At 35.4% G+C, this 71,437-nt stretch overlaps 6 protein-coding genes and 1 non-coding gene across 8 annotated transcripts; 2 read left to right on the forward strand and 5 right to left on the reverse strand.

Moving 5' to 3' along the window:
• Positions 1 to 9,938: 9,938 nt before the first annotated feature.
• On the forward strand, positions 9,939 to 11,595 carry LOC112800141 (uncharacterized protein At2g23090). Its single transcript, XM_025842245.2, has 3 exons — positions 9,939 to 10,462; positions 10,576 to 10,616; positions 11,266 to 11,595. The coding sequence occupies exons 1-3, from the start codon at positions 10,387 to 10,389 to the stop codon at positions 11,383 to 11,385; spliced, it is 237 nt and encodes a 78-aa protein (XP_025698030.1). The 5' UTR covers positions 9,939 to 10,386; the 3' UTR covers positions 11,386 to 11,595.
• Positions 11,596 to 12,857: 1,262 nt separating this feature from the next.
• On the reverse strand, positions 12,858 to 14,365 carry LOC140180677 (protein MAIN-LIKE 1-like). The gene is made up of 2 exons (XM_072221958.1): positions 14,294 to 14,365; positions 12,858 to 13,933 (listed from the first exon to the last, which is right to left on the reverse strand). Exons 1-2 carry the CDS (start codon positions 14,363 to 14,365, stop codon positions 13,355 to 13,357), a joined length of 651 nt encoding a protein of 216 aa, XP_072078059.1. The 3' UTR covers positions 12,858 to 13,354.
• Positions 14,366 to 15,819: 1,454 nt separating this feature from the next.
• On the reverse strand, positions 15,820 to 20,526 carry LOC112800147 (casein kinase II subunit alpha-2). The gene is made up of 10 exons (XM_025842257.3): positions 19,916 to 20,526; positions 19,357 to 19,486; positions 18,587 to 18,781; positions 18,244 to 18,401; positions 17,189 to 17,279; positions 17,016 to 17,081; positions 16,672 to 16,754; positions 16,473 to 16,536; positions 16,301 to 16,369; positions 15,820 to 16,179 (listed from the first exon to the last, which is right to left on the reverse strand). The coding sequence occupies exons 1-10, from the start codon at positions 20,239 to 20,241 to the stop codon at positions 16,120 to 16,122; spliced, it is 1,242 nt and encodes a 413-aa protein (XP_025698042.1). The 5' UTR covers positions 20,242 to 20,526; the 3' UTR covers positions 15,820 to 16,119.
• Positions 20,527 to 26,975: 6,449 nt separating this feature from the next.
• LOC112702193 (protein MAIN-LIKE 1-like) lies at positions 26,976 to 28,647 on the forward strand. Its single transcript, XM_072221981.1, has 2 exons — positions 26,976 to 28,418; positions 28,503 to 28,647. Exons 1-2 carry the CDS (start codon positions 27,715 to 27,717, stop codon positions 28,645 to 28,647), a joined length of 849 nt encoding a protein of 282 aa, XP_072078082.1. The 5' UTR covers positions 26,976 to 27,714.
• Positions 28,648 to 28,712: 65 nt separating this feature from the next.
• Positions 28,713 to 30,224, reverse strand: LOC112702277 (uncharacterized). The gene has a single exon (XM_025753281.1). It carries the CDS (start codon positions 30,222 to 30,224, stop codon positions 28,713 to 28,715), a length of 1,512 nt encoding a protein of 503 aa, XP_025609066.1.
• Positions 30,225 to 35,508: 5,284 nt separating this feature from the next.
• LOC112800157 (ribonuclease III domain-containing protein RNC1, chloroplastic) lies at positions 35,509 to 40,174 on the reverse strand. 2 transcript variants are annotated; one of them, XM_025842269.3, is made up of 5 exons: positions 39,054 to 40,174; positions 36,850 to 37,051; positions 36,407 to 36,607; positions 36,216 to 36,302; positions 35,509 to 36,096 (listed from the first exon to the last, which is right to left on the reverse strand). In XM_025842269.3, exons 1-5 carry the CDS (start codon positions 39,863 to 39,865, stop codon positions 35,779 to 35,781), a joined length of 1,620 nt encoding a protein of 539 aa, XP_025698054.1. In that variant the 5' UTR covers positions 39,866 to 40,174; the 3' UTR covers positions 35,509 to 35,778. The 2 variants fall into 2 exon arrangements, with proteins under 2 accessions (XP_025698054.1, XP_025698065.1); XM_025842280.3 differs by having other exon boundaries at positions 36,407 to 36,597; positions 39,054 to 39,092.
• Positions 40,175 to 58,642: 18,468 nt separating this feature from the next.
• LOC112715959 (small nucleolar RNA R71) lies at positions 58,643 to 58,746 on the reverse strand. The gene has a single exon (XR_003160093.1). It is a non-coding gene; the product is annotated as a small nucleolar RNA R71 (small nucleolar RNA).
• Between the last annotated feature and the right edge of the window lie 12,691 nt (positions 58,747 to 71,437).

The raw sequence follows: 71,437 nt of genomic DNA on the forward strand, positions 1-71,437 counted from the left end.
GCCTGGTGGGGTTAGTGGGCACTGGATTCGATGGTCCCGGAACGTTTAGACTATTAAATGGTCCCATAACAAAACATATTTTTTAAGTTTTTTTAACAACTGCTAAATAGTTCTTTTCTAATTTTAATTACAAATTAATCCCATATATTTTATTTAATTATAAAAACTATTTTTTATTTTATAAATTATTATTTTATCATTTATCTATTATGTTTATTAACAATCAAAATAAAAAATAATAACGAATTAGATCTTCCATTGATCGTAATAAACTTTTTGGTCATTCCAATCGATTAAAAGCTTATATTTGATCCGTGACGTTCGTCAGGGGCGGTGAAATCGTGTTTATTTGAAAATCAATCGATTGGATTATCAAAACAATCGATTGAATTTTAGGTTTTCCATAACTTAATCGATTGGACTTCGATTGGTCATATTACCCAATCGATTGAACGATGACTAAAATGTTAGTTTTTTAAAATTCAATCGATTTCTTATACTACCCAATCGATTGAATGCTCCAAAGCAACTTGAGGTCTCACAATTCAATCGATTGGTTGTGTTACCCAATCGATTGAAGTCATCAAAGTAATATGGATTTGCCCAATTCAATCGACTGGTTGTGTTACCCAATCGATTGAATTGTGTACTATGCCATTTTCAATTTTCTTATCGTTTTTATAAATTATTATCTTATTATTCATCTATCTTAACTTTAAAATTCTATCTTCAATTTTTAAGACTTTATTTTGATTTAGATACTCTAATCTTATCTTTTCTTTAATATTAACATTATAAATTGGTGAATAATCTATCACCAATTATTCAATCCCACCATTACAATCGTGTATCAATCTTTTTATGTGTCATGAGAAAGTGGTGCAGGCTTGTGACACATGCCTGGGTAGTTATAATGTCTCTTGACTTACCCTTTTTTAAAATCATGTATTGCTTGGAAATGAATGTTCTTATTTTTGACAGGAAATTCGTTGCTTGAAATGTTCCTCCTTTTTGAGAAATTCATATCAAACACCCCCAACTAGAAATACCGGTGGTACAGGGGATATCGACAGTACAGGAGATATTCAATATTTCCATGTTTTAACTGCTTTTTATGTATGCTAAAATGTTTTGTATTGAAATCCAATTATCCTTCTGTGCTCTTCATCGTGCAGAATGGTGAATTGTCGAGTGATGCTGGTGTCATCTCCGGAGTTGTGAAACAGATGTTCGATATATTGAAGGCTCAGAATGCAGAGCACAACATGAAAGTAACGTTATTAGAGCTTTTCAATAAAGAAATAACGGATCGTGTGCCTCCTGAGAAAACTATAAAATCTGAAGGTGATAAGTCTAAAAGTCCTATCGCTCTAGTGGAGGATTGGAAAGGGGGCTTCCATTGTTAATCTAGGAAGAATTGATTAAAAATTTGTAATATATACTTCATATATGTCTTAACAATATATGAACAAATTATTAAAATACTTTGATATATATTGCATGGTATTTTTTTTCTAGTCAAGATTCAATAGAGAGGTCAAATTTTGAACAAATGAAAAGAACAAAATAGAATGCAAACAAATAAAAAGATATCGAATTTTTTTACATAAATTGATTATATAAAATAAAATATAATTCACAAGACATAAAATTTGTATGGCATTGTTGTTGAAATAATAAATGAAAATGACATTACTTCATCATAAAAATATGAATTTTTTAAACTAAAATATCTTTATAATGCATAGAAATAGAGAAAAATTGTAAAAGCTTTTAATCGATTGGGTAACACAACCAATCGATTGAATTGGGCAAATCCATATTGCTTTGAAACTTTTAATCGATTGGGTAACACAACTAATCGATTGAATTGGGAGATCTCAGATTGTTTTGAAGCATTCAATCGATTGGGTAGTATAAGCAATCGATTAAATTTTAAAAAACCCACATTTTAGTCATCGTTCAATCCATTGGATAATATGACCAATCCATTGATTTTTGCAAAAACTATGCTACCTTGCAATTTTCAATCGATTGTTTTGTGATAACTTGTAGTCCAATCGATTGAGTTATGAGAAACCTGAAATTCAATTGATTGTTTTGATAATCCAATCGATTAATTTTCAAAGAAACACGATTTTACAGCCCTGGACGAACGTCACGGATCACATATAAACTTTTAATCGATTGGAATGGCCAAAAAGTTTATTACGATCAATAGAAGATCTAATTCGTTATTGTTTTTTATTTTGATTGTTAATAAACATAATAGATGAATGACAAAATAATAATTTATAAAATAAAAAATAATTTTTATATTTAAATAAAATATATGGAGTTAATTTGTAATTAAAATTAAAAAAGACTATTTAACAGTTATTAAAAAAACTTAAAAAATATTATTTGTTATGGGACCATTTAATGGTCCAAACGTTCTGAGACCATCGAATCCTTAACCGGGTTAGTGGCAAGGGTGGTGTGAAGAGGGTAACATTTTTTCTTTGTTTTTATTTTTGTGAAAGGGCAAAATTGTCCAAAAAATTTATTTATGGACAAAAGGATGATTTTATAATATTTTGTAACGTTGAGGATGATTTTAATAAGGAAAAAAGGTCGGAGACAATTTTAATTTTAACCCAAGACGTTAGGGACACAAAAAATATTTAACCCGAATAATTACTTATATTATAAATTAAAAAATATAATTGCACATAACATCATTAATTAGATATATTTATAAAATTTTTTAAATTTAATTGTGCATGAAAATAAAATTCATAATAATATAATTATCAAACATAAAATAAATATAATTTAGAAATAAACTGTTTCATTAGAAATAAATTAAGTTAATTAATTTTAGTAACACATTTTTTCTATAGTTATTCGTGGACTAAAGTATTATTTTAATTTTCAATATTTAAGTTAAATTTTAATTTAGTTTCTAATATTTCAAGCATTTTATTTTAATTTAAAAAAAATTCAAATATTGTCCCACATTTAAATTTAATATGAAAAATTAATGAAATAAGTGACGTGAACATTAACAATATTTTTAGTTAAGTTATATCTTTTTGTTTCTACGTATTAGAGAAACATAACCAAAACTTTCTTAAAATACTTTCTCTTTTTATTCACCTTTTTTATATAAAACCTTAAATCCTAATAATTAATTATCAACACTCCAAAATCTAAGAAAAATAATTTATATTGTTGATAGTTGGAGAGGTGATTTCATTTATATACTAAAATCGAACATTATTAATTTTTTAATATATTAATTGGGTTAACTGATGATTAGATTTTTGACGGTTTAGAATTTCATAAATGAATTCTCGTTGCAAGTATAGTTTCTAAACCAATCAATAATCCTTTCATACAAAAAGTTGTTTGTCACTAGTACAAACTCCTAAAATTTATAAACCGAAGTATTCAAACCTCGGGTCGTTCTCCCTAGGAATTACAATAAAGTGTCTTGTTATTGGTTTGAGTTGTTTTGGGGTTTTGATAAGAGGCATGAAAGTAAATGGCAATGAAAATAAACTAACAACTATAAAAGGCTCTTGGCAAGGTATGAAAATTGGAAGTCCTATCCTAGTTATCCTTCTCAATTGTGATGAGAATTGTTCATTGCTACCTCTTAGTTAACCCTTGCTAAATAAAGGAAAGTCAAGTGGATGAATTGACTTAAGCCACAAGTTCTAGCCAACTCCCAAGGAAAGACTAGCTTTAGTGCACTCCAAACCAATTAGCAATCTCTCCAATTATCAATCAACAAAGGAATTAGATAACTCAAGTGTCACTAATTACTCTACCTAGGCCAAGAGGAACAAAATCTACACTAAAACTAAAAGAGACATTTCAACAAACACATAGAGTGCAATAGAAGTAAACATTATTAAATGCAAGAATTAAAGGAATCTACAACTACAAAAACAAGAGATCAACAATAGAAAAACAAAGAAGAACAATTATTATGAATTACCTTTTATTGAATTGAAAGAATGTAGAAGGAACAATACTAGATCTACAACAAAATATAAGAACAACATAAAGGAAATTACAATAAAAGAATAGAAGAAGATGAATGTAACAACAAGGAATTGAGAAGTAGAAGTAGAAGAAGGCAAAGATTAAAACCTAGATCTAAGAACTAAACCTAATCCTAATCCTAATCCTAGAGAGAAGAGAGAGCTTCTCTCTCTAGAAACTACTTCTAAACTAATCCTAATGAGTGTGTATGATTGGCATCCCCTTTTCTCTTCAATCCTTGGCTTTAAATAGCATCTTTGGCGCCAAAGTTGGTTGCAATTGGGCCCCACAACCCTTCAGAATTCGTTGGCCACGTTTTCATTAAAAAATCATAAAACGGCACTGACGCGTACGCGCACAGCATGCGTACGCGTCCATGGGGTGATTCGCAGGTGCGCGCGAGCGCCAGGTGCGCGTGCGCGTCCATGGACGAGTTCAACTTCTTTGACTTTTCATGATTTCTCCACTTTGCATGCTTTCCCTCTTCATTCCTTTGATCCATTCCTAGCCTTTTCAATCTGAAATCACTAACAAACATATCAAGGCATCTAGTGGAATCAAAGGGAGATTAAAACCATCAAATTAAGGGTTGAAAAGCATGTTTTCACATCTAAGCACAAATTAGGAGACAATCACAAAACCATGCTATTTCATTGAATAAATGTGGGTAAAAGGTGATAAAAGATCTTAAAATCAATACAAGATGAACTGTCAAAACGGGGTTTATCATTAACCACCAATTATACCCACAGATTTTGTAAATGCTGACAATAATGCCCCTCACTTTTATTATCGACAAAAATATCATTGGATAATTTAAAAACGTGCACCAAATACCCGTCCGGCAAGTGATGCTTTCTCTGTTGACGGAAGTGTGTGATGTGGCAAAAGAAAAAACTTGTGTGGCAAATAGAGAGCTTAGCTGGACCCGTTCCCCAATTTTCCAATTCATTAACCCTAATCCCCAATTGCAAAATGAGAATGTGATGTATCTGAAGAGCCGTTCAACCATGGATGCAGCAGGTATGAAGCGAAGATCTGCGTCAATGGTAGAAGGTGGCAACAATAGGTGCGAAGACTCTGGTAAGAAGCAATACGACGGTATGTGTCACTGTTCTCTTGCTGTTGTTGCTCTGAGATCAAAGACGAATGCTAACCCAGGGAGGTGGTTCTTTCTGTGCCCACTATGGAAGGTAAGCATGACTGAGTTTTGCCCTCTAATGGGTCTTTGTTACTATTCCTATTTTAATATGTGTTTCGTACATTATGATTGATCTGTTCTTCATGGGTTTTCAATTTTTGTTCTTGACAGAATAAAAACCAGGATTGTAAATATTTTCAATGGATTGATGAATTGGAAGAGCAAAACATGATTGAAGAGGAGGAATGTTCTTGGAACAATAAACTCATGCTATCTTCAGGTGGAAAACTCAAACAGAAGAGCACTAGGAAGTTGTCTGAATCAGTGCAGTATGAAGACATTGACCCCATGGTGCTACCTGTTCTTAGAAAAGAATTGAAGGAGAAATTGAGGAGGATTGAAATTCTTCTAATCATGATGTGCATTGGGGTTGCAATTGGTGTCTACATCAATTTCTTTGCTCTGTTTAAGAACTGAGTTGGACTAATGTTAAATAGTGGATGAAGAGTAAATGTGAATAATTAGTGTGTATTTGATAACTGTGAATGTGCCAAATTTGGTTGAAATAGGGAATCACAACTCTTGTATTGTGTTTTCATGGAACCTGATGTGTTTTAAAAGTGTACCAAATTATTGGACTATAAATTTGATGAGAACCTGATATGTGTTGTGTTTTGCAAAGTGCAGTAAAACCAAATAGAATACTTATAGTACAAACTTGGTAATTAACATTTAAATGTACTATATCTGATCACATTGACCATAAAAGGTTACATAACATTTATAGCAATCCCCAAAAAGTAAATAAACATTTTTTGTAATTCAAGCATAACCTGTGATCAAGTGACAATAACTCTGAAAACAAATTAAACAAATCAACAAAGTTCAATAACTCTGAAAACAAAAAGTACTAAACAGAGTCAAACACAACTTAGTTCAATAACTCTAAAAACAACTTAAACAAGTCAGCCAAAAAGCTCATTAACACTCAGAACAAAGGTTTTCTAAATTAGTTCTACAATATCAAAAGACCATATAACAACACATTCATCATGGCTTCTTCTTTGGTTTTTGTGAAGGCTTTGAAGGTGCAGGTGTGGGCATGAATTTTATGAATCTCTTTGTGGTACCCTTGCTTGCTGCATTCATTAGTTGGTGAGAAACCAATAAGGGAGCACTGGAGCTAGAATTTGGCACATGCACTTGGGCTGAAGTATTGGGCTTCACAGGAATATTGGGCCTTCCAGCCACATTGGGCCTGACATGTGCTGGTCTAAAAGGTACATTGGGCCTCACTGAGGTAGCCCTTGTAGTGGGAGCAGCAGCCACATTGGGCCTGACCTGTGGTGGTCTAATTGTATTATGTGCTGGTACAATAGTGCATGGTGGTCTCATAATGGGGATCTTTGTCCTAGCACTAGATGCACCACTCCTCACAAATCTTAGAGCAGCAGCTACAGCACCAGCAACCTTTGGTGGAGCTGACTTGTTGATAGCAGTGGTTGAATCAGATGCTGCTGTAGGGTTTGATTCCAACCCTTGGGCTTGCTACAAAATCAAAACACAAATTCCAGAAGTCTGTGTATATTGCAGAAAAAACAAGTACAAATGTGTAACTGTGAAGCTAACCTCATTATCAGTTTGAGATTGGGGGTGCCCTTGTGTAACTTGTTGTTCATCTGCTACCTCAAGAGTCTCCTCATAGTACATTTCTTGCTCTCTATCTGATAGATCAGTAGCATCTTCTTGTTCATTTGCTACTCCTGATGCAGTTTTGGCTGCTTGACTAGTTTGTCCCCTAAGACTTTTTTTTCTTCTCTTCACATGTCATGTGTCCTTGCTGCAGCATATACAACAGGTTAGTACACATTTAGAATACAAATGTAACAAGTCATGTATACACTGATTTAGATTACAAAATCAATAGGTTAATATCAAGTGAGGTGTTTACCTTTTTACACCAATTACAAGTAGTTTGACCACACTTTCGCGGTATTTTGTATTGGCTATTACCCTGACGCTCAGATTCATAACGTGCCCTCTTTTTTGTAGGTCTTTCGATTGGTCTTTTGTATAGAGGAGGTAGACAAGAATAACCTTCATAGTTAACCCAATACTCTTCACTGGGTACAGAGTTAATGTGGAACTGATATGCCCTGTTGTAGTGCTCCATACACAACCAGTGATGCACATTGTCTTCAGGCCAATGATTCTTCTTTTGGATAGCAGCCACTCCATGACAACAGGGCAATCCAGTCAGTTGCCACTTTCTGCAGGTACATGTTCTTTCTAGAGTGTTAACAGTAATCCTGTGTCCATATCTTCTCACCTCAAATATGTTATGCTCATCGTCCCCAACCCACTGGGCCTCCCAGTAATTACCCTCTTTTTTCTCTTTTTCCAACCTACTCATCTGAATAGGTGCCAGCTTTCCTGTGTATGATGATAAAGCATCTTTGTGCTGTGCTATAACTCTCGTGATGTAGAACCTCATCTCTTCTAGCATTGTTAGGATACTTCTCCAAAAAACACTACCACAAAGGAACTTCTCCATGCATAGACAAGGTTTAAATCAAACAAACCTCATTTTTCTCCTTCATTTTCTCGTTTTAACTTCTCTCTCTGATTTGTAAAAAAAAAAAAAAATTCTCTCTCTAAAAGTTATAAAGATAAAAATTCATATGCAGTTGTTTAAAGTTGATAATTGTGAGTCAAATTATAATTTAGTCAAACTTATTAAATTATTTAATAACTTTTAACTATTAATTTTACATAAAGATATCTGCATGTGAGTTTTTTCCAAATAAAAATCTTCTCTCTAAAAATATTCTTTGGTCACTCTGATTTCTTCGTTCACACTTTGGGATTAAGTAAAAGATATGAGTGTTAATTCTTTAAATTTAAAAACCAGGGGCGAAGCTACATACATACAAAAGGGGCAATGGTCCCCCTAATTTTAATTTTTTACATGTAAATTATATGTAAATTTCAGTTTAACCCCCCCTTAAAATTTTATTTTAGTCTTATTTTATTGTATAAATATTTTTGGCCCCCTCTAATATTTCATCTAGCTCCGCCCCTGTTAAAAACTCTTAAAAAAATCTTCATAAAAAAATTAATCTTAAAGAAATTGAAATTATTTTAAAGGTGACATATCTAAAGATGACAATGAGTCTTTAAATAGACAAAAACCCTCGTCCATCTCCATTTCTATTTAGAAAAATATCTTCCTATTTTCGTCATGAATTTTCGTTTACTTTTTTCCGCATGAAAAACAATATCCTACACGTGGATATCTATGGATATTAAGTTTTAAAAAATTAAAAATAAATTAGCATAACTATAATAAAATTTAAAATACAATTTAATCTAATGTACCAAATTAAACATAATTCAAACAGAAATTTAACATGATCAATATATACACAAAAAATTCCAATATACAAATTAAAACAAAATGAAATAATTTTTTTTAACAAAACAATATAGTAATTTTCAGTTTAGGATTACTCACATAACATTTTATATATATATATATAAAAGGACAATTAAATACATTTTTTTTGTGAAAATTTTACAAATTTCTGTAAGACATGTATTTCAATTTTCACTTCTGTCTCCATTTAATTGCGAAAATAGATCCTCATTTATGTGAAAATTTTTTAGATCTCGGTTAATTTTTCTGTCATGAATAATTTCTGCAATATCTGCATGTACGAATCTTTTTACCATCTCTTGACATATCGCATACCTCATGATGAGAAATTGGGGAGCAGTAATTTGTGAAAGTAAACAATGATATAAGGTACCTATTTGATATAAATGTAAGTTCTACAAGACTTAGAACCATATACTTATACACATAGAAGCCGAATTGGGTGAGAATATTATAAAAGTTCCTATAATAAATAATACATTAGTAAACACCTAAGTCATATCAAACTTCAATAAGAAAATTTTTGAAACATTTGTACTTTGAAAACATGAGTAACCATCCGCGAAGCGGTTCTGATACAAAGACAATGAAAAATATTCCATAAAATTTAAAAAAAATATTCCATTTAAATTACTTAATTAAAAAATTATATTTAGTAATTTAAAAATTTTAAACTACTTATTATATCTTAATTTACTAAAGCACCAGCTTCTCCTTTAAATCTTCTGTCGCTATAGTCGCTTGGTCGCCAACGGACTCCAATTGTTACTGCCAGATCCATCTCCCCGCTGGTTGGTCAACAAAAATCTTCATAGGCACTGGAAGATCTTTTTTTATTTTTAATGTATTTGACAAATATTTAATAATAAAAGTAAAAATATTAAAAAAATATTTTTTAAGAAGTTATAATTTATATCTTTTTTTAAAAGATATTTTTTTTAAAAAATAATGTTTTTCATATAATAAATGAACAAAAATTTTTTTATATTATTTTATCTAAACATAATTAATAAATAAAAAAATTTTTTAATAAAATATCTAAACATACAATCACTTTTATTTTTATAAAAAAAATTTTTAAAAAAATTATTAAAGAAATACCTTTTATAAAAATGGCATACAAACAAATTCTAAAATTTTGCACTTGTAATTAAACCAACAACAATTTGGGTTGTATTAACTATTTGCTCTTAGTTTTAAATGGCAAATTCACCAATTTAATTTTAACAATATATTTCTCAATGGTAATTTAAATGAATTAGTGTATATGTCTCAGCCATCGAAATTTATTCATCATGATAAGTCTTATGTTTGCAAGCTTAACAAGTCGCTCAATGAACTCAAGCATAAAATTGTCTATTAGTCTTGCTGATTTTGTGTAAACAAAAAAAAGAAAGATTAGATTGTGAAACAAAAAAGTGACTGCCTATGAAATTCACATATACATATTTCAATTTAATTTTAAAAGATTAGATTGTTAATATTTAAAAAATTAACATACATGAATGATGAAAGAATACAATTAAAATTGTAAAGTACTGAAGTACTTCCAAGTGAAAGAAAGTTCTAGACTTGTATTTTATTTTATTATTATTACGCGCACTGAATTCCCAATTAATGATCCTTTGAAAATCGGTACCCAAATAGAAGGTGGGTGGCATTACGCATTTATATTTGCCCCTCTTACATAGGTGTCTCTCTTGCTTTGTTCTTGCGTTTCACACACACAAAAAAAAAAAGGTTAGGGTTTTGGGTGTGTGGTGTGTTTCTATCGGAGATGGGTGGAGGCAATGCTCAGAAATCGAAGATGGCTCGCGAGAGGAACCTCGATAAGCAGAAGGCTGCTGCTAAGGGTAATCCATCTTTCAATTTTCAATTCATCGTTTCTTTTCAAAGGTTTCAAATTAGGTGTTAGATCTGTTTTCTTTGGATGAAAATTTTATGAATTTCGGTTTGGTATTTGCAGGAAGCCAGCTTGAAACTAACAAGAAAGCTATGTCAATCCAGGTATATATATTTGTCCTTCACTTTTTAGTTTTTAGACCCAAATTTGTCTCTCTCTGTATCTGAATTTGATTATTAGCTACTTTGTTTAATATAATTGATGTTTATGTGTGAAATAATCTAGGCATTATAATCTTGTATGAATTAGGAGTGTATGTTATTTCTTTCTAAATGTATAATAAGTTCTTACTTGGTGGCTTGGTTGTTTTCCACAATGAACTGCTATGTCACTTTATCCTGCAATCTCTTACAAGCTTACAGCTGAGAAAGCATGGCCCTATGTTACTTTGTGCTTTTTCTTTTTCTTATTTTCAGTGTTTTTTTTAAGAATTTTGTGAAAAAAAAAGATTTTATTGTTTTCATGTTTTCTCATGTGAAATCCTGAAAACAGAAAATACTAAAAATGAAAATGCAAATTGAACCCTGCATTTGGTTGGGTTGGGGTTTGGGGATTCATTTACATAATTTGTTCATCAAGAATTTGGTGATATTGCTATTATAATGTTGCAGTGAAGACAAAAGTAGAAAAACTCATTGGAAATTTTGGGAGACTTGATGTTTAGATGTGTGATATCCGAACTGGTATTGCTTCAAAGACTTGGCAGAGTGAACCTTATTACTGATCATAGTGTCGTGGTTTTTATGAATGCAGTGCAAGGTGTGCATGCAAACATTTATCTGCACCACATCAGAAGTGAAGTGCAGGGAGCATGCTGAAGCCAAGCACCCAAAATCGGATTTGTATGCTTGTTTTCCTCATCTTAAAAAGTGAACATAAAAGGGGAGGGACATTTGGAGACATGTCATCATCAATCATGGCCTCCTCTGTATATCTATAATCAAATCAAATTGTCTATGTGTGTTTATGTCTTTGGAAATGGGAAAAACAATAGGGGATAATTAGTATGTTTTTCCCTTGATAAATTGTGAGAAACTATGTGTAAGCTCTCTTTTTTATTATCAAAGTGTAACAGTTTCATCATCATTAGTGTTAATCTTTTCTTGCGTTTTTATTTCTCACCATACTAGCTCGCATATGTTTGGACACACTCTGATGTATTGTGTCTCCACCAGTCCACTCTCCACAAATCTAACATTCTCTTAATGTCATGTTTACGGGTGGTTAATGTTGTTTTCTACTCAATAGAAGGGACATATTAACATATAACTATACAATAATGCTGTGTTTCATATTTGGCAATCCTAAATCACTTTTGGTGGGTTTGAGTAGAGTTTTGACTTTGTTTTGAGCATACAATCAAGATTTTTATGGTTGGTGTTACAACCACCATAAAGCTTTGTATTCTTTCTGCATATAGAGTCCTGGATCTGGAATAGAATCTTGTCTCATACTCTCGTTAGTTGGAATCCTCCATCTCAGGGATGAAGCAAAACCAATTGTGATGGCTCTAATGAGAATCACCATAAGCCATAATGTGGTGTTCTCATAATGTATTTGCAGAAAATTTAGGCCCTTGTTCAATTACTGTTTCTGAGATTTGACTTTGGTTCTAGAGGATGAGTTGTTAGCTCATTTGTAGCGTGCTCTCATTTGTAGTCTTGTCAGAATTTCAGCCATTTTAAGAATGGAATATTATATTTTAAAAAAATATTATATTTTCATATTTTGTTCAAAGTAAGTTTTTTTTTTTTTTCAGCAAGTTATATTTCTAGGAATGAAAATATCACCATTTTAATTACTTCTCTGTAGGTATATTTAATTTCCATTAGAATGAAATGTGAATAATAATGCAAAAGACTAAATGACCTTCACTTAGCTACCTTTAACCATCTCTTTCATTTCTCTCCTTGCTGAATTTATTCTCAAACCAAAGCTAGAGACATTTTCTATGCCTCTTCCCCAAATTGATGGAGGCTCCAATGGAGCTGCCCCGCTGTTGATTTTAAAATTACCTTCATAATTTTTAAAAGACTAAGAACTTTTTAAGATTAATTTTAGGGCAAATGACAATATTAAGCCGGCCAGTTTGCATGAGATATTACATAATTAAGCCAAACGGAAAAAAGAGACATGGATCAACAAAAAGCATGTCTCTATTAATCCGAATCAATCCCATTCGAACTAAAAAGTTTAGTAATTTGAATCAATGTTGTTCGAATTAGTGAGGGAGTTTGCATTCTTTGTAGTTCGAATCGTACTGATTCGAATCATGCATGGGGTAGTTCGAATCACCCAAATTCAAATTATATGGTGAGGAATTCGAATTATAGTTCGAAACTAGCTGATTCGAATTATGTGTATGTAATTCAAAATTGGCTGTTTCGAATTAGGAAGTCCCAGACGTGTATAAATATGGTGTGAACGTGAGTTGAGTTCATTTGAGTGAGATAAAATGGCTAGTGAGGAGAGTTTTGTAGTGTTGGTATATTATAGAGGGTCGATTAAGAGAAAGACATGCTCTGGTGTGAAGTTCATTAACAAAGATCCTCTGAGTATTTTTATGAGACCTACGACGAGATTCAATAACTTTTTGAATTCTATAATATAGAAACTTGGGCTGCAAGGCGTGAAACGGGTTCAGAAGCTATTCTATCGCATTCCGATCTCAGTGTTTAGAGATGACGTGAAGTACGATTCTTTCGTTATAGGAAGTGACGAGGATTTGCAGGTCATGTTCTATTGTCATCGCCAGTTTCCCGAGGTCAAGACACCTGAGCTATTGGCAAAGTTGGTTGATGTGGTATCTAGTTCGGGAGGTTCGGACCGGAATACCCAAACTCTAGGCATGGTAGCCGGTTCTAGCTCGAGACCCATTGGTGAATGTTCGTCCGTACCCGTGAATGCGGTTGCCGGACTTATCAACAAATAGCTGAATTCCTAACAGCATCATGATATAGGCTCGGGCATACCTCCTAACTGTGTGCTCATCTGCTCCCTCAGGGAGCTCTCCAAAGGTCTCTTGAAACCAGCTGCAGTTTACTACAAACTTCTGGATTTGGTTCGCAGGAGGTAACACACCCAGCAACTCCTGGAACCACACCCAAACTGGCCGACCACTCTGGATGTATGTCTGAAAATCTGTCAGGCAACCACTAACATAATGTTCATCGATCGGTAGTCCTAGCTCGTACGCCACGTCCTGCAGTGTAATAGTGCACTCTCTGAATGGCATATGAAACATGTGCGTCTCCGGATGCCAGCGCTCAATGAACGCACTGACCAGGGGGTCATCTAGTCTGAACCATCTCTCATTCAGCCTCGCAAGATGGTATAAGCCGGCCATTTGCAAGTACGGAACGCACCTCTTGTCCAGACGCATACCCTGCTGCCATCGCATGCTCGAAATACATCGCTGGGGCTGCAAAGATAATGTACCAGAAAATAAAAACCACTAAAATCATTCACTAACAAAAGATCATTCACCAACAAAATCACTAACAACACCACTAACAAAATCACTAACAAAACTACTAACTAAACTGCTAACAAAACCACTAACATCACTCACTAACAAAACCACTAACATCATTCACCCCCCAAAACCACTAGCAAAATTCCTAACAAAATCACTAACAAAATTCCTAACATCATTCACTAACAAAACTCCTAACATCATTCACTATCAAAACCACTAACAAAATATATAAAAAATTATATATATATATATAAAAAAATTAAGTTATTCACTCCTATTTTAAAAGAACAAGTTCACACTAACCTCTTCGTTGATGACACCAGCTATATGGGCTACTCTATCCAAACGATAAAGTCGGTTCGGATTATCCCCCATCAGCTAAATATTCTGCTCAAGTCTTTGTTGGAGTCGTATTGGATCATTTTCTCTGGGATTTGGTGGGGTATTGATTTGGAATAGTGGTTTGAATGAGGTTACTTCGAACTCCTTATATAGGCAAAACAGGAAGTAATTTGAAACAGCCTGTTTCGAATTACTATGGGCACGGCAATATGAGTAGTTCGAATAAAAGTGATTCGAATTAGTGTGTGTTAGTGTGTGTGTTTGTAATTCGAATCAGGTTGATTCGAATTAGTGTGTGTAATTCAAATCAGTATGATTCGAATTATTATTTATGTGTAATTCGAATTGCACCAATTCGAACTATATAAAAAACTTCTCTTAGTAGAACCTTGTAACGTTTTTTATTTTGGTGAAATTATGTAAAACTACCCTATACTTGATTTATATGCATCATTTGTCCTTAATTTTACGAAACATTAAAATATTTTTAGAATTAAGGTTCATTAATTGTGTTAGAAATTTTAAATTTTGAACTTTTAAGAGAATCAAAATACCATGAAGTGTATTTTAAGAGAAATATTTTTTAACATTAATTTTAAAAAGAAAATACTATCAATTAATGTTATTCAAAATTAGGGTACTTTTGGAAATTTAGATAAAACAAATTAATATAAAAATAAAGAATTTTGTATATGTTTATATGTAAATTAGGTTTTAAGAATCTTTTGATACTAAGAATATTTTTGCAAATTCAAATAAAAAGTTTTAATCTAAAAAGGTGAAAAAGTTGTATTTATATTTGATATATTTACATGTCCTTTTTTTATATTATTTAGTAAATTTAGTCATTAATATTTGAACTTAAATTATTACATTTATTCTTGACAAATTATAAAATATGCTTGAAGAAATTAAATTTAATCAAACACAAAATAACTCATTTATTTGTATATTATGCCATATCCCTAGTATTTGTTTTGCAAACCTAACAAAGAAATAGTTTATGTTTGACAGAATAACCCCTAAAAATTGTATAATTTAATAAAATAATAATCAAATGTGTTTTAGAAACCGTTTACTACTTATAAGTAAAAATAATTTAAGATCTTTTAAATAATTTATTCAAATATTTTTTAAAAATTTAATAAAATACACAACCGTTTTCACCTTAGAAAAACCTGACTATCTTTCTCTTTAAGGCTATGTTTTGTAAATTTAGTTTTCATAAAACGGAGCGACGCAGTGTTGATGTGTTTCAAATAGAGTAGATAAAAAGAGTAAGCGAATGATTTAATTGCAATACAACCTCAAACCCTGATCCACAAACACACTTAGTACACTGTTTAAAAAACGACTAGCATCCAAATCGACAACAAGCATAATATGGCATACTTGAGCTTAAAACTCCTAAAAGGTCTACGCTATCCTTTTTACTTATAAAACAGATCATACAGCAGTCTAATTTTTATCTATCAAAACGAATCGAGTGATGGAAGAAATCTTCATATGATATATCTAGACTCAATTCATTATTTTCCTCAATATAAAACGAGAGGGCCCAATATTTGAAGTTCTTAGAGACTATAATCACAAACTTCTTTAATATAGAATTACAATTTTAAACGATTATCAAATTATTCAAAAGAAACAACATATTGATATTGTTACATTGCACAAGAAAACTAACCAACTATAATCAACACAAGGCAACCATGCTGCATGTTAGGGTACTATAAAACAGTCCCACATGTATGAACCACAAAAGTTCATGGATCAATATGATGAAGTTACTGTGTCCGCATTCTGCTACTTTCTGCAGCTCTTACCTGAGAGAAATATGGATGTGCCTGACACCAAGGATAAATAAATTTTAAATTTAGTAGATCATTCAGTATTCAGCACTTTAAGGTACATTTTTATACATGAAAAAGGACTAATGTTTATATAAATGTAAACAAGTCTTCATACCATTGCTTCTCTTGCCGTTAGCCTGTCCTGGTGATCATACCGAAGGAGCTTATCAAGAAAATCAATAGCCTGCACATTAAATATATTGAAATAATTAAACATAATGAGAATTGTGAAGTTACAGTATAAATTAATCAAGTCCTAGCGCCCTATTGGAACAGGGATAAATGACCTCTGGAGACACAAGATGCTGGTTATCTGCATTGATGAATTTTGACCAGGGTTTGCGACTGTGCCTGCACATAAGGAAATAACAAACAAATATTAAAGATGTGCAAAATCAATAGGAAACAATGTCAGAATAGAAGCGGCAGACTCCAAAGGACAAGTCTCATAAAGGTCTTTAAGCAACATCAAATTCAATATGATACCTTCCAACAAGTGCATCAAGTTGAGGATCAAGCTCCAGGTGATACTTATTCAGGTATGCATTCAATTCATCAGTCCCAAGTACCTATAGATCACACAAAAAAGAAAAGAAAATAGAACCATTAAATCTGCAAAGAAGTATCCCTTAAAAAAAATCATTAGAAGGGGCCAACTCATTTGGATATAAAATTTTAGCATCCTACACAGCATAAAATCATTTACCGCATATTTTGATTACACACAACAAATAGGAGATATTGTACACTAAAGCATGTCATTAAATTGTTCAGCAATAATATGAACATTTTGCAATATGAATACATATGCAAACCACCATGCATGTTACCTTGGCTATTTTGACAAGCTGATCATGATTGTCATGACCATAAAAGAAAGGCTCCTTCCGAAATATCTACATGAAGTACAATAAGTCATAACAAAGAAATGTATGAAATGGACTTGAAATACAAATAAAGGCAATTTAACCAGTACGCTGTAACCTGGAACTACATTTCTCACCATTCCAGCAAACATGCAGCCAAGGCTCCACATGTCTAATGAGTAGTCATAGTCTTGCAAATCAACTAGAAGTTCAGGGCCCTTAAAGTATCTGAGAAAAAGAGGCATTGCCAATAAAGAACTTGATAAACCAAAACTCATCATCACATTGCAATATCTAGGAAAATTTAGACAACATTAGTCTGTTGTCAACTACATATCTAACAAACAAATATAGAGCAAATGAAAACAAATTTTTTTATTAAAAAAATCGCACTAGGAGTTATTATTTTCCTTACAGAAGCCATAGATATTTAATATTTTATCTGAGTATCTGACTATAAACCTAATGGAAGATTAAGAACCTGAAAAATGCCACTATTTAATGTTAGAAGAACTTTAGGAGATATGACCAAATAACATGTGTGTTCTGGCAGGCAGAGAAACAAGAGAGAAGATAGCTCAGACCAATATTCCAGACAAATAACCATTAAATGTACATCTTTTGAACTACCAGCGGTTCTTGCTTATCCCCTCCGCCTAACAGCCCTCAGAATAAATGACTCATTTTTGTGCTTTTAATATCTTCAATTATACTTAATATGCTTGAATATCCATTTAAATAGAATAGCACCAGATACAATTAAAAGGGCAAATCAGGACTAGTTTACCAGCAATAACTAAGCTTTTCCTAATAAGTTGGATCAAATGTCATCATTGTGTTAAAGCATCAACAACATAGACATTAAACTGTCACATTTTTTAAATGATTTTGCAAATACTTGTCAGTTGAGTATAAGCTCAAAAGGAATCACTTCTAAACCCTCATTTTAGCTCAGAAAAGTGATCTAGTGTAAACTTTTAACATAGCAAAGCATTTTTGATTCACATTTCCACATCTTCAGAGTAATGTCCTTTGGATATACCAACCCTTGTCATGCAACAGTTCAAACAATCTGCTTAAATTGAAAATGCTGTGTAAATAAATGATGCCTTATTAAATTTGATTTAAACCTATTTTACATATCTTCACTTTTAGGAATAGAGTTGAGAGTCAATTTGCCAGAGAACATTACCTTGATGCCACACGAACATTATACTCCTTTCCAGGATGATAAAATTCAGCAAGACCCCAATCTATCAATCGAAGTTTTCGTAATTCATGATCTATCATAACATTATGAGGCTTGACGTCTCTATGCATTATGCCTTGTGAATGGCAGTAGTCCAAGGCCTGCAATTCAAAACTAAACCATAAAAGAAGGAAAGGTCCCCAACACATAATTGAACAAATAAGAAGCCTTATCCAAGACAAAGATACTCTAATTATTCCTAAAGGAAAATACATTGATTAATCACTATGGAAGGGCATATAGCAGCAGTCCAAGCATACCGCATGAGATTAAAGGATCACATTACCTTAAGAAGCTCATATATGTAATAGCGTATGTCATAATCAGTCAAGGTTGGATACAAAACTTTAAAATCTGTACTGTTGACATACTCAAATATTAAGCTAGGAGTTTTAGAGTGTTGATCTCTAACAATATCAAGAAGCTTGACAATATTTGGGCCCCCACAGAGGTTCTGAAGTATTTTTATCTCTCTCTTAATCTGCAAAACAATGTTGAAAAACTTCGAAGGTAAGACAAATTCTCAGAATAAACAAAAAGATAAAGCTAAAAATCATATAACCACACACACAGCATTCACTAGCGTTTAAAAAAGGCCCTGGATGATACATTATTAAATTGAAAACTGTTTGCTTCTATGTCATCAAATTAGAACTGAAGTTGATTTTGTCCATCCCCAAGAACATGATAAGGTAGAATTTTTGTTTTGCTACAAATTTATTGTGTTTTGAAAAGAAAGGTTTCATAAATGTGTCAAGTTTCAACTATGCAGGTGATAATTCATTTAATTTTTTCCCCCTAAACTTTGAGACACTTCTTCTCTTGAAACTTCAAGTTCCAGTTTGGTACAATTAGATTGATTGTGATAGAAATGTTGCTGATCATATTATGATTTTTTTTCTCTTTTCTTCATTTGATATGTCCTATATTGATAATCCTTACTATCTATCAAAATATAAAAGTTCCTTACGAAAAATTTTTGGTTTTCCCCTCCTTTTGAAAGGAATAATTGTTTCACAAGATTTCAGGTCACAAAGGGAAGGTACAGAAAATCACCTTCTTCTTCTTGACAGGCTTGAGGATCTTGATTATACACCGCTCGTTGCTGTTAACATTTATGCCTTCAAAAACCTCACTATACTTCCCCCTTCCCACTTTTCTTACAACCTCATAATCATCTTGATCACTGAAAAACATCAAACAGTACATCAATAATTAACATCAGTAAAACAAAATCAGAGTCAATAATACATCTTCTGCAAGGTAACCAAGATCAGGCTCAAGAACAGCTTTCATCAATTAGCTCCGAATTACATCGTGATTCAGCCTCTCTGGCATGCATAACACAGGCCAAAAAGAGCATACAGCAAGAAATTCCAATCAAAAGGGTTATAATCATAACATAAACAACAGAATCAGCTAAAACCTCTAGGATTTCAGAAAGGAAACGAAGAAAACGACTCAAACTACGTGCGCGCGAGCGCGCATACACAAACACACACTGGATTCAAAACCTAAAATCTCTTCCATTATGAACAGCATTCGGTACCCAAATCGAGCTAAAAAAGAAAATTGAATCACAGAAATCGATGAAACTGGGGTTAGGAAAATTTACCCCCACTGAACGTTGAGGGACTCATAGTCCCAGTACTCTTTGGGGCGGAGAACGTTGACGTCGGTGTAGACACGCGCCTTCGACATGCGTGAGCGATTGGAAGAACGCGAGATCTGAGCTCTGCTGCGATTTATGTAAGGGTGATGGTGGTGGTGGAGGATGGTGGTGGTGTCGTTAGTGAGGTGCGTGGTGGGGGTGCGTAGGGTAGGGTATTGCGCTACCGGCGCACGCAAGGCAACAAGTGCGCACACTAGCAAGAAGCGGAAGAGTAGTGATGGTGGTTCGTGCGCATATTTGATGCGTGTGTAGTGACTTTTTTTGCACATAGACACACTACACTATCATTCTCATTCTCCCCACCCCGGTTTTCTTTCTAGGATTTCCTTTTACTATTTTTTTTACTTTTATTATAATTCAGAAATTAAAAGTAAAAATGCTAACAAGTTGTTTGCTTTGTTTCCTTTTTTTTTTCTTTTTCAGTCTATTTTCTGGGTGTTGTTGAAGGTTCCTTTCTTGCTTGGACGCTTTGCAACTTCAACAACAGTAAAAGCTGTGGATATAGTCGGTGACCAATGACGCAATGACTAGGGTGGTGGCAAAGCTTGTAGCCCGTCTTGCCCAGGTCAATTCTGCCAATATCTATTCCAAAAATCACTCGTGTGGTTACTGGTTAAGTAAAGTGGGTTCAAAATATTAAACAATGAGTAAATATCCAAAATCGTCCCTGAAAGATACCCTGATCTCCATTTTAGTCCTCGAAAGATAAAGTTAATCAAAATCATCCCTTCGAAAGATAAAGTTAATCGAAATCGTCTCCGAAAGATACACGATTCGTCACATTAGTCCTTTCGTCAGTTAGATGATGACATGTCACGTTAAGTGCCACGTGGCATATGATGACGTGGAGGGCTAATGCCACGTGTCACAAGATGATTGGTTGACGTGTCAAATCAGTGACAGCTGGCATGCCACGTGTCAGGTCAGTGACACGTGGTATGCCACATGGCACTTGACACGTAGAAAAGTTATTTATAATCAAAATAGTCCTTCAAAGTTCAGACGTAAGTCATTTTCATCCTTGAAATTTTAAAAATTATTCAAATTAGTCCTTATATAAGTTTTTTTCTTAATAATATTAAATTTAAAATATTTTTTGATACTACTAATTTTAATAGAAATGTAATTGACAATAAAAAAATTAGTAATTGTATCTTTTCTTCTTAAAAATTTTTTCAATAAAATTATCTCTCTTCTTTAATTCTTCTCAAAATCCCTATTATTTTTTTCTATTCTAAAATATTTTTTTTACATTATTATTACATTTTGCTGGAATATATATATATATATACTCAAAATTGAAATGGATGTATTTGTTAACCTAAACAAAGTTATATGTTTAAAATCAAAATTTATGTATGTTAACCTAAACAAAGTTATACCACGATTTTTTTTTACTACATATTTTTTTTCATTACGGTATTACTTACATATAGCATGTAATGGTAGTGATATTAAAAGAAAAATTATATAATCTATCTCAAACATATGAAACACACAAAAATTTATTATGATCATTGCATGTAATAGCTTAAGAAGCAATTCGTTTAGCATATATAATAATAATAATAATAATAATAATAATAATAATTAAGCAACAAATTTTCAATATTTTGTAAAGTTTGAAATTGAAGCAAAATTTGTGGATCTTCTTGAATTTTGACTTTTAATATTTTAACTTTTGAGTATATATATATTCCAACAAAATGTAATAATAATGTAAAAAAAAGTTTTAGAATAGAAAAGAATAACATAGATTTTGAGAAGAATTAAAGGAGAGAGTAATTTTATTGAAAAAATTTTTAAGAAGAAAAGATACAATTACTAATTTTTTAATTGTCAATTACATTTCTGTTAAAATTAGTAGTATCAAAAAATATTTTAAATTTAATATTATCAAGAAAAAATAAAAAAAACTTATATAAGGACTAATTTGATTAAATTTTAAAATTTCAGGGATGAAAATGACTTACGAGGTATCTTTCAAGGACTATTTTGATTATAAATAACTTTTTTACATGTCAAATGTCACGTGGCATGCCAGGTGTCACTTCCCGACACGTGGCATGCCAGGTGTCACTGATCTGACATGTCAACCAATTATCTTTTGACACGTGGCATTAGCCATCCACATCATCATATGCCATGTGGCACTTAACGTGACACGTCATCATCCAACTGACGGATGGACTAACGTGATCAATCGTGTATCTTTCAGGGACGATTTTGATTATCTTTATCTTTCGAGGACCAAAATAGAGATCGGGGTATCTTTCAAGGACGATTTTGGCTATTTACTCATTAAACAATCTTGTTTTATGGTGGGCTAATAAATAATTGAGTTAGTCTATTTGATACTTTTTAATTAATAAAAATAATTAAAATTAATAAAAAATAATAATTTAAATTTTAAATATAAATAAAAAATAATTAAATTATAATATAATTTTTTTATTAATTTTTTAATTTTTATTAATAAAATTATTTAAAATAATATTTTTAATAAAATCTTTATTTTAAAAAATAAGTGACATAATTTAAACATATATAAAAGTCTAAAATAAAATAAATAAAATTGATAGTCCAAAAAGATAATAAAAAATATGTTAAAAATTATATAATTATTAATTTTTTAATAATAATTATTTTTTTATTTAATAAAAAAATAGAATTGTGGAATTGACATATTTTTTTATTTGGTAGATTTTAAATCTTAGTCCAACTTGCCCTTTTTGATAGATTTGGCGACCCGACTACTTCGTTCGTTTTGTCACTTCTATCAATAACCGTCTAAGACATTAAATAAAATTTAAACAATTTTTTTCTTTCTAACTATATTATTGTCATGTTTACTCCAATATTCAATTTCTTATATTGTTTTTATAAATTTGATTAGTTCTCTTGTAAATGCAATTTTGAATGTGTGAATTACAATATTCAAATTGTATCGGTTGTTGTTTTTTTTTTTTTTTTACCAAAAATATATTTGTATTTTATGAATGAGAAAATTCAATTATTCAAATAAGAAGAAAAATATAAAGATGTCGCATTAAATATGAATTATTGAAAAGAGAATGGGTGGTTGAAAAATTATTAAAGGCACATACTGCAACTCTCTACCTTTTCTATATTGCTACTTTTTTTGAAAAAAAAATTGCATAAACATGAAAAATAAAACTTGTAACATAACCACATGAGAAGAGTTTAAAAGAGAGTTGAAAAGATAATACATTGTTCTTCTTTATTAATGGACTCTAATGTTAAACAAAACAAGAACTGTAAAAAAAATGTTAAAGATGTCAATGAAACCATCTTAATAATTGAATCACTCATAGAGTATTACTAAAGAGACTTTAAACCAAGTCTTCCTCTAAACCTAATTCTACTAAACATAAGAAAGACAAGAAGAATAGTTTCTCAACCAAGAAAAATAAAAATACTCTTCAAAAAAAGAGTACGAGAACAAGAAGAAGATTTTGTGTGCTCAAAAGAGAATGCTTTGTGTGCAAGAGGCCACACCAAATAGAAGATTGTCTTAAATTAGGAACTCTGGTATTTATCATTGAAGAGCAAGAGACTCAGCCACAGGTGACTACATGTGTTGGATCTAATGATTGACAATAATGCCACAAATAACTTCATCAAGCCACATGAAACAAAAAAATTTAAGTTGAAGATCACTGAAAAGAGTGATTAGTTTAAACTTGTGAATACTAAGAGTGATCTTCTTAGAGAAGTACAAAAAAAATTGAGATAACTCTTAGTTCGTGGAAATGACAACTTGCAGCAAAGCATGAGGATCTATGATAATTTCAATAATATTTAGAGTGCTACCATGAATAGAACGTGACATATGATAATTTCAATAATACTTAGAGCGCTACCATGAATAGAACGTGACAGTAACGTCTTTCTAATACGTAGAGAGAATGCCACTATAAATTTTAGAATGTTATTTTTAACGGCGTTTGAATAAAAATTAGGCAAACTATAGAATATTTTGGAAGGTACTTAAAGATTATAAAAAGTTTTAGAAGATTCTGAAAAACTATAGATCATTCTAAAAGAATGTACATATATTTAGAAGTATGGAGATTGATTTAATTTAAAAAAATGTAGGAGACAAGATATTTGTAATAAAGGTTATAAACACTCGAGCTAGACTCTTGATTAGATTAAATTAACTGTTCATTTAAAAGGTAGATGACTATAAATTGAGGGTGAGAGTTTTGAGGTGAAGTATATATATTATTTGTAACAAATACTTATATAGTGAAGTATTATTTTTACCAAAAATTTTTTCTTTTCTATTTTTAGTTTTTGTGCTAAGTATTAAAAGTTAGACTTAGTTCAAGAAGTTGAGTAAGTCTAAGTGTTGGCACATTAGCGTTGGAGTGTGTGTAAGACCGTGACAAAAAATTCAACTCCAAAAGATTATGAAAATAAAATTTTAACTTACTTGTTAGATTGAAGAGAAATTGTTAGGATCAAACAATTTTTGTATCATTTTTACTGCATCAGTAATCAATTATTAAGAGTAATAATTTGTTAAAAGCTATTTTAAATTTGTAAATTTATTTGATTTTATAAAATAAAAAAAAAATTACAGATAAGATTAACAAATTTTTTTAAAGAAAACAAAAGTTTATTTTACACTGAGAAGTAATATTTAAATCAAATATAATTTTAAATTTTTTAAATTAAATTAAATAAAGTTAACTCAAGCAATCTAATTTTAAATTTTAACATTTATATTTAGAGTTGTATTTATTGGTTTAAATTATATAGTATTCAATTTTAAATTATAATTTACTATATTTTAATTAATATTTAATAATTCATTATTAGTTTAATTTATTAATTTAAAAATAATTAAACTAAATAAGCTATGAAAATTTATTGCTATTAATTATAAGCATTTTACTACTTAGAATAATACACACATTACACACACAAAATAATAATAAAAAGTATAATCAGATGGAGTCCATTTGACTTTTTATAATTGGATTGGTTCGTCAGATGTTCTTCTTCTTAATAAAATTGAATTTTTATATTTAATGTTGTTTTAATTTATTCTTTTAAATATTTTTTTAAGTTTACTTAAGAAAAATTTCACGCTCATTAGCAATTGAGTCAAAAATTATATACCACCAATAGACAAATTGACCGTGTCACTAAAAAATTTGTTACAAAATAAGTTAAGTTTGACTTTTAAATTGTACCTGTTTGTCCAAAAAATTTAAAATAGTACAGGATTAATTTCTCTTCTGTCGAACACCAAATTTAAGAACCATTAGTGTATGACTCTCAGAATAGAGATATGTTTATATATAACTTTTCAAACAAGCTTTTATTTTATGCAGTACTTTTTGCCTCCACATACCTTTTTAAATATCTCAGTATTGCATAATTGGATGATAAAGTTCAATCGACATGTGTTAGAAGGCGTAAGCAGCTTGATATCATGATGTCACATCATATTTTCCACTTTTTGTTTTTTATCCAAATGATTTCATCCACCTATATACGTGAGTGTGAACTAATTCAAGTATCTCCTTGACTCGCCAAACTCTTTTAGATAAAAATGGTTGATGATGTTGTTTGCCAAGTAAGCATTTTTCACAAGGTTGCTTAATCTTTGTGATACTTGATAAATCTCTCATTAGTTGCTTTTAATGTAGCAGTTTTAACTCGTGAAAATGAAAATGGCCAAATCTTCTATGTCGTATCCATGAATTATCTTTTTATGCTTTTAATGCAGCTTTCATGGTATAACTCTATTTGAATAAAAAAAAATTCTATTTTTCGTCTTTACTATTGCTAAAATCCTTTGAGTTTTATTTTCATTTATGGTACATGTGTCTTCTTCAAAGTATAATATACATCTGATGGTTATCAGTGGGTTAGAAAAATGGGGTTGAATCTATACCTCTTTTTACTTTGCTTGCTTTTACTTCAAATTGGATGGAATCTAAAAAATCCGTTAAATATACTTTTGTTGAGAACTCAGGAGACACTTTTATTTTGTCTCTTGTCGATTGAGGATCCAAAACAAAAGTGTATGAGAGCAGAGTTGCTGTGATGTCTTACTGAATAGTATAAGTAGAAAACAATTTTATTTTATCTCTTAGAGAATAAAATCAGAATCAGAACAGAGAAGAAAGAGTGACACAGCCATATAGTTCAGCCATCATGTGCAATGTGACCTACATCCAGTCTTTTCACAATAATAGAAAAATTTTCACTATCTTTCAATGATTACAAACACTAATTTTTCTAGGATTCAATCCAATCACATAAGGAACAAACCCAATTTCTACCCAAGTTAAATTTGACTACACTACAAAAAAAAGTATTTATAACAAAAAAGGGTTGTTGCACTATGTTCCATTACAAAAAAATTTTGTAACAAAAAATATAATTGTTACGATATAAAGTAATATTTTGTAGTAATTTTTTTAATACAAAAACCAAAATTTAGGGTAAAAAACTGAAATGAGCCAAGGAGACCTCAAAATTACCTAAATCAGCCAAATGAAAAATCAAAACGTGAATCAACCAGGACGAGTTATTATATAATTCGAATCAATATGATTCGAATTTGATTTGAATGTAATTCGAATTGATATGATTCGAATTACCAGGAACGGCAAAATTCAATGAAGTTCGAAACAACTTGTTTCGAATTACACCTATATAATTCGAATTAAGTTACTTCGAATTACTAGGAGAAGGGCATGTTAGAGGAGTTCGAATCAATTGGATTCGAATTAGGTGAAAACGGACTTGCATAGTAATTCGAATCAAGTTGATTCGAATTAGTAGGGAATCGGCTATAAAAGGAGTTCGGGCCAAGTTCATTCGAATCACTTTCTCATTCTCCAACCCCACCAAATCCCAGAGAAAAAGACCAACGTTCAGTACGAGCTTGACCAGAGCGGCTGTTTCTGTCGATGGGGGACGATCCGGGAAGGCTTTATCGTTTGGATGGAGTAGCTCATATCGCCGGTGTTATCAACGACGAGGTTAGTGGTTTATGAAAGCGGTTTATGATAATGGTATTTGTTAATGGTTTTTTAGAATGGTTTATGTTACTGTTAGTGGTTTAGGATAGTGGTTTAGGAAAGTAGTGTAGGCTAGTGGTTTTTGTTGATGGTTTTTGTTAATGGTTTTTGTTAATGGTTTTGTTTTAGCGGTTTATTGTAAATGGTTTTTGGATAGTGGTTTAGGAAATTACTGTAGGGTAGTGGTTTTTGTTGATGGTTTTTGTTAATGATTTTGTTTTAGCGGTTTATTGTTAATGGTTTTTGTTAATGGTATTTGTTAATGGTTTATTGTTGATGGTTTTTGTTAATGGTTTTTGTGAATGGTTTTGTTTTTGCGGTTTATTGTTAATGGTTTTTGTTAATGGTTTTTGTTAATGGTTTTTTGTTAATGGTTTTTGTTAATGGTTTTTGTTAATGGTTTATTGTTGATGGTCTTTGTTAATGGTTTTTGTGAATGGTTTTGTTTTAGCGGTTTATTGTTAATGGTTTTTGTTAATGGTTTTTCTGAACGGTTTATTGTTGATGGTTTTTGTTAATGGTTTTGTGTTAATGGTTTTGTTTTAGCGGTTTATTGTTAACGGTTTTTGTTAATGGTTTTTGTTATGTTAGTGGTTTGTGCATCTGTTCTGATTATGCGGTTTATGTATTGGCCAGCCTCGTCGTTGCATATCCAGTGTTAGGCGGCAACAGGGGATGCGTCTTGATGAGAGGTATGTCCCGTACTTGCAGATGGCGGGACTTTACCATCTTGCGAGACTCAACGACAGATGGTTCCGACTCGACGAGCCCCTAGTCAGCGCATTCGTCGAGAGGTGGCGGCCTGAGACGCACACCTTCCACATGCCGTTCGGAGAGTGCACTATCATGCTTCAGGACGTTGCATACCAGCTGGGGTTGCCAGTCGACGGAGATTATGTTAGTGGTTGCCTTACGGACTTCCACATTTACATTGAGGGTGGGAGACCTGCTTGGCAGTGGTTCCATGAGTTGCTCGGTGTTTTACCGCCGGAGAACCAGGTGCAGAAATTCGCAGTCAACTGCACCTGGTTTCAGGAGACATTCGCGGAGTGTCCAGATGGGGCAGATGAGGAAACAATTAGGCGATTTGCCCGGGCCTACATCATGATGTTATTGGGTACGCAGCTGTTTGCCGACAAGTCCGGCAATCGTATACACATCAGATGGCTACCATATGTTGCTCGGCTTGAGGAGATGGGTCGCTATAGTTGGGCGTCGGCGGCACTAGCATGGCTGTACAGGTGCATGTGCCGAGTCGCCAACAGACATGTGGTTAAGTTAGCTGGCCCGTTACAGTTATTACAGTCGTGGATTTTCTGGAGGTTTTCCACACTTAGACCATCTGGGTATGATGAGATCAGCTGGCCCCTTGCCTCGAGGTACCGTTATTGTTTTGTAGTAGATATTCTTCTTCTTATTATTTTGTAATTATGCCCTATATTCTTCTGTTTTCTTGTACGCAGATGGTCTGGTTACAATCCTGGGATTAGCAACAAGGGACCTCGGGTACAGATGGCTCGCATGCAGATCGACTTGTTACAGCCTCGGCAGGTACGTAAGCAGAACTTCTGTGTATCTCAAGTCAGTGTTTCACTTTATATCACTTAACTGAAAGTACAAATAGAGGACAAGTGCTACTACAATAAGAAACAAACACATACATAGCAAATCGCCTACTGATTTCTAGCAGTCCCGCTTGGGCCTGCGGCTTGTGGACAACTACGCCTGGTGTGACCTGGCTGCCTGCAGAGGCCACATCTCTTTGGCCGGTTCGGATCTGCTTCATCCATGTTGGTTCGAATTCTTGTCGATCTAGGACGACCCTCCCTCGCACGCCTCATACTCGGATCCGGTATAACTGTAGGCCCGGCATAAGGTGGCCAGAAACCCTCTGGAATGGGAGGGGCAAATCCCATTTGATAGACACCGAAAACGGAGCTAAGCCGATATACCTCGTGGACGTAAGGCTGCCATGTAAGCCGTGAATAAGCACAGCATGCCAGTGCATGCGGACAGGGAAAATGAAGTGCTTGGAAGTATCCACAATCACAAGTCTTAGACCCTAATGAGACCCTGTACGTACCAAGAGAGAATGAGCCTGTCGGAGTCGTCTCAGCAACGGTGTACTCCGAGTTATCCCTGTTGTAAACAGTCACCGTGAAATGCCTGGCTGTTCTCAGGTTGGCCTCGATACACTTTACTAGGTATTGACTGAATTGTTGTCCAGTACCCATCTGAGCCTCGGCCTCCCTCCCCTTACGGACAAATAGCTCAGCAAGCCTTCCGTATGTGGCCTTCACCAGGGAGCAAACAGGGAGGTTTCTAACCCCCTTCAGGATTGAGTTGACACACTCCGAAATATTGGTCGTCATGTGCCCGAATCTCCGACCCTCATCACAGTGCTGTGTCCACAACGAATACTCGATTCGGTTCGCCCAGTCACACATTGCCGGATTCTCAGAGCGCAGAATGTCAAACCAGTACTCGAACTCCACCTCGGTCTTGGCATATGCGGCGTTAACAAGAAGCCTCCGGGCATCTTTTCCCTTGAACGTCAAGGCAAAATTCGCTGCAACGTGTCGAATGCAGAACGCCCGGTACGCAGCAGGCGGTAGCCATCCCCCATCCGGAGCCTCGAGGGCTGCCTTTATGCCGTTATGCCTATCTGAAATAACTAACAGACCCGGCTGAGGTGTCACGTGCTCACGGAGGTGGGAAAGAAAGAAAGACCATGACTCAGCATTCTCACCCTCAACTAGTGCAAATGCCACGGGGAGGATGTTCGAGTTTCCGTCTTGTGCAATCGCGACTAGCAGTGTTCCCCCATACTTCCCATATAAATGGGTGCCATCAATACTCACCAAAGGCTTGCAATGACGGAATGCCTGGATACAAGGGGGGAAAGTCCAGAACAGCCTATGAAAATAAACCTGAGAATCGTCAACCTGTCCCCCAACTCGAACAGGGCAAGTCCTAAGGACGGCTACAGTGCCAGGCATCGTCAGCTGCACTCCTAAAACCCACCTAGGGAGCTCATTGTACGACTCGTCCCAGTCCCCATATATCACGGCAACGGCCTTCTGCTTCGCCATCCATACCCTCCTGTACGTAGGCCTGAACCCAAAGTGTGCGGCCGTGGCATTTTGGAGTACCTTGATGTTCACACCTGCATCAGCCCTAACCATCGGCATAACGAAGGTGGATATGACATGGTAGTCCAGACTCCTATGGTCGCTGGAGATGGAGCTGGCAAGACATGTATGTGGTCCATTGTATCGCTTCACTTCCCAGATACCCTTCCGCTGTCGGAGACTCAACCGAATTAGCCATGTGCACCCATTCCCAAACTCAGAACACTTTCCCACATACCTGCGGTAGTCAGACTCAACGACCTTTTACTGGACCCCTCGGCGGATACTGTACGTCTTCACACTCAAAAGCGCCTCATCTTTATCTTGAAATTGTTGGCCAACCTGGAACTCGTTCATACCGGCAGACCCCTCGGTATCTCTAGCACCAAATCCTGAGGCCTGCAGATCATTGTCGTCTTGCCGCATGGCATCCAGGTCCAATGAGGAAAAATGGGGTGGATACTGCTGTGTGCCAGAACTAGATCCACCTATAGCCCTTGTCGGAACAGTAGTTCCAACATCATCGCCGCTTTCATCAGCGATCATATCCGGCTCCACGTCATCGTCATCTGGATCATCAAACAAACCATCACCAACACCAGCCGGTGTGGGACAATGTACCTCGGTGGGAATATGTTCCCCATACCGAACCTCGTCTCCAACATTGCCACTCAGATCAACGGCAAACGAAGGGGACGCAACAGGCTGCATCGGTGGCTCATACACAGGAGCAGAGGATGAAGCAACAGCAGGTCTCGAGCTCGAGCCGGCAACCGCGGCTATAGTAGTGGCATTCCGGTTCGAACCACCCGAGCTAGATACCACATCAACCAACTTTGCCAACATCTCTGGTGTCCTTACCTCGGGAAACTGCCTACGAGAAAGAAACATAACCTGCAAGTCCTCGTCACTACCGATTGTGAAACAATCAAACTTCACGGTGTCATGGAGCACCGCTGTTGGAATGCGGTAGAAAAACTTCTTGACCCGTTTAACGCCTTCAACACCCAGCTTCTCCAGCACAGAGCTAACAAGTGCATCGTAGGTGGTTGTCGGCGTCACGATAATACATAGGGGATCCTTATCAGTGAACTTCACGCCGGACCGAGTTTTTCTTTTAATCGACCCTCTGTAATGTACCAGAACTAGGAAACTCTCCTCACTAGCCATCTCAGCTCTTTGTTGAGAGCAACATGAGTTCACAGCATATATATAGAGACCTGGGTCGCACTATATATATATAATTCGAATCTATATGTTTCGAATTATCTAATGTCACAACCTAACCTAGTAATTCGAATCAACTTGATTCGAATTACTAAACAATGTGCCTTCATAGTAATTCGAATTAACTAAATTCGAATTATCATGGTGTAATTCGAAACAAGTTGTTTCGAACTTCATTCAATTGTTGGCTTCCTGGTAATTCGAATCATATCAATTCGAATTACATTCAAATCAAATTCGAATCATATTGATTCGAATTATATAATAACTCGTCCTGGTTGATTCACGTTTTGATTTTTCATTTGGCTGAATTAGGTAATTTTGAGCTCTCCTTGGCTCATTTGGGTTTTTTACCCCAAAATTTATTACAAAAGTGATAACAATGTTTGACCTTTAAAACATTTTTCGTAACAATTTAAATTTTTGTGTCATAATATTTTGTTACAAAATATTACTTACTTATGTAACAATTTTTATTCTTAGTTACAAAAATACAAAGTTCATTGTAAAACATTTAATTAGATAATTGATGTATCAATTAATTTTCTAAATACGCTCACTTAATATTTATATAATATATAATCATATAGATAATTAGAATATCTTACATGTCATTAAGATTCTTTTACAATAAAATAAGTTCTACAAATTCAACTAAACACAATTTTTTCCTAACATAAAATTGTATCATATCGAATTTATAATTCTTGACTCTTCTAGCATATTTCAATCAATATAAAGTCTAGTATGTTGGCATCAATTTTATACCCCTGCAAATATATGAACAATGAAAACTAAAATTAAAAAATAACACATAACACTATCTTTATCAGAATAAAAATTAAGTTAGAACTTACAAGTTAAAATTAACTAATTCTTTAAGAATATATTCTCAAAGTTTGAAACTAGTAAATCAAGAATGCAAATGATCAAGAATTGATAATTCAATATATAAACTCCAAGTCTAACTCTCTTTGCCTTTTCTCTCAATGGTTTTTTCTTAATTCCTCACATTAATGCCTTTTCCCATTGAAACAAAGAAAGATAAACTGAGAAATCTGAATATTCAATAAAGAACGATGAAAGAGAAGGTATAGCTTTGTAAACTATGGAAACCCAAATTTTGTGCTCTCACTCCTTGAAGCAGCATCTACCTGTTTACCCTTTTAAATTTAACTTTGATTTCTTTTTCCCCAATATCAACAGCAACAGCAGCGTAGAAGAGAGATAGAGTAGCAAATGTGATTGAACTATACATGCATCCATATCTATCATCTTCTCTTTCATCATTTTTCAAATTTTTTTAAGAATGTGAGCCATTCATTTATGCTTTGGCTCTAAGTTTCTTTCTTGATTGTTGATATGTAGCAGAGTTCCATAATCTTCAACTTCTTGAACTTTTTAGTTCGGTGCATGTAAAGAGGAGGTTTCTTCAACAATTTTCAATGAAGCACAAAGAAAGAAAGATTTCTCTGATGTAGCATTTAGATGTGACCTTTACTTGAAGTCCTAGCTTCTTTGGCTTTCTTCTTCTTACTTGATTTTGGTAACCCACTTTTTCATCCTTGATTTGACCCCTAAGCACAGTTTTCTTGCTTTACTTTTGGAATGTTTCACGTAGGTGAAAGAAAAGAAAGACGAAGAGAAGAGAAAAAATGGTTCAGTAGCTTTGATTTGGTTCATATGAAAATGAAGTTTCATTTCTTTAGTTAGCATCCATAAAAATGAATGGGTTTAGATCACCAGTTGGGCATTTGCTTGTTGTTCTACCTTATTGGGTTTGGCCTTATACCTTCTTTTGATCCATATATAATTTCTGCACACTAACCATACTAACTTGTCACTTCTTTGGGCTGTGTTAGTTTGTTTATTGGGCTAGTTTTGATTACTCTAATTTGTTACACAATTAACAAACTAATCACTTATGCAATTGGACTTTTAACTCAATAATAATATTTAGTTATCATCTATCAATTGTTATTAGTTCTTTAAACTCAACAATATTCTTTTTCCATCATTTGTTCAATATTAATTAGATTTTGAGCAAATTTAGGAACTAATAGAATATCATGGATATTTTTAGTTCTTATCTTGGTGTTAACGCTGATTGTAAGCCATTCGTCTGCACGATTGTTCCATCTCCAATTCTAATGTCTAATCGAATAGTTGTGTTGATTTCACTAAATAGATTTTATCACCCTTTTATGTGATTACTGGAGTCACTCTCGAGATATCATATATCATCTATCTTCTTCGTGAGGATGCATAGAAGAGACATTCTTTTCCTTCCTTTACTTTAGAAAAGTTAATGCGATGATTGATCTTCATCCTGTAGCCTTTCTCCATATGTCTGAGCTTTTTATAATTGCAGCACTTTGTGTTGCCTTTGAACTTTTACTCCAAGTTTTTTCAAGATTTTTTAGCTTGTAATTTTTTTCTTATCTTTGAGAAGATTGTCTTCGTCACATCTTGTTGAAGGAATCATAGAGCAATATAATTTCTATTTTGATCTTTCTTTAATTTCTTCTTTTCTGTAGCGAAAAGTGCTTCTTGATTCTCTGGCATGGCGAACCCTCTGTGAAAAACATCCCACAAACCTTATGCTTGTAAAAAGATTTTTATTCGAGAATGTCAGTTCTCATAATTGTCTTATGATAATATGGGCACGAGAATATTTATAGTTGAGATAGTCATGGTTATGGAGAAATTTGTTTGAGTGGGTTACAATGTGGTGGATATGTATAATTGATAGCTAGAAAGAAAGATTTTACGCCTAGTAAATAGTCAAATGTAGCTCTGATACCAGTGTTAGTTTTATGAAATAGTTTAAAGTTGGTTTAGGGTATTATTAACTTAAATGTTGTAACAAGAATAGCAAGGATAATTCCGATGAAAGAATAGTTTAGACAAGTAGTTAGAAAAATTTAATAGTTATATTATTGATGGAATAATGAGAGAGTACAAAGGCTAATGAGACTTGATGTATTTGTTAGTTGATTACAATGTGAGTTGTATGATAGCTTATTTATAGGCCTCACAAGTTGCTAAATCATAAATTATAGATTATTATAGGTACTATATATTATCCTAAATATTTCTAGTACTTGAATTATTTATTTTATTTCTATACTTCTCCATCATAATATTTAGATATTTACTTTTATTAAATAAGATTATGAAAATTTTATTCCATAAATGTGTAGCATAATTAATAAGTTGTTAACAAACTAATTGTGCTTCTTATAATTACATAAATCCCTCTAGCTCACCATTCTAATGGATTATACCAATGTTTTCATTATTCACTTAGCGTCCATTTGGTTAGTGGGTATGTCCACCCAAAATATAAACACCGTGATACAAATCTATTGACATACATCTATCCTTTGGTTATTAAGACACAAATTTTTTTAAAGACAGTGTAGTATATAAATTGATACAAATAACATGTATTTAATATTTTAATGTACCTCCGATAAATCGAGGCACGAATAGAGACAGATCATTTTTACAATTTTATCCTAATTTCTTTTATTTTCAATTTTGCCCTTTCTTCCTCCCTCCCTCCTTTCCTCTCACCATCGTCGCTGTTGTTGTGGTCCGCTCGTGCGCCTTCGCCTCTCCTTTATGCTCTTCTCTCCTTCTCTCCTCATGTTTTCTCTCTACCTCGTCTCATCCTCATATCTCGTTCATATTCCTCTCCCCCTTGGTTGCCTCTTCCTCCGGCTTTGGCTCCGGCTTTGCCGCCTTCCATTTGTCATTTTTCTCCTATGTTGCGTTCTTCTTTTTTGTTTTTCTTTTTCTAATTTTTTTGAAAAATAAATGATGTTCTTCCATTACTTAATTTTTGGTTATTGATTTCTAGCAAAATGTGTAACGATAAATCTCTAGTGGTAGAGGTGGCGATAGCAATGGTGGATTTTTTTTTCCCAAAAGAAATATTATTATAGACAATATATACTTTTCACAATTTTATTACATCTTAGTTCAATATTTTATCAAATACAGTATATAAACACTAGTAATTTTCTTACGAGTATACATCAACCAAGCGCAGCCTTACTCCAACTAGACATTATGCAACGGAACAATAGTCAATTAGTCACATGTATCCTCATCTCAATGCATTTTTTCATTGTATAGGCCGCACCCTCAAAATTGATTAAAAGAAAATATACAATTATTATATACACCAAGGAAACTTCAAAAGAACTTAGAAATCAACTAGGACTAGGAGGTGAATCATAAAATATCAGGATATGGCCTAAATGAAGTGTAAAAGACTAAAACGAGAGAAAATGTAAAGGAAGAAGGAAATGGCGAAGGATGAGGAAAAGGAGAAGGTTCTTTTATCCTCATCTCACTACTATCCATTCATTTTTTAGACTTCTTGAGGTTGTACTTGCTCGAAGTCAAAAACCTCAAACATCAAACGTCTCACATCGCGTTTCCCATAAACAGCATATGAAAGTCCATGAAGAGCTTGTTGAACTGCTGTGTTGGCTGGGTTTCTCAGTCGCCGATTGTGCTCGTACTTGTCTTGAACACTTTCACCATATGTAATATAATGGTGAAGATGTTTAGCCCTCAAATATCTTCCACAATACTTGTTCATAAGAAGGCGGCGGTGCCTATTTTGTAGCCACAGCCCAGGAGCATCTAAATGCTTCATCAGCAGTCGTTCAGCCATCACCAAATCCTGTACAATATTCAAGAATAAAGTTGGAAAAAGATTATATAGTAAGCATTGAAGACAACAACATAAAGTTTTAGTTATATATTTCAATAGTGAAACTGGTGTGTGGTCAAATGTAATACCTGTATCTTTTGGCCAAGGTATTCTAATCTTTCATAGCAAAATCGAGGATGCTCAAGTTTGTACTTTGATGGATGCAAGAAACATAGCTGCAGTTCGACAGCGAATTCAATAAGGTCAGATCTCATAACGTGAGTGCAGTAATCCCAGTCGGGCTAAAGGTAAGGCATTAGATGCAACAATATTGCTCTACCTGCAATCCAAGTCCGAGCTCTATGTTCCGGGCTTCGGTAATATCTGGAGTCATATCATTCATTTCCTGTGGATATCCAAGGGTCTGCATAACCTTTGGTTTGCAATCATAATCCCATATATTCCCTCTGAACCGATGCATGCCTGGGGGAACACAGGCTCTGAACAACCGCGGATGTGCAAACAGGGCATCTGCAGGAGGCTGAATGCAAAACAGTTAACATCATTGCTTTGTCTCCTAATAGTAACAGATGCGATTTATACAATAAGCCAAGAAATTTGCTAGTATATTTGGCAGCACAGTAGTGCGTAGAAACAGAATTGAATTTACAATTCGGCTAGTCCAAGTTTTAACAGCTATGATATCTACATAATATCTCTAGGTTTTTGCATGCTAACTGTTAAAACAAATAACGCTAAGAAAGAAAGGTTTGTAGAGCTTGCCTTATAGGCAACCATGTCCTGCCAGCTTATCTTGGCTTCAAATTCAGTAGACACATAATCTACGTCTTCGAGTTGTCGACGCAGTTTGGGCTGGCAATAGTCAGCATCTGGATCCATTCCAAAGACTTCAAAAAGAACACGGTATACTTCCGGCATACCGAAGCACAGATAGATTGCCCCAAATAGAGCCCAAAAGACAGACCTACAAAATGGAATAAGAAATGCAGAAAATCTGTGAACAATACACTTCAGGAACATATTATGTTAAAGATCAATTCCATTGATTAAGATGGGTCCAAAAAAAGAAATTTATAAAAAAAAATTAAAAAGAAAACTGGGGGTTCTGGGTTGTCACTTAGCATGGTTTCTCTTTTCACCATACTATCATTTTGATTGTAAGATTCATATGTCTATAATTTACAAACCATGAGCTGTAATACCATGGTCTTGAAAGGAAGATGGCAACAGATAGACATACAAAGTCATGGTCTCATGCTGATGCTACAAAGTCATGGGTAACATTATAAATAATAACATCTATTTACATTAGTTATCCAAGATTACAAGGATCTAGCTTTAGATTACACAGGTAGCTTCTATTTTGAAGCTAATAAATAAATAATAAAAAAGAAACACCAAAACAGAAAATAAAAGAGAAAAGATATTTAGCATCCTCCAAGCACCTAAAAACACAAGCTTCATTCATGAGAAGAAATTATTAGGTTACCCTAATTAATCAATTCAATTTCATCAGTCATGGGTACCAATCAAGAAGCATTCCCCATGTGAGAATTCGGGGATGTTCTTAAACTTGAATAAGGGCATATCCTCTTAGTAGAATTCTAGTGTGCTGGTTAGACTAAAGTCCTCTACATCAATCAAAATAATTGTTCCATCAGCGGAACTGCGGCAACTTCAAAATACAGAGTACATTCACAGGCAAGGCACTCCCATGGGAGAAATAAAAGACAAAAGCAGACAAGGCACTCTCATAGGATAAATAAACGACAAAAGCAACTATACTACTATCACATAGTCATCATTGTTTACATAAGGTCCATCATGTAATTTTGTATCATTAACCAAAGAGGATACTAATCTATTGACCAGCAAGTCAAAAAAACCACTTTACATAAACACAATTTCACTGTCGAAACTGCATTCTGCTTCACTTCATTTCTAAATGAAAACATCTCTCATAGAAGTCTTGCATTTGAGAAAATTAACCAGATAAGTAACTTGGACAAGTCCGGTGATATGAGGCTTGAGTTGCATGTACAAAGTTATGCTTCAAATCTCACTGCTACTGTTATTACTTCCAATTGACTAATTTATCTAACAATTCCATTGACCAGAGGCTGTTCACCTTGGAGACCTAATGCGGTCATGAGTACAACCAAGTTTAAGGCACACAGGCCCCCGGATATTCAAGGATCGTTGCGGACTGAAGGGACTGGTGTACACCGGATGAAGCGATGTGTGTGCCCACCACTCATTTGCCGAACAGCAGTTGGGGGCCTAGCCCTCTAGTATCGCTTTTCACTTTGTTCTCCTTGGCTGGCATTGGCTGTCGCTAAATTGCTAGCGTTCCTCTAGTGGTGAGAGTGGGTCGTTGCGTGCTGGTCAGGGCAAGTCTGGTCGGCCAAACTCGGTCTGGGCTAGACACAACCATGGGGTGCCAAGGCCAATTTGGCTGGCCAAACTCGACCAGGGGCCTGTCCTAGCCAGCCAGACACGACCAGGAAGACGGTCAGAGTGCCCTGACACTCTCTAATGCCTGTCTGTCAATTCCTTTAAATTTCATCGTTGCGACCATACTCCTGGGGATTTTTGGAACCCAAAGACTTTGATTTCTCATAAGGTGCCAGTCGGAGTAGGAAGGGTAAAAAGATATTGCAGTAAGCAAGTTAGTAAGGGTTCAAATGATTTTGTGATTTTCATTCCATTCACCAATTACATAACTCCCAGACAGTGAATCTAATTTTCTTTCCCTTACTGTCTTAAACTCCCAAACAGGCAACTGGCTCTACATCACACTTTTCTATTCCTCTATTCGAAACTCCCAAACATAGTGCAAAGCGAATGATGATAGTTAAATAGTAGCACAATAGCATAGAAAGGGACAATGTAGTATAACCAAGACTCAAAGAGAGAGAGAGAGAGAGAGAGAGAGAGAGAGAGAGAGAGAGAGAGAGAGAGCTTACTTGACGGGTGGCTCTCTTTCCTTCCTAACAAGCTTATCCATATCATCAAAAGGGAACACCAAATTGTGCAAACTCGCCTCCTTAATCCACCGCGGCATCATGGACTTCCCAATCAAGCCAAACACCCTCTCCCGCATCGGACCCGGCCCCTCCCTCGGATACCTCTGAAGAAAAAACTCAGCAAAGGCAAGCTCCAGCACGTACTGCCCAAGAAAGAACAGCCTCGAGTGCCCGCACCTCACGTGCCTCGCACGGGACCTCTCGAACCCCTGGTGCTGAAACGCAAGGTACAGCAGAGTGTCGAGCTGCTTCGCGGGGTTATCGTCATCCAATGAAGATGAAGGTTCTAGAGGATACCCCAAGGCTTGCTTGGCTTCTAGAAGGCAGTCGTCGATCCACGTGTTGTCGGTGGCGTTGAGGCGCCTGGAAGGGAGGCAGGAGCTGAGTAAGGGGAATGATTTGAGAGTTAGTTGGGGGCTGTTGAGGAATCTCTCTGCGAGTTTTTTGTCGTCTAGTGGGGGACGCAGGATGAACCTTCTTGGCGGAGATTTTTTCTTTGGGGATGTTATCTTCCTGCGCTCCGCGAGCTCCTTCAGGAGCCGCTGGGGGCTGTTTTCAGGAAGAGGTTGCGGATTCTGTGGGGGCGGGTCATTTACGGCGTTGGCGACGGCGATAATGCGGAGGGAATGGGGACTGCCGGTGGTGGTGGTGGTAGTGATGAGGGGTACTTTGGGGTTGTTGGTTTGGAATGGGGAGAGGGAGGATGAGAAAGAGTAATTGCGGGAGAGTATGAAAGAGGAAGTGAGTTCCATTTGAGAAGATGAGGGAAGTTATCGATTGAGCATTGAGACGGTTTGTTTGTTAGATTACTGTTAGAAGGAAAAACTGAGTGCCAAGAGTGGAAGAGAAAAGAGGGTTTTACGCTGAGTTGCAGGGTTCTGGCAATTCTGGACTCAACGACGCTAGTTGAATAAGGTGCCCCGTGTCTACTTTGTAATAAAACGGAGATGCTACACAAGTACACATCGATGTAATCATGTAATCAATTTTGTTCAACATTAAAAAATTCTAATACCATTAAATAAAACGTGAAATACACGCGTCTAAAAATCGCCCAACGCTTCTTCTCTCCACGCTTCTTTTTCTTCTCCCGTACTTCTTCTTCCTTTTCTTTTTCTTCTTCTTCTTTTTCTTTTTTTCACGCTCGTTTACGCACGGAGAGTCTTCTTCTTCGCTTTCTTCTTCGCGTTTCTCCTTCTCCTCTTTTTTCATGTTCCTTCTTCTTCACATGTTTTCTCCTTATCATCATTCTTTTGTTATTGTTGCTATTGTATTTTTTGTCTTTTCCTCCTTCTCTCTGGTGAAGAAGCAGTAGAAGGTGAGGAAGAAGAGTTTTAAATAGTGCAGAATGAACCGAACACAGTACTCATGGTGAACCGAGCACAATACTCATAGTGAACCGAATACAATACTCATGGTGAATCGAAAACAATACAATTGTATAGTCTTGAGTGAACGAAACATAATCCATTATATAAAATCAAATTCAAATAGTTTTCTGCAGAATGAACCGAGCACAGTACTCATAGTGAACCGAACATAGTACTCATGGTGAATCGAAAACAATACAATTGTATGGTATTGAGTGAACGAAACATAATCCATTATATAAAATCAAATTCAAATAACTCTGCCTATAATTTACATATTATCAATTCAATTCAATTCAATACACCTCCGTCCATTTAATTCAATTCAAATTAGCAATTGCATTCCATTCAATTTGATTCAAAATTGAATAATCTAAACTTTGTCAGTTTGATTCGTTTCAGAAGAGTAATCCAAATCGCTCTCCTGTTTACCAAAAAATTATGAACCCCTAAACACTGAACCATAAACCCTAAACCCTAAACATTAAAACCAGAACCCTGAACACTGAACCCTAAACCCATAAATCCTAAATCCTTAAAACCCTAAAACCTAACCCCTAAAATCCTACACCCTAAAACCTAAACCCTAAATCCTGAACCCGAACCCTGAACTCTGAACTCTGAACCCTGAACGCTAAACCCTAAACCCTGAACCCGAACCTTGAACACTGAACTCTGAACCCTAAATGCTAAATCCTAAACCCTAAACTCTGAACCCTACCATAAACCCTAAACCCCTAAACCCTGAACCATAAACCCTAAATCCCTAAACCCTAAACTAGGGGTGTGCATGGTTCGGCCCGATCCGAAGATCCGGCCCAATCCCGAACACTTTAGGGGCTAATTTGGTGTGATTTCATCAGGTCTAGAGCCGGGTATGGGTCTCAAAAGTAGACCCGGTCATTAGTTCGGGTCGGGTCCGGGCCATAGCTCGGGTCACCCGAAATCGGCCCGGTAGCCCGGTCATCATACACAATTAATATTTTGTGTTATTAGTGATAGATGATGGCTATTATTATGTGAAATTTAAGTATTGTAAACCTTAATATTTTGTATTATTAGTCATTATATATAAGACTATAAGTTAATATTTTATGTTTAAAATGCATAAGACTTTAGACTAATGTATAATCTTGTGTTATTTGTATTGATTTAAATATTTGGTGTTATTAGGCAATATTAGTATTGATTATGATTATTGTAAGACCCAGAATTTTCAAATAAATTTTATTATGAATTATTTTGTATCATTTAAATTATAAAGTTGGTAGTTATGAGATAATAAGAATTTTATATGACTCAATTTTAGATGCTTTATATTTATATCATTTAGTACTTTAAATTAAAGATAAAGAAAATTAATTATATTACCATATATTTTCAATTAGAGTAATTTATTGAGAATCAATTAGTATTTTTATACTACAAATACTATTTTAAAGTAATTTTAGAGATTAAATTAGTTTTTCAAATATTAATACTTCATACTCTAATTTTATTAAAATTATTTTATTTATATTAAACCCAAAATTCCCAATTTCATAAGCAAACTCTAAACCTAAATAAACCATTTTTCCTTTACCCAGATGAAACCCAGCTGCCGCCTTACTTCCTTCAGCCACCAAGATTCCCTTTTTCCCAAACCTTCCCAAACCCACGAAGCAAAACAGCAAACTCATGGAAGAAAAAAAAAAGAGAAAGAGGGAAAGAGAAATGGGGGACTGAAGGAAGAGATGAAATAAAGGGAGAAGGGAGAAGAGAGGGAGACAGCGCCGGTGGGCCTCACTGCCACCATCGCCGTCGCTGTGCCGTCGGGAGGGAGATCCGAGAGAGAGGAAGAGAGCGCCGAGGGAGGAGCTGTCCGCGCCACCCAACAGCCGCCGTCGCCGTTGGTCCGCTGTAGAACCGCCATCAAGAAATAGAACCGCGCGAGGAGGCACAACCGTCGCGCCACCGTCGCTGTTTTCATCGCGTGTGGAGTCGCCGTTGCTAACAAACCCAGCCGCCGCCCAGTTGTGTCGCCGCCATGAAGACCTCGCCGACGTCTTCCCCTTCGCAGATCGTTGCCGTCTTTGGAGCAGAGAGCGAAAGAGATCTCACGGTGGAGGGAACAGGGAGGCGCCACCGTGCAGCGAGAAGATACCGCCGCCGCGAAGCTACCGCCGCCGTTGCGCGCTCCGTAACCGCTACTGCTGGGGCTGCGCCGCCGTGACCTAGTTTTTGCCGCCCGAAACCCGCCGCCGCTGCCACCAGAAATCGCCACTATGGCCTAAGTCAGTTTGGTAAACTCTAATCTTACCTCAGATCTTCTTTTCTGTTAAGTTGCTTCTACTGTGAGTTGTTATTGAAGTTGTTTGCATTGGATTATATAGTCACCACTGCTGCAGAATCATCAGAGCTTCCGGCTGTTATTAGAGCTGATGTCCGGTCAATTTAGAAGCTGCTACTGTGTCGTTCTATTCTGTCTATCATGGTAAGAATATTCGGTGCCGTTCTTGTTTATCCCAACATCAATCATGTTCTAATATCGCTCAATATCCGTCCCGCGTTAATTCTAAATTATGCCAGATAAATGGTTGTTGCCGTGATCCCTGCGGTTGATTGGGAATTTCTGCGGTTGCTGCTGATTAACATGAGAATAAGGATTTAATGGATTTAATTATGCAACTTGCGACTAATTGAGGTAGGGTTTTTCTTAAAATCTAATTTACATTACAGAGTTGTGATAAATAGATATTGATGTAAAAAGATATATTTTTGTGATTATATTTGTCTTGTGGATGTAATGGATTGTTGGACTGGATTATTGGGTGCTTGATTGTTTGACTGAAGTACGGTTGTTGATAAGAAATAGATTTGGAAAGTTATTTACTTGATTATTGTGAAAAGTGATTTTTCTTGGTTTGAAGTTAAACCGGTTTGATTTTGAGTCGGTCTGAATTTATAAATAATTTAATACTTGAGCTGGGTTGACTTTAAAAAGAGTTTTATTATTAGAATTGGTCTGATTTGAAAATACTTTGATACTGGAATTGGTTGAATTTTGGAAAGTGATTGAGATTTGGAAATGGTTGAGAAAGGATTTGAGAAATGTTTGGATGGGACCCGAAAAGGGTGGCAGTGTCCGAGTTTTAAAGGAAATGCTGCCGAAATTTTATAAAATTGGAAGCTTTATTTGAAGTAATTAATTAAAAAGATTCGTTTTTAACGTTTTATGTTTCAAGATTGATTTATTTATCAAAGAAAGAATTATGTTTTAAATTGGGACTATTAATGAATGGGATGGAAAGAAGGATGATGAGGATTGATGAGGATTTTCCGTGAAATATGGTTTTTGAATGAAGTTGGAAATGAGATTTGAAATATCTGAGAAGGTTGAGATATGATCTTTGAATTATTTATATGGCTTATGAATTTGAAATATCTGAGATACGAGGTTTCCTGGATTAAATGCCGTGGCTTGCCACCACGTGTACCAGGTTGAAAACTCGATACTCTGTTGACCCTACGATGTAAGTGTGTGACCGGGCACTATATAAATTCCCGGGAATGTTACCCCCATTGAGTAATATTGATTATTTGAGAAAAAGCTATGCATAGACTCTTGGGGATGCACGTCGGGGGACTGTCTAAGTACAATTCAGACTTGTCGGGTTGGCTGGATAACCGACAGATGAGCCTCATCAGCCATAGGACAGGCATGCATCATATGCATTTGTATGCTTTGCTTGAGTTTGAACTTGTTTTGGTTTGCCTAATTGCTAAACTGTTCGTAACTGCTACTTGGACTATTTGCTGTAACTGCTGCCTACTTGTGCTTTCCTTATCTGCCTTGCCTGTGTTTATCCTGGCGTGCTACATTTTGAGATTGAACTTTGGTGCTATATTAATGATTGTGTTGTTTGATTGCGTGGTTGGTTCCTGATTGAAAGTTTCTTATAAGAAAGGAAAGGTTTCGGATTTTTGAAAGATTAAACATTGTTTCTTTGAAAAGGTTTTGAACAATTATCTATTGGTTTTTAAAAAAGATTCATAAGGCAATGATAATCACTGAGCTTGAAAACAATTTTCTTATAAAATATCTTCTTATGACAACTTTGAAACTCCGTGGTGAGACCGTGTGGTTAGGTTCTCACCCCCTACCGCTTTACCTTTTCAGGAACCAGATGAAGAGGCATTAAGGAGTGTTATACTGCGTTTGGTTTATGTATTGTTGTATTAATTAGATTATTTTCTTCCCTCGTCTTTGTTATTACAAATTTGTAAGAGGGATAGGAGTTGTATGTTTTATATGTATATTATATTATGAGTTATTATGTAAGGAGTTTTGTATATGAATCTATGCCTGCTTGTATTTTTCTTAAGATAAAGTATTTATTTCCGGTTTTTGAACAAATCAGCGATACAGTGTTGAGTCACAGGCTCTTATTTTAGTATTTGGTATGTAAAGTAGTCGTAATACTTCTTGCTATCAGAGTGGCGCAGCCGGAAGCGTGAATTCTGATAGTGAGGATGTTACAATTATACTTTAATTTTAGAGAAGAGTTGGTTCTTATTATATTTTTCTAAGTGAATTTTACCATGTCAAATAATGGTTGGAGTATTGGAAATTTGAATATTTTTATATGCTAACTTACAAGAAGGTATCAAGGTAATATAATGTTAACGGCCCGGTTTTCACCCGGTTTTTACCCGATATAATCGTGGCTCAAAAGTGTATAGGTTTCATCAGGTCTAGAGTCGGGTTCGGGTCTAACAAATAGGCCCGATATATATTTCGGGCCGGGTCTAGGTCACATTAAACCCGGTTTCACCCAGCCCATGCACACTCCTACCTTAAACCCTCAACCAAGAACATGGTGAACCAAAATTAATACACAGGGCGAACCAAAAGTTTGAAACACACTGAACCCCTGTACACTGAGCCCTGAACCTATAAACCCTAAACCCTGAAACCCTATCGTCATTCTTTTATTGTTGTTGCTGCTATACTTTTTTGTCTTTTCCTCCTTCTCTCTCTGGTGAAAAAGCAGTAGAAGGTGAGGAAGAAGAGTTTTGAATAGTGCAGAATAAACCGAACACAATACTCATGGTGAATCGAACACAGTACTCATGGTGAATTGAAATCTTAGTTATGGTGAACCGAAATCTTAATTACGGTGAAACAATTATATAGTGCTTAGGGAAGAAAACAGAACATATTGGTCTAATTTTTGTTAGACTCCTTTCTATGGACCGAACCGAAAATATGAAAGTGATGAACCACCTCTTTAGTACTTATCAAACCGAGACGTTACTCACATTTACTCAAAGTTACTCACAATTACTGACACTCACAATTACTCACAGTTACATATTATCAATTCAATTGAATTCAATTCAGATGTAGATCACCTCAGTCCATTCAATTCAATTCAAATAAAATTAGAAATTTCGTTCTATTAAATTCGATTCAGAATTCAATAATCCAAACCTCACTAAATTGATGCGTTTGAGAAGAATCATCAAAATCGCACTCATTCAATTGATATGAAGTTGATTCATTCATTGTTTCAATTCAAAAGTGCAGATCGAAAAAGAAAACGAAGAAAAAGATGAACGACAAAGATAATTGCGTTGAATCAATCCAGATCCATAATGCAAAGAAGAAAAACGCGAAAGAGGAGAACAATGAATTTAATTAGGTTGAAGAAGAAGAATAAGAAGAAGAAGAAGAAGAAGAAGAAGAAGAAGAAGAAAGAGGTTTACGTTGTATGAAAAAGTTTACGTTGAGAAACGTTGATAACGCAAAATAAGGATTCGTTATCTAGGTTATAAGAGGCGCGTGTAAAACAAGCAGGGGTCTGGGGCGTGGAGTAAAAGTTACATGGATACCATCCATGTAATTTTTACATGGATGTAGAGCTTTTTCCGTAATAAAAAGCCATCTTTTAAAAGTTAATTTTCATAAGCTATTTTTATTTTTGTCTATTTCTTAGTTGGTAAAGTTTTTATTTTTCAAAAGTAGCTTATGAAAATTAACTTTTAAAAAATAACTTTTTAAAAATTATGGTATTTATATCTGGTAAATCAAATAAAAAATAGTTTTTAATAAATACAAACAAATTACATTTGGTAAAATAGCTTTTAAAATTTAAAAATACTATAATAGACATAAATGTAAGCATTAAATTTAAAAATTAGTTAACATATAAGGCTATATTAGACTTTTAAATTTTGAAAAGCACAAATCAATTTTAAAAAGCTCTCTCTTAAATGCTTTCAAAAGTACCCCAATCTTTTAAAAGTTGCAGGCACAAGCAACATGGTCTTTTTTATTTACCAAATATAAAATGAGGAGTTTGAACATTTAAAAAGTAGCACATCTTCAAAAAGTTTTACCAAATCAAACCTAAGACTACGATAATTATTGGGCTGTTTAGTTGGTGTCCATGTTCATTAGCTAGCGCTTAGAAGACAGACAGAGATCGAGAGATTAAAGTCCAGTTACCAGTTTAATTAAGTTTATTTTAAAAAATAGCTTAAATAATAAATATTTATATTAAAAATAATTTATAAATAAATTATTTTGTATTTGATTTTTTAGTTCTAAAAGTATTTATTTTAAGAAAATAATGATAAAAAATTTTTTATTATAAGAGAAATATTTTTTTAACTTTTTCATAAGCATTAAAATAGTTTTTTAAAAAGTTGTAATTTGATTTTGAAAGTTGTACCAGACATTAATACTATACCTATCCAAACAGGTCGTAAAACTGAGACAGATATTGAGAGATAGAAACTGAAATGAGTTTTAAGATTGTATTTGGTGTAAAGTGGCAGACAAAAATAAAAATAAGAATAAATTTTTAATTTAATTTGCACAAAGGATAAAATTAGAATTAACTAATTGAAATATGGATATTTTAAGTATAAAATGTTATTAAAGTTTCAGTTTCCATCTCCAAAAATTTCAGTACCATGTGTCTCCACTTTTTGGAGGTACTGAAATACTGAAATTTTGGAGATAGAGACTGAAATTTTAGTACCAATCATTGGACTAACAAACATAATAATGAATCCCAGTCTCTCGATTTCCATCCCAGTACCTCACAACAAATGTTACCTCAGAGACATAGACACAGTAACACATGTATATTATTTATTTAATGAGCACAACATTATCATAGATACGGTGATACACACATAGATACAAAATACATATTTTTAGTGTCTCATCTTTAATCAGCTACACACGTTTAAGACACAGACACAATTTTTTATTTTCACGTTTGTCCTTATTATCTTTTTTATTTTCATTTATACCCTTCTCCTTTTAACCCTAATCCTCTTCTTTTTCTTTTCTTTTCTACTTTCTTTTTCATTGCCTTCTTTCCTCCATGCTTCCCACCCTAACTGCTACCTCACCTTCTCTATCCCTCTCCACCACCTCCATTCTTTTATCCTTTTTTGCTCCTCCTCCTCCTCCTCCTCCACTGCCGTTCCTCATTTTTCTTATCTCCACTGCTTCAACTCTTCTCTCCCTCTTAGCTCCCTCATCTTCGAGCCTCCCTCTGCTTAGATTCGTCGATTCTTATGCTTTGCATCTGTCTTTACCAAATTCACCGCCGCCGCCTCTGTTGCACCTCCCTATCCCTCTCTCAATTTGTTTGTAGATCTACCTTCGTCTCTTTGCCTCTTCCAGTTTTGCCTCTGTTTTTCTTCTATGATTCTTCCACCTCTCTTTTTCGATCCATATAGTTTTCTGTTTTATCTTTTTAATTTATATATTATTTATTTATTTATTATTTAGATATTCATTGAAAATTGTGTTTATATATTAAATTAGATTGGATCTGAATTTTTAATTTATTCTCTGTTTGCTATTATTAATAATTGTAATTTGTATTGAAATGGTAATAGAGAGGTGTTACAGGCACAGACCTACGCTTGGTAACGGGGGGCATTTGCCTCCACTCTCATTTTATCTTAAAAAAAAGAGTATACATATATAATATGTCCCTAATTTAAATTTTAAATAACTCCACTACAAATAAATTAAGCCAAATTATTAAAAATTCCAAACCCATTTTATCTTTCTATTATGTTGACTATTAGTTAATCTAATTAAATTTAGTCTTCTTCCATTCTCAAATTTCATCCGTCACTCATTTATTCTCTTAAACCCTCTTCTTAGTTTCATATTTTCAACATTCTTTTCTATTTCTTGTCTAGTGGTCATCTTCTCTTCATCAAAAGGTAACATTTTTTTGTTTCATATAGCTTTCTATGACTCTATGTATCTTTCAATTTCATTGTTACTCTTTTTGATATTTTCAATTACAAATTTTAATTTAAACAATTATAATCTACGTATTAATCTATTTTTATTCTCTTCATGAATTTATATATTTTGTTTTATTTTCAATTTAGTGATCCTTATTATTTATTTGTTTATCTTTCTTTCTATTCTATTATATGTAATTATGTTGCATATAAATTTTTAAAGTGAATTGATCAATTTACTAATTTAGAATATTTTTTTTATTTTAGAAATAGTAATGAAAAATATTTCAAAAAAAAGTTACCCCTAGAATCTGAAGTTACTCCATTAGATTTGAAACGAAGAAAGTTAGCTGTTAATGTAATTTTTATTTTTTTTATTCAAATAATTAATGTGCATTTTTATGTTTTTAAATTTAAACTAGGGTAAACTATACTTTTTGTCTGAGAAGTTTGACAAAAATTTAAAAAATACCCTTAAGTTTTATTTTGTTTTAATTTTGTACCAAAAGTTTTTTATTCGTATCAAATATAAACTCGACGGTTAATTTTTCAAAAAATTTAAGACCAAATTAACAATAATACATGAAAATTATACTTAATTTGCTTTTGTTGAGGGTTGTTCTTATGAAATTGTTATTGAATTTGTCTTAAGTTTTTTGAAAAATTAGCCGTTAGGGATATATTTATTGCAAATCAAAAACTTCTAGGACAAAATTGAAACAAAATAAAACTTAGGGGTATTTTTGAAACTTTTGTCAAATTTCAGGGATAAAAAGTATACTTTATCCTTTAAATTAATATATCTTTTGATAGTAATATGTATTATTTTTGCCCCCAACATAAATTTTCTGAGTCCATCACTAGGTAGTTATGAAGGTTTTAATGGTGGTAATTTGAACTGAAATAATGGTAAAGAGGTGGTGTTGATGGTTTATGGTGTAAGACCCAAGAAAATTATAAAAGGATTAATTGGATAATTAATCATCAAGTTTAAATAGTTAAAACGTGTCCGGACGGAGTCAAAAATCAAGACTAAAGAATTTGAAGATTTAACTATAATAATTGGATTTAGTGAATTTTTTTGAATGAGAAAAAAATAATCTTCTGCGAAAATATGCATAAAAACGCGTACTGATAATTCAACCAGCAGTACCAGCTTAAGTCTGTTTGGCACTGCAAGTGAGTAAATTAATTATAAGTAAATAAGATTAAGAATTTAGAATTTATAATTTGAGAAGATTGAAATATTTAAAATATGATTTAAAACTCTAATCTTAAAGATTTTTGTCCAAAATTGAGCTAATGGGCTAAACCGAGTGAACCGGGCCCAAGTGGCCTAAGCCCACACTATACAAAGATCTATTTCAGCACAAAAAACCTCATTCTTCCTGCCTTTCAAAGAGAACACGGTGAGAGAGAAAAGAGTAAACAAAACCTAGAGCACTATTCACCTTCATCTTATTTTGCTTGTAACTTTTGATCTGGAGCTCCGATTGACGAGCCGTTTGCGACCACGCGTAGCTCTTCTCATCCTCTTCAATTCTATTTAAGATTTGTGGTAAAGAACTCCCATTTTTTCCCAGTTTTCTGTTCCTTATAGATTTACGTTTTTTATTTTGGGGTTGTTGAATTTTTGTGATTTTGGTTATTTAGGGATGCTCTAGCATGAATTTCTAGTGGGTTCCATCTATATTTCGTGTGGGTTAAGTGATAAATCACTATTTTACGATTTATCTTATGCTTTTAGTAGATTTTATCCATTATTCTCGTACTTATTCATATAATTCACATGTTTTACATTTTCCTTCCTAATTTTTTGCTATGATTGAAAATATGCTTTTTTGACCTTAAATTTGCTAATTTTAATCGTCTCTTATTACCATTCGATGTCGTGATATGTTTGTTAAGTATTTTCAGAGTTTATAGGGCAGGAATGGTTTAGAGGATGGAAAGGAAGCATGCAAAAGTGGAAGGAATACAAGAAATTAAAAGAATTGCTAAGCTGTCAATCCTGACCTTTTCGTACTAAATTGATCATAACTTGAGTTACAGAGGTCCGAATGAGACGGTTTCAATTGCGTTAGAAAGCTAACATCCGTGGCTTCAAAATGATATGCAATTTGCCATAGTTGCCTTGCATTAAGGTGATGCGCACGCGTGGTATGACGCATACGCGTGATTGGTGCGGCAGACAAGCAACTCGTACGCGTGATCAGGATTTTGTCAAGCGATGCGTACGCGTAGCCGACGCATACGCGTGACAAAGCGTCACGTGCTGCAGATATCAAAAATGTTGGGGGCAATTTCTAGGCTGGTTTTGGCCCAGTTTCAAACTTGAAAACACAGATTAGTGGCGGCAGAGTGGGGGAATCAATCATACACACTTTCATTATTCACATTTTTAGATTTAGATGTAGTTTTCTAGAGAGAGATGCTTGATGTGTGAAAAAACGTCGGTAAAGAATTTCACAAAAATAATTGCGTTGCAAGTATAGTTCTCAACCAACAAATCAATCTCAATCAAATTTAATATGTTTGTCACTTAAGCAAACCAATAAAATTAACCGAAGTATTAAACCTCGGGTCGTCTCTCAAGGAATTGCAGGAAAGTGTAGTTTATTATTGGTTATGAGATTATATCTTTTGGGTTTTGAAACAGGAGACAAGAAATATAAATAACAAGGAAGTAAAATAAAAATTAAGAAAAGTCCTAGCAAGGATTGAGAATTGGAATTACTATCCTCGTTATCATCATCAATTGTGATGGTAATTGCCTTTTGCTTTCACTTAGTTAACCTCTAAGAATGAAGGTAAGTCAAGTGAGTAAAATCAACTAAGGTTCACAAGTCCTAATCTAAGACTAGATTTAGTGAAGTCTAAGCTAACTAACAAGTCTCAATTACCAATCAACAAAAGACTTTTGAAAACTCAAGAGTTTCTAAATAATCAATCCAAGTTAAGAATATAAAAATCTAAATTAAAATCCTCCTAAACATTTTATCAAATAATTGGAAGGCACAAAATAAGACATAGAAAATTAATAAGAGATAATAAAATCTAAGATACCCAATTGCAAGACAACAATAACCAATGCTTAAAGAAAGAACAATAACATAAAAATATGAATTGCATTAATCTAAATCAAAGGGGCAAGTGTGGATCAATAATGAAGTAAACAAATGGAAGTAATGACAAATAAACTAAAAGAAGTAAGATGCTAGAACAAACAAGAGTAAAGGAAAACTAAATTAAAGGAATATTGAACCTGAATTTGAGAAGAAATTGAAAAGGGAAACCCTAAAACTGAGAGAGGAGATAGCCTCTCTTTCTAGAAAACTACATCTCAAAACCTAAAATTCTGTGAATGAATGTTTAATGAGAAGTTGAATCCTTGAATCCCCCACTCTACAGCCTCTAATCTGTGTTTTCGAGCTTGGAATTGGGCCAAAACTAGCCCAGAAATCGCCCCCAGCATTTTCTGATATTTGCAGCACGTGATGCTTTGTCACGCGTACACGTCGCTTGTCTGCTGCATTGGTCACGTGTATGCATCACCCACGCATATGCGTCGCTGCCAGCTTCTCAAAACATCATTTTCTTGTGTTCCTTCCACTTTTGCATGCTTCCTTTCTGTCCTCTAAGCCATTGCTGCCCTTTAAACCATGAGAACACTCAGGAAACATATCACGGCATCGAATGGTAATAAGAGAGGATTAAAATTAGCTAATTTAAGGCCAAAGAAGCATGTTTTCAATCATAGCACAATATTCGGAAGGAAAATATAAAACATGCGAATTCAATGAATAAGTGTGAGAATAATGTATAAGATCCACTAAAGTAAGTACAAGATAAACCGTAAAATAGCAGTTTATCAATCTCCCCACACTTAAACATTAGCATGTCTTCATGCTAAACTCAAGAGAACCAAAAGAGTGAAAGCAACGGTAAAACTTATGCAATACAACCTATCTAAATGCAAGCTACCTACATTCATCATGCTATTCTAATTACTATATATATATATATATATATATATATATATATATATATATATATATATATATATATATATATATATATATATATATATATATATATATATATATTGGTCAAAGTGAGTCAAATTTCCAAGAAATCATATATGCATAATCAAGGGCTAAATAAATCACATCAAACACATTCACAGGTTAATTGAGTTACTTAAATGAATTCACAAACTTGCAAGACTAGCAATGATCAAGTATGGACATATGGAAATGAGCAATTGAAACCTCACTGGATATGTATATGCACTCTAATCACTCAATTGTTTGGGGGTTAAACCACTCAAATCTCCTCTAATCATGCTTTTAAAACTTTGTTCTTCATCTAACCAATCAACAATTATCTAGTATACAAATGCAAATATCATGAGGACTTTTCAAGGTTGTAATGGGGCTAAGGTAAGGGTGATGATATGTGTATGGCCAAGTGAGCTATCATATGAATCTTTGACTAACCTAAGTTCTCACCTAACACATGCATATACTCTATACAATTCTAAAGTCAAGCCTAGCCACCCAAAATCTCACTTTTGCATATTGTCACACACTCATGTATTAATCCTAGTTCCATCACATATGCATTGATTTTCTTATTTGAACTTAACAGTTTTCTCTTTTTTTTCTTTTTTTAATTATTATTTTTTTATATACGAAAGCATTATACATCAATGCATATGGTTTCTATAATTTCACACGAGTATGCACCCAAATTCTCAATATTTGTCACTAAAAATAAATCACATTCTCATCAACCAAAGTTCTAACAACTCCCCACACTTAGTTGACACACACTCACTATCTTAAGCAAACCAAAAATTTAAATGAGACAATTATTTGTTTTTCTGCTTAAGGCTAGTGATGTGGTAATATAAAGAATAAAAAGGGGTTAAAAAGGCTCAATGTGGCAAACAAAGGTAAATGAAATGGTGGGCTATTTGGGATAAGTGAGCTATAATCAAATAATGGCCTCAATAATATAATTGCATTAATATACACTAAATAATGGACATGTATAATGGAATAAACTAAAGATTGCAATCATAGAGAAGAAAATACATAAGAATAAAAATCATGGTTAAATGATGTAACCATGCAATTAAGCTAAAAAACTCACGGATTGTATGTTCTTAGCTCAAAACCCATATTCCAAACTTTAAAATGCAAGTTTTAAAAAGTTTTAACTCAAATCAATGTGAATCTTAAATGCCCGTTCTAAGAAAAATGAATTTCTTGAAATTTTCAACAAATTGATCAACATTAATTATTATATATATACCAAATGAAATGTTGTGATTGTGAAAAGCCAAAAATTTTTAGTTCACTCCCTATTTTCAATCAAACAACATTCTCATATGCAATAGGGTAAACTAAGCTCAATAATCCATATTTTTCCAAATCATAACTAATAAACTAAAAGTGCAATTCAAACTAAATATCTAAGATATATACAAGCCAAAGTACAAAATGTAACAATGTAAAAATGAACAAAAGTACAATAAAATGAAAATGTGCAAGTATTGAAAATAAAACAAAATAAAGCAAAATAAAACGAAAATCTGAAATGGTTCACCAAAATATAGTCCGCCGGATATGGCGACTTCCCCACACTTAAATCACAGCATCGTCCTCGATGCTCTCAAATCAAGTCAGGTGAGCGGGGTCAACGTCTGCCTCTATATCATCGCCTGTCGCTGGATGTGCCTCTGGCTCTATCGGCTGTGGCTGTGCAGGTGCCTGTGGCTCTGTAGGGATCCCTGTTGAGTCTTCTCCTGCTCATCCTCCTCCTCCTCAGAGTGTTCTGAGGGTGTATCAGACTCAGAGTGGATGTCAGTACGCCCCGAAGTCACAATCAGCCTCAAGTGTGCATAACAACGCTTGTTGCGACGCTCATACTGCTCATAACATCACAACAAGTGCCACTCCATCCATGTGCTCAAAGAGATGCTACACAAGGCGGTAGATTGGCTATGATGCAGATGAAGGTACTGATCAAGATGGTGCAGATGGTCCTACTGCATTTGAAGAAGTAGTCTGCTCAGTAGCTGCTGCTATGGCCACTCGGTCTCTGCGCCAAACTACTAGGCGATCACCAAACCAGTCACCCCAAGGGACAACCTTCTCCTTACCGTGAGTGGCTGGTGACTCATTGCCCTGCTCCCAGGGTACCTCGGCCCGGTGAGCTAGCTGTGTGACCAAACAAGCGAATGGCAGGTTACCTCTGATCTTGGCCCGGTACATGTATTTCTTGATGAGTCGTGAAAGGTACAGCTCTTTCCCCTTTAAGACACACCAAATCAGAACTACCATATTGGCGGGGATCTCAGTAGCATGGGTACTAGGCATAACATAGGTGCATAGGATCTGCTGCCAGAGCTTGGCCTCCTTTGTCAGATAATCGAACTTAATGCCTCTCGGAGTTTCTTTCTTGGATCCTTGCTCCCAAGGGGCATCGGGAAGGGCAACCGTACGATGCACTGCGTCCCAATCAAAGCTCATGCATTTAATATCCTCCTCAGCCTGATTGAAGGCATCTTTATCATTGATCTTAGGCTGAAAGTGGAGGATGTCCTCAATGGCCTCCTTTGTAATCAAAATCTGCCTGTCTCTGAGATGAACGGCATCAAGGGTCGCTCGGTAGAAATTGCAATAGAACTCTTGAACCCAAGACTCGTTCACTCACACTAGCTCTCTGCCCAGAAATACCCAACCCCGATCCCTAATATGAGGCTCAGTAAACTGCCTCAAATCGGAGGGGATAGCCAGCTTCTTCTCCGCAATGAGGTTCTACTTATCAAAGTGCGGAAATCTGAGCTCACAGTATAGGTTGGCAAACTTATATGGGTTGTTAGAAGGCATAGCTTGGTCAGCCTTGTCCTTCTCATTAAGCTTCCGCTCAGATAAGCCTAAGGTCACCGACTCAGTGGATGGCTGCGACCTTTTTCTCTTACTGGAGGTGACCTTGGCTTTGCCTTTCCCTCTGTCAGACATCCTGAAAAATAGAATTTTCAGGATACAGACTATTAAACAAAGTAGGGGAAAGAAAAGCAAGTAAATAAGCAAACAGATAGAAAACCAAAAACAAAAGGAATTTAAGACATGTCCATGATGTGAGTTAAAGAAATGAACTCTTGGAATGCAAGAAAACAGAATTCAGACAACAATCAAAACAAAAACCAAGAATTCATGCAATAATAGTAAGATGCTTGTTTTTTAAGCAACAACAATTATCATGCCTCAGAAGGAAACTAAAAGAGTTAGTTGAAAACTAAAAGCAAGGTCAAAAAGTCAAGCAAGTCAAAAGTTAGAAAAGTGGGTTAAACGTGTTCGACATTCACACTCCTGGGCTACCTTCTTCATTCCCACGTTTAACCTCCAGTTTGACCTCAAACTGGAGGTTAAACGTGTTCGGCGTTTTCACACTCCTAGGCTACCTTCTTCATTCCCACGTTTAACCTCCAGTTTGACCTCAAACTGGAGGTTAAACGTGTTCGGCGTTTTAAGCCTCTCCAGGGTTGCCTTCTCATTTCCACGTTTAAGCTCCAGTTTGACCTCAAACTGGAGCTTAAACGTGTTCGACCAAGAATTGCCTCCAGGGTTGCAATCTTCATTTCCACGTTTAAGCTTCAGTTTAACCTTAAACTGAAGCTTAAACGTGTTCGATTAATTACTCTCCTGGGTTGCTTTCTTCCAATTCCACGTTTAAGTTTCAGTTTAACCTTAAACTGAAACTTAAACTTCAACTTAAACGCCACTTTTCAAAAGGGTTTTTGGGCCAAATATATTGAGATTTAAGTTAGCATTTGAACACAAATATTAACTTAAACATAATATGGTATGAAACCCAATTGAATATCATGGTTTATGGGATTGGGCTTGAAGAATTGATGAGTCTGGAACTTCAATTTGTTGAGCCTTGTGTCATTACTTGTTTATCACTAAGTTTGCTCAATGAATGTTGCAGAATTGGATCACAGCCTCATCAAGATTATGGACCATAAACCCAAGGCAAAAGAAAATCAAGGAAAGGCCTCAAAGCCCAAGAAACACAACAGAAGCTCAATTTAGAAAGTGTATAAATAGGATAGAATTGAAGTTAGTTGGCACACCTTTGGACACTTTAGAACTTTTCATATTTTGTAATTGAATTCTGAGCTATGAATCACTAAACCCCTTTCATTGGGTTAGGGAGCTCTATTGTAATTCAATGAATCAATAATAATTTTTATCTTCTTCTTCAATCTTTTCTCTTGAATTTTGTTAGAAAGCTTCTCGATCTAATTCCATTGGTTAGTTGTCTTGGGAAAGAAACTATCCATAATTGGAATCCTTCGGAACCTTGGGAAAGGAATGGAGGATTCATGCTAGAGAAGCTTTCTCACAGTGAATTGGATTGGGGTTTGGATGGATATTGTGACATGTAATCCTACCAAATTGTGGTCCATGAAACTGTGTGGTATAATCAGTGATCGAGCATCATCTCTTCTTATGAACATTTAAACCAAGGGATTGGGAATTTGTTTGTTTTTAGAAAGAATTGGTGAGCCAAGGAATTGGGATCCAATCATATAAGATTGCCAAGCAAGATTCAATGAATGCATTGGTTGAGGAAGAGATGAAAATGTTTTGATTCAGAGATTTCAATATCTCCTGACCCCAATGAACTCCCCATCTCTGATCTACCCTTTCTATTTACATTCGGCAATTTCAATTCATGCAATCCTCCCCATCCCTTTTTAATTTCAGCACTTTAACTTCTCGCTCTTTAATTCATGCAATTTAAGATTCCGCAATTCTCATCTAAATCTTGATTTCGCTCAACTTGAACACACTTCTAATTGGAATTGCTCACTCAACCAATCCTTGTGGGATTCGACCTCACTCTATTGTGAGTTTTTACTTGACGATAACCGGTGCACTTGCCGGAAGGAATTTTGCCGATTGTGCAATTTCCAAAAAGCATAGCATCAAGTTTATGCTACATCAAGTTTATGGCGCCGTTGCCGGGGATTGGTTTTCGATTGACAATTCTCAAATTGGAAGTTAACTAGATTGAGCATTTTTCTTGTTTTGTTAATTTAGTTCAAGTTACTTGATGAATTTAATTTCTGCACACTCTGTTATTTGCTTTCTTTCTTTATGCCTTTAAATTCAAGCAACTAACTCACTGACCCACTAACTATTTGAATTAATTCCTCAATTGCTCTAACCATACTCTTCCAGTAACCAAGAGTATTCCACTTGTTTGTTGCTTGTGGTGTGTTCTTGTATGACAGGTAGGAGAGGAGAGACATCAACTCCCCCATATACCGAACCAGAGAGGACCCTTCATAGACTTAGAAGGGAAGCAAGAAGGAAGAGGGTACTGGGAGAAGAAGAATCTGAAGGAGAATCTGAGGACAATTTTGAGGAAGCTCTAGATTTCAACATGGATAGAGAAGTTCACAACCATGAGAGGGTTGATGGAAACAATGCCATTCCTGAGAGGAGGGTTCTTGGTTCATACATAAACCCAACCTCTAGGAATTGTGGTAGCAGCATCCAGAAACCACCCATTCAGGCCAACAATTTTGAACTCAAACCACAGCTAATATCATTGGTGGAGAATCATTGTTCATTTGGTGGGAGTGCTAATGAAGACCCAAACCAACATCTCACAAAATTCCTGAGAATTTGCGACACTGTGAAGTCCAATGGAGTCCAGGAAGATGCCTATAAACTGCTCTTGTTCCCATTTTCACTTAGGGACAAGGCAGCTAAGTGGCTGGAATCATTCCCAAGGGACAGCCTAACAACCTGGGATGAAGTGGAGAGCAAGTTTCTGGCACGTTTCTACCCCCCACAAAAGGTCAATAGGCTTCGATCTGAGGTTCAGACTTTTAGACAACAAGATGGTGAGACGCTCTACGAGGCATGGGAGAGGTTCAAAGAGTTGACAAGGAAATGCCCTCCAAACATGTTCCCTGACTGGGTGCAGTTTCATATTTTCTATGATGGACTTTCTTATGAATCAAGGAAGGCTGTAGACCATTCATCAGGAGGTTCATTGAACAGGAAAAAGACTGTGGAAGAAGCCATTGAAGTGATTGAGACAGTTGCTGAGAATGAATACTACTATGCTTCAGAGAGACACAACACTAAGGGAGTCATAGAGCTGAACCATGTTGATACAATTCTAGCACAAAACAAGGTGTTTGCCAAGCAACTAGCAGAGCTCACCAGGAAATTGGACACAAAGCAAGTGGCTGCAATACACACACAAGATCAAGAGAAAGTAAGCACTGAAGGAGGTGATTGGGAAGAGGCCAACTATGTGGGAAACCAACAAAGGCAATCATATGATCCACATTCCAACACTTACAACCCAGGATGGAAAAACCACCCAAATTTTGGGTGGGGAAACCAGCAAAGCCAACCACAAAACCACAAACCTTACAACCACAACCAACATAACAATTCCACATACCAAAACTCCAACCAAAGATCATACCAAACCACACAAAACACTTACTCCCAACCACCATATCATGGCCAAAATAACCAACCTGCCCAACCTAATCCGAACCAACAATTTCAAGATCAATTAAACAGGATAGAAGGAAGGTTAGTAAACATGGGTCAGGACATAAGTGAGTTGAAAAGCTTTAGGGACGATGTGAGATCGACCTTAAGGAACCATGGCGAAAAACTCAAGTGGATGGAGGCTCGAGTAGGAGAACTTTCTCAACAGGCCCCTAAATCAACTGCAGTGTTCCCTAGTGACACAGAAAAGAATCCTAAAGGGGAACAAAAGGGAATGAGATGGGAAGAGTGCAAGGCCATCACCATATTGAAGGAAGTCTCAGAAGAAGAAGGAATCAGACCCTCAGAAAAGGAGCCAGAAATCTTGAAGGAAGGTGTGGAAGAAGCTAAGCAGGAAAGTGAAACTAAGCAAGCCAAGGAACTGCAAAAGGAAGGCATGCTGGAAACATACAAACCAAAAGCACCATTTCCTCAGAGGTTAGGAGGAGGTGAAAAAGGGAAAACATATTCAAGGTTCCTAGAGACATTTAAGTCTCTCCATATCAATATTCCCTTTCTTGATATCCTCCAGCAGATGCCTACACATATCAAGTATTTGAAGGAATTGCTGAGCAAGAAAAGAGTTTTGAAGGGAGGACAAACTGTAATCATGAACAAAGAATGCAGTGCACTCATCAAGAAGGACATAGTCTCTAAGAAAACAGACCCAGGAAGTTTTCATATCCCCTGCATCATAGGGGAAACAAAAATTGACAAAGGATTCTGTGATCTAGGAGCTAGCATAAATGTGATGCCTCTGACTCTTATGAAGAAGCTACAACTGAATGAGGTAAGATCCACTGATGTAATCATACAACTGGCTGACAAAACTCAAAAGCAAGCTGAAGGGGTAGTTGAGAATGTGCTGGTGAAAGTGGGAAATTATTTCTTCCCCACAGACTTTGTCATTTTGGACATGGAGGAAAGCTACCTACACCCTATCATTTTGGGAAGGCCATTTCTAGCCACTGCTAGAGCGCTCATAGATGTAGAACAAGGAGAGCTAATTTTGAGAATACATGATGAACAGCTCATTTTCCATGTTTTCAAACCTGCATCTGAGCCTGAACTAGAATCTGAAAAGCCTAAGGATGATAGTAGCCATCTCTGTTTGGAGGAAAGCAATCCAGCAACTGAAACTCTAAAACAGTCCTTGGAAGGCAAACAAGAATTGCAAGAGTTAAAGCCACAAGAATTAAAAGAAACAGATAAGAAGGAACCTCCTGGCATAAGAGTCAATGAAGAAGTCCTCAAGAGAGAGGAAAGAATTGTAAAGAAAGTGCCAAGAGGGTGGAGAAACAAGAAAATTCCCACTGAAGGTTTCTCTCCGGGAGATGAAGTGATATCAAGTCATTATCTGCCAATCCCACCTGGCCTCAAAACCATTCCTTCCCAGCTCCCTCAAGTGTTCACAATCAGGAAAGTTCTTTCTATGGAACATTTGGAAATCATAAAGGAATCAAATGGGGACATTTTCATAGTAAGAGGAGAAGACATCAAGCACTACAATCCACCCTAACAAGGAAACTGACCGTCAAGCTAATGACGTTAAAAGAGCGCTTGTTGGGAGGCAACCCAACCTGAGGTAACACTCTTTTGCTGTTTCTTTTATTTGTTTCAATAAAAAGGTGAAGTAGTTTCGGTGCATTGCAAAGAATTAAGTTTGGTGTTTCACACCAAACAATGAATTCGTGAATCAATAATTCAAAGGGGAATGTGTAACTCTAAGTTTGGTGTTCCACCATAAAGATCAACTGAACACAACAACCTTTGAATTATATGAAAGGAATAACCATTCTAAGCAATCACAGAAATGCTTAAAATCCTTAGCAGAAACTTCATTCCAAGGAGAATTCAAGGATTCAAAGAGCAGAGGAGTAAGTAGGAGATTAAGTTTGGTGTTCACACACCAACTTAAGACTCAGACACTTGCCCATACATAGTTGAGCTAACCACTCAAGTGCTTGAGAAGCAAGCAACTTCATCACTCTTTGCAGGAAAGGAAACAAGGATCTTAGAAAGAACATGAAGCAACAACTAGGAGAAGAAGGAGAAATCAAATTGTTTCCTAGCAACAAGGAGAAAACAAGAAATTTCACAAGGTGGTGTTGTTCCTTGACCATTCTTTAAAAGGCAAACAAAAGCATGCTTGTTCTGGTTTAAACTGTAATTGTTGAATCTTTCTGGGATGTGAAGTCATTTTGTAGGAGTGTTGGTTTATTGCTTTGAATAAAGTGAATGCCTAGATGTTTGGATATAACTTCACCTTCTTAAACAAATGCTTGCCATGCTTGTTCTGTTTCCAAAAATAAAAGAAAAGTTTGAGCAAAAGTAACTTGGCTCAATTAGTGACAAATCAAGTAGAATTAAGTGGTGGTATGCATGCTTGATTGTTAGTCAGATCACTAGAAATAGAATGTAGAATTATCATTTTTTGTGTAGAAATTGAAAACTGTCTATGGATCTTGATGAATAAATGTCTTTGGCCATGAAAAAGAAAGAAAAAGAAGAAGAAAAAGCCACTGAAAAAGGGCAACCAAAAAGCAAAAAAAAATGAGAAAATAAGCTAGGCACCAATGGTTTGAACTTCTGAGACAAATGCCTGTGGTGTTTATGTATTAAGGATATGCTTGGATGAATAGGTTCTGAGGAGTGTTTCAACACTTGGTAACTTGGGTTAACTAACCCGGGATTATCAACCAAAAGTCCATTATCAAGAGCAACCTAAATACAAAACATTTAGTCACACAAAGAGGTGCTGGGCACCAATGTCTCAAGAAGAAATGTGAACTAAAATGCCTGTAGTGGATATGTGTAATGCAATGATAAGAAAAAGAAAATGCCAAAGGCTTGTGCAACACATGACACTGAGCAAACAAGGAGCAAAGAAGCTCTAAGAAAAAGAAAAACAAAGAAAGGAAAATGTGCCAAAGACATAAGAATAACAAGAGGCCATAGCAGTGTTTGATAGATGCAATGAAAAAATGATAATTCTACCTGATAAGAATGAAAAAGTGATGCTGCAACTTTCTGCATAAAACCCTTCTGATGAACTTCAAATACTTGCTAATATAGCCAATGTAATTGCTTTTTGGTTTCACACTTTCTTCTCAATTAACTCAGGACTTGCTTAGGGACAAGCAAGTATTAAGTTTGGTGTTGTGATGCCAAGGCATCTTAGGCTAGTTTCACTAGCATTTTTCTGTTAGTTTTAGTTGATTTATGCATTTTCTTGAGCTTAAAGTAACCAAGAATGGTTAAATGAACAACAAAGTAATGAATCATCCAAACAGTGTAATTTTGATGCAAATTCCATGAGTTTTTAGTTATATTACTTGAATGATATGAATGGAAGAATTCTCATGAAATTTTGCATGACTTTGATGCAATTGTGTGGATGATTTCAGGGAAGAAGAGGCTAGGCAAGGAAGCAACAAAATCAATAAAGGAAGCTTGAAGATCACATGTGCCATATAATGTTGAAAGTGGCGTTTAACCTTCAGTTTGAGGTTAAACTGAAGGTTAAACGCCAGAATCATGAAAGCTGAGAAAAGAGGAACTGGCGTTTAACCTCCAGTTTGACCTCAAACTGAAGGTTAAACGCCAGAATGGGAATGACACCAAGGGAGTATTCCCACGTTTAACCTCCAGTTTGAGGTCAAACTGGAGCTTAAACGTGGAAATGGCTTCCTGGTGCACAAAATAGCTCGAACACGTTTAACCTCCAGTTTGAGGTCAAACTGGAGGTTAAACGTGGGAATACTCCCTTGGTGTCATTCCCATTCTGGCGTTTAACCTTCAGTTTGAGGTCAAACTGGAGGTTAAACGCCAGTTCCTCTTTTCTCAGCTTTCATGATTCTGGCGTTTAACCTTCAGTTTAACCTCAAACTGAAGGTTAAACGCCACTTTCAACATTATATGGCACATGTGATCTTCAAGCTTCCTTTATTGATTTTGTTGCTTCCTTTCCTAGCCTCTTCTTCCCTGAAATCATCCACACAATTGCATCAAAGTCATGCAAAATTTCATGAGAATTCTTCCATTCATATCATTCAAGTAATATAACTAAAAACTCATGGAATTTGCATCAAAATTACACTGTTTGGATGATTCATTACTTTGTTGTTCATTTAACCATTCTTGGTTACTTTAAGCTCAAGAAAATGCATAAATCAACTAAAACTAACAGAAAAATGCTAGTGAAACTAGCCTAAGATGCCTTGGCATCACATGGTAATGTAGTTCTTAACCAAAATGAGTTCACAAAGTTAAAGAACAAGCAAGCTCACTTTCATGAAGACAAAGCAAATCAATGATGATGAAAGATGTAATGTAAGAAGCACAAACGAGGTTCATATTGACTTAGTTAACCAAGGACCTATTTGACACAAGAATTCGTCAATTAGTGCCTTGATTCTGAAAATCACAAATGCACATAAAAGGGAACCAAAGTAAATGCGAAAATGCTGGCCGGTCAATTTATGAAGTGAATTTGGCAATAATCAAGTGGGGCTTAAGTCAAAATGTGTCAAATTCACTTCACGATTGGAAATTAATAGCATAAGGTTTTTTTTTTTAGAAAATTTTGGCAGCATTCCGGCAGTAAATTAAATGTTCCCGGATGCAAATAAGCAGCAAAAATCAGCCCATATTAACTCAAAACAATTCAAACAAAATCAGCAATCAAAATGTCATATGAACTAAGGTGCATATGCAGCATAGCAGCCATTTCAATACAAATGAACCTAAGTTAGAATTAAACAAGAGCTAAACACAATAAATTCATATGAATTGGCATTATGAATCAGAACAACAGCAAATAGTAGGAGAACAACAGTTTGTCCATTAATTCAATAGAAAATCAATTGAGCCAAATTGAATGAGTTCAGCAATAGAGTTATCAATAAAACCTATCTCAGTTCAGCAACCATAATCTATTCAAACACAAACAACAATAACTGAACAGCATTATCCATGAACAACAAATCAGAAATTTAGCATCAATGAAAGGAAATATTATCAGCCTATTGCAGCAGCATGAGCAAATCAATTCAGCACAGGACAAATAATTACCAACATAAGAAAACCAATTTCAGATAGAATAGACATCAGAGTTCAAAACTAAATCCACTACAAAATCATTTAACTACCTAACTACCTAATTCAACTAAGCTAACCTAAGCAACTAACACTAACATGCAATTTAATCAGAGGAAATTTTAAAAACAGAGGCATAGGTTAAAACAGATGGAACTGGAACCTGGGGAGAAGCGGAACAAAAATGGGCAGAAGAGATGGAAGTAGAGCGGGGTGAGGCAATGCTGGCCCAAAGGTGGCGTCGAAACAGAAACAGGGGCGGCGCAAGTTCGGGTACAGAGAAGGTGAAGCAAAGTGAAGTGGAGAAGATGAGAAGAGGGGATAGGAAAGAAAGATAGTGGTGGTTGGTGTGGTGGTGATGCTGGCGACAAGGACGTGGCCACGGCGATTCTTGGTGAAGGCAGAGCAAAGAGATTGTGATGGTTATGGAGGTGGGAGAGAAGGAACAAGAAGAAAGAGAAGAGAAAAGGGAAGAGAGGGGGTTGGTCAGCGGCGGCTCAGGGTCGCTTGAACTAAGTTGTGGTGTGAGGGTGATGGTGGTGAGTAGTGAATGCTTCAATGGAGGGAAGAGGGGGAATAGAAGGAGACGTTGGGGGTGAAGCACGCGTACGCGTCGAGCGAAATTGTGCTAAACGCACAATTCCAGTGCCGTTTTCACGCAACTCTCTGTAACTTTGCATTGAGTTAGCATTTTGGTACGACGCGTACGCGTTGGTCACGCCCACACGTGAAAGGCCAGAAATGAATATGACGTGTACGCATCGGCGACGCGCACGTGTGGGTGGGGTTGTGCGCTTGGCACCCCTCCCGCACGTTTTCAGCCCAACTCTCTGTAACTTTTTACGAGAGAGCGAAATTTACATCGACGCGTACGCGTGGGTCACACAGGCTACCAAAGCAATGCCAAACATGATTAAGCAAGTAAAACCATAATTTAAACTAAATAAACATAACTAAAAATAAAATTTTAATTTATTACCAATGTAAACAAAAGAGAAATTAGGAAGAATATACCATAGTGGGGTGTCTCCCACTTAGAACTTTTAGTTAAAGTCCTTAAGTTGGACTTTTGGTGAGCTCGTTGTCAAGGTGGCTTGTGGTTGAACTCATCTTAGAACTTCCACCAATGCTTGCACTTCTAATAAGCTCCAACATTTCCAAGTGAATTTACCAAGCCTTGATGAAGTTCTTCACAAGCTTTGAGCTCCAAAGTTGATCCTCTTGTATGCCCGGATCCCAAATCTTGTTTCTACACTCGTCTTTAAGTTGATCATCATTGTTCCAACCGGGTGGCAAGTAATATGATCCTCAATGAAGTACCAAACTCCTCTCTTGGACCCATTCAAATAGGCACTAAACCAATCCTTGCATCTAGCTCTTGAAATCCCAACCTTGATGAGTCTTGATTTGCAATTCCAACCACTAAACATCCTTTTCTTATGCTTAATGCCACAAAGCCTCCTAAGTTGGCCATTCGTTTCAAGAATACCATACTCAAGTGGGATAATAAAGTGAATAGAGATAAGTTTTACCCACTCAAATGAAGGAGTGGATGGAAACCTAGGTAGAGAAGTCTCCAATGATCTTGATAAAGCATATTCAACTCCCGTCCATCCCTTTCGGAAGACTTCCACCTCCACATCATTCTCCAACTCAATCGGAGAGTGTGATAAACCATTATTTTATGATTTATATTATGTTTAATTGTGTGGTTTTATCTAGTCTTCACCCACTTATTCATATGATTTGCATGTATTTACAATTCCTTCCTGAAAATGTTCTATGGTTGAAAACTTGCTTCCTAAAGATCTTTTAATTGTATATTTTTAGTCTCCTTTATACCATTCGATGTCGTGATCTGTGTGTTAAGTGTTTCAGACTTCATAGGGCAGAAATGGCTTAGAGAATGGAGAGGAAGCTTGCAAAAATGGAAGGAACACAAGAAATTGAGGAGATGATCAGCGAGAAGTGACGCGGGTGCATGGCTCATGCGACCGCGCGAAATGGAGAAACTCACAGCGACGCAAACGCGTACTTGACGCGAACGCGTGGATTGAAAGCTGCACGAGTGACGCGAATGCGTGGACGACGCGCACGCATGGCACGGAAAATGCTGAGTGACGCGAACGCATAGACAACGCGATCGCGTGACGTGCGCGATCTGCAAAATTACAGAAGTCACTGGCATAGATTATGGGCCGCATTTTAATCCAGTTTTCGGCCCAGAAACGCAGACTAGAGCCGGAGAACATGCAGAGACAAGATACAACATTCATTCCAGTGAATTCTTAGTTTTTAGATCTAATTTTACTCCTCCTTTAGGTTTTCTCTCTACACATTCATAGTACTTAGGATTTGGTTTTTATTGCTTTTTGGCTTGGGATATTGAGAAGAGTTATTACCTCTGCAAGACTTCATCACTCTAGTTTGTTCTCTTTACTTGTTGCTTACTCTTTCATATCCTTAATTTGTTCAGAGTTACAATTGGATTATTTTTAGAATTTATTAATACAAGAACCATTTTTGTTTTTAATTGATCTTTTTTATTATTGTCTATCATGTCTTTCCTTATTCCTTATTTTTACTTTGTGAAATTTATATCCATGATGAGTGAGTAGTTCTCTAACTTGATTGGGAGTTGATTGAAAGGAGACCCTTGAGTTGGAATGCTCAAGAGTAAAATTGTAATTGGGTTTATTGTTGAATGGCTCTCTAGTCAGTGACACTAATCCTTCCCAAGGGAGAGGATTAGAACTTGTGAATAGAAGTAGACTTCCAACTTACTTGACTCTCCTTTACCAAGTAAAGGATAACTAAGTAGAACAACCTTCAATTATCAATTGATCTTGGGAAAACTCCAACAAGGATAGAACTTTCGATTAATCCACTCCCGGTCAAGATTTTTATTTAAATTACATCAATTCTCTAATTTAATTTCCCGTTTATCAAACTCAAAACCATTTTGGAAAACCTCTGATTAATAAGATAGCACATCTTTCTACAACTCGTTGGGAGACGACCTGGGATTCATACTCCCAGTATTTTAATTCTAATTTTGTGACAACCCTTCTAAATTGATAAGTAGATTTTTGTTGGTTAAGAACTGTACTTGCAACGTATCACTCATATTAATTTCTTAATCTGCCAATTTTTGCCACGTCAGAGGGTTCTTCAACCTCAACGGGTTCACTTGCGGATGTAGATTCATCACTAGGAGGACTTGCCTCTTGATCTATTCTATCCAATTCTTCATATGGAATATGTCTTGGAAGTTGTGCATCTTCTTTCTTAACCTCTTTTTCAAGTCCAATAGGGAATGATTCAATTGTAGTAAGAAATTCATCAATTATGGACACCGTTTCTTGATCAATCTCCTCAAAGCCTTCAAACATGATATGCTCTGGAGGTTGTACACCCTCCTCAACATCGAATTCAAATTTCTTGGAAGGAGGCTCTATGACTTGAGATTCCCATGGACTCTCAACGTCTCCTAAATCTTCAAGCACTTCTCCCTCTTCGATAATTACGGCTTCCTCCAATTGTTCTAGTACAAAATCACGTTTCTCATTTTCCACCAGAGTTTCCAATCTCTCCTTCTTGCTACGCTCCTCACTTGATTCTCCACATGGGACCGTGGGCATTCCTTGAGTGTTCAAATATTGGGAGGCTAATCGATTTACTATCTCGGCCAAGGTAGCCGTGAATTCTAGTACCTCTCTCATCTCTTCTTGTCCTTGAAGAAGAACACCAAGGGTGTCATTCATTGGAGATTGGAGTGGATATGAGGATTCATTGGTTGGAAGGAAGGGTTCATGATAGGAAGGTAGTTCATCTTGATAAGGATATGGAGATGGTGTATATTGAGGTGGTGGTTCTTGGGGGTAATTATGTTAGAATTGGGGTGGTTCTATGTATGGTTCATTTGGCTCATAAGGTGGCTGGTATGTGGATAAGGATTGGAGTCATACGAAGGTGTTTGGTAAAATGGAGCTTGTGAGTATGGTTGTGGGCTATATTGAGGAGGGGGTTCATAGGTATATTGTGGTGGGTGTTGATTGTCATGACAGGTCCACCATAACCTTTGTCTTGGTATGCATCATGGAATGGTTGTTGCTCATAGTACATTGGAGGGGGTTGTTGCCAAGAGGGTTGATGAAATCCTTGTGGCTCCTCCCATCTTTGATTGTCCCATCCTTGATGCAAGCTTTCATTGTAATCTCCACTTCCTACAACATAATTGTAACCAAACTCATAGCCAAAGGGGGTGAGAATTCATAGTAACAAGAGAAAACAAAAACAAAAACTAATGACAAATAATGAAAATAAACTCCTAAAACTAGAAACAGCTAACAAAGAAACGAGAAGCAAAAATATTCATAATATTCACAATAACCAATAATAAGGCACATGTTTGCAAGTTCCCCAGCAACGGCGCCAAAAATTGATGCGTGGAAAACGCCGATAAAGAATTTCACAAAAATAATCGCGTTTCAAGTATAGTTCTAAACCGACAATTCATCCTCAATCAAATTTAATATGTTTGTCACTTAAGCAAACCAATAAAATTAACCAAAGTATTAAACCTCGGGTCGTCTATCAAGAAATTGCAGGGAAGTGTAGTTTATTATTGGTTATGAGATTATATCTTTTTAGGTTTTGAAACAGGAGACAAAAAATATAAATAACAAGGAAGTAAAATAAAAATTAAGAAAAGTCCTAGCAAGGATTGAGAATTGGAATTCCTATCCTCGTTATCATCATCAATTGTGATGGTAATTGCCTTTTGCTTTTACTTAGTTAATGATGATTGGATTTTTGACGGTTTAGAATTTCACTAATGAAATCTCGTTGTAAAGTATAGTTTCTAAACCAAACAATAATCCTTTCATACAAAAAGTTGTTTGTCACTAGTACAAACCCCTAAAATTTATAAACCGAAGTATTGGACCTCGGGTCGTTCTCCCTAGGAATTGTAATGAAGTGTCTTGTTATTGGTTGTGAGTTATATTTGGGGTTTTTAAGATTTTAGACAAGAATTATAAATGGCAAAGAAAATAAACTAACAACTAACAAAGCTCTTGGCAAGATATGAGAACTAGAAGTCCTATCCTAGTTATCCTCCTCAATTGTGATGACAAATTGTCCATTACTCCCACTTAGTTAACCTCTAACCATGGAGGAAAGTCAAGTGGATGAATCAATTTGATTCCTCAAGTCCTAATCAACTCCTAAAGGAAAGACTAGCTTTAGAGGCATTCAAATCAATTAGCAACTTCTAATTATCAATCAACAAAGGAATTAGATAACTCAAGAGTCACTAATTACTCTACCTAGGCCAAGAGGAACAAAACCTACACTAAAATCCAACCAAGCATTTCATCAAACACTTGGAAGGCACAAAAGAAAAGCATAGTAATTTGAGAACAAGAATAGAATCTAACAACAATTATTGCAAAGAATTAACAACAACAATCAAGGAAATCACAATTATCATGAATTATCTCAAATTGCATTATTGAAAGAAAACAAAGGAACAACAATCTATCCAAAACAAAATGAAGAATTACAATTATTAAAGTACATAACTAGAGAGAGGAAGAGGAGAAGATTAAGAATTGATAAAAGAAAAGTGAATCAAAGCATGAATTAAACCTAGATCTAAGAAGAGAGATTAACCTAAACCTAATCCTAATTCTAGAGAGAAGTGAGAGCTTCTCTCTCTAAAACTAACTCTAAACTCATCCTAATTATGCTATATGCTAAATTTTTATTAGATTCATTCCTTCCCCTCAATCCTTGATCCTTTTATTCCTTTCTATCAGCATTTGGCGCCAAAATGGGTTCAGAAACCCTCTCAAATCGCCAGGCACGTGTTGCTTTAATGAAGTCATGTGCGGTCATCGACGCGTGCGCGCACGGTACGCGTGCGCGTCTCTGGTCGATTCTGCAATGTGCGCGCGAGCGCCTTGTGCGCGTGCGTGTGCATGGCTTACTTTTCTTCTTTGACTTTTTATACTTCTCTCCACTTGTATGCTTCCTTCCTTGCTTCCTTTGATCCATGCCTAGTGATGAGCGGATATTTTATACGCTTTTTGGGGGTAATTTCATGTAGATTTTAGTATGTTTTAATTAGTTTTTAGTAGAATATTATTAGTTTTTAGGCAAAAATCATATTTCTGGACTTTACTATGAGTTTGTGTGTTTTTCTGTGATTTCAGGTAATTTCTGGCTGAAATTGAGGGAGTTGAGAAAAAATCTGAGTTAGGCTGAAAAAGGACTGCTGATGCTGTTGGATCCTGACCTCCCTGCACTCGGAATGGAATTTTTGGAGCTACAAGAGTCCAATTGGCGCGCTCTTAACGGCGTTGGAAAGTAGACATCCAGGGCTTTCCAGCAATATATAATAGTTCATACTTTGCGTGAAGATAGACGACGTAACTTGGCGTTGAACGCCAAGTACATGCTGCTGTCTGGAGTTAAACGCCAGAAAAACGTCATGATCCGGAGTTGAATGCCCAAAACACGTCATAACTTGGAGTTCAACTCCAAGAAAGGCCTCTACTCGTGGATAGCTTTAGTCCCAACCCCAGCACACACCAAGTGGGCCCCAGAAGTGGATTTCTGCACCAATTATCTTAGTTTACTCATTTTTTGTAAACCTAGGTTACTAGTTTACTATTTAAACAACTTTTAGAGAATTATTTTGTACCTCATGACATTTTCAGATCTGAATTACATACTTTTTGACGGCATGAGTCTCTAAACTCCATTGTTGGGCGTGAGGAGCTCTGCAGTGTCTCGATGATTTAATACAATTCCTTTGTTTTCCATTTAAACACGCTTGTTCTTATCTAAGATGTTCATTCGCGCTTAATTATGGAGAAGGTGATGATCCGTGACACTCATCACCTTCCTCAATCCATGAACGTGTGCCTGACAACCACCTCCGTTCTACATCAGATTGAATGAGTATCTCTTAGATTCCTTAATC

The sequence above is a fragment of the Arachis hypogaea genome, chromosome 1 (assembly GCF_003086295.3).
Source record: "Arachis hypogaea cultivar Tifrunner chromosome 1, arahy.Tifrunner.gnm2.J5K5, whole genome shotgun sequence".
Taxonomy (NCBI): domain Eukaryota; kingdom Viridiplantae; phylum Streptophyta; class Magnoliopsida; order Fabales; family Fabaceae; genus Arachis; species Arachis hypogaea.

What these genes read in the sequence shown, in the direction of transcription:
- LOC112800141 (XM_025842245.2), top strand. Translation starts at nt 10,387, where the DNA reads ATGGGTGGAGGCAATGCTCAGAAATCGAAGATGGCTCGCGAGAGGAAC. An exon ending in GCAGAAGGCTGCTGCTAAGG is followed by an intron (nt 10,463 to 10,575) that starts GTAATCCATCTT and finishes TGGTATTTGCAG; the next exon opens with GAAGCCAGCTTGAAACTAAC. An exon ending in AGAAAGCTATGTCAATCCAG is followed by an intron (nt 10,617 to 11,265) that starts GTATATATATTT and finishes TTATGAATGCAG; the next exon opens with TGCAAGGTGTGCATGCAAAC.
- LOC140180677 (XM_072221958.1), bottom strand. Translation starts at nt 14,365, where the DNA reads ATGGGGGATAATCCGAACCGACTTTATCGTTTGGATAGAGTAGCCCAT. An exon ending in CTGGTGTCATCAACGAAGAG is followed by an intron (nt 13,934 to 14,293) that starts GTTAGTGTGAAC and finishes TTATCTTTGCAG; the next exon opens with CCCCAGCGATGTATTTCGAG.
- LOC112800147 (XM_025842257.3), bottom strand. Translation starts at nt 20,241, where the DNA reads ATGTGCAAAAAAAGTCACTACACACGCATCAAATATGCGCACGAACCA. An exon ending in AGCTTGTCAAAATAGCCAAG is followed by an intron (nt 16,755 to 17,015) that starts GTAACATGCATG and finishes TGTGATCTATAG; the next exon opens with GTACTTGGGACTGATGAATT. An exon ending in AGCATCTTGTGTCTCCAGAG is followed by an intron (nt 16,370 to 16,472) that starts GTCATTTATCCC and finishes TTTAATGTGCAG; the next exon opens with GCTATTGATTTTCTTGATAA.
- LOC112702193 (XM_072221981.1), top strand. Translation starts at nt 27,715, where the DNA reads ATGCGTCTTGATGAGAGGTATGTCCCGTACTTGCAGATGGCGGGACTT. An exon ending in AGCTGGCCCCTTGCCTCGAG is followed by an intron (nt 28,419 to 28,502) that starts GTACCGTTATTG and finishes TCTTGTACGCAG; the next exon opens with ATGGTCTGGTTACAATCCTG.
- LOC112702277 (XM_025753281.1), bottom strand. Translation starts at nt 30,224, where the DNA reads ATGGTTAGGGCTGATGCAGGTGTGAACATCAAGGTACTCCAAAATGCC.
- LOC112800157 (XM_025842269.3), bottom strand. Translation starts at nt 39,865, where the DNA reads ATGGAACTCACTTCCTCTTTCATACTCTCCCGCAATTACTCTTTCTCA. An exon ending in AGCTCGGACTTGGATTGCAG is followed by an intron (nt 36,303 to 36,406) that starts GTAGAGCAATAT and finishes GTCGAACTGCAG; the next exon opens with CTATGTTTCTTGCATCCATC. An exon ending in ACCTTGGCCAAAAGATACAG is followed by an intron (nt 36,097 to 36,215) that starts GTATTACATTTG and finishes AATATTGTACAG; the next exon opens with GATTTGGTGATGGCTGAACG.